The sequence below is a fragment of the Benincasa hispida genome, chromosome 10 (genome assembly GCF_027475165.1).
Source record: "Benincasa hispida cultivar pf3 chromosome 10, pf3_genome.v1.1, whole genome shotgun sequence".
NCBI lineage: Eukaryota > Viridiplantae > Streptophyta > Magnoliopsida > Cucurbitales > Cucurbitaceae > Benincasa > Benincasa hispida.
The window spans coordinates 57430022-57483796 of record NC_143487.1 but is presented as its reverse complement, the minus strand read 5'-3'; the positions used below and the strand labels follow the sequence as shown (position 1 = coordinate 57483796).

Genomic DNA, 53775 nt, shown 5'->3' with positions numbered 1-53775 from the left:
CTAAGGCATCGCTGAAGAGAAGGGATTCTCGTTCTTAAGGGGAGCCTAAAACTTCATTGGCAAGAAGGATTTCTCCATATTAGGGAGGATCTAAGATTCATCAGCAAAGGGAGTTCACTGAATTACAAGGAAGATAATCAAGCGGAGAGGGCCTCATACACTGTCGAAAGTCAAAGTGTTTAACACTAATATTATCACATTTAGGAGGAGCCTAAGTACAATCGAGAGGGAGTGTCACATCTAGGAGGAGCCTAGGTGACTTGTGAGTTGGGCTCTATATGAGTCATGTACTGGAGTAGTTGGTGTATTACAGATAAGTACTACGTCATAATCGCTTAACTCTTTAATATTAGTAGATTATCTTTCTATGGCACACTGCCCTCTAGAAGTAGGTGGTTTATCCCTGAACTGGTTACCAGCTTCTTTGTGCCTTTGCTTGTTTTTTTGTTGTTTAGTATTTTGTTGTTACAGTGTTTGTCGGTGTTTTCCATTTAACATTTTTATTTTGAGTGACGAGTCATCCAATTACTTTTTCATAAACCTACACACTCAAAGGTTCCTTCTCTTGCTCAATTCAACCTCTTTCAAGAATATTTGAGTCTTACACTGGGTAAAGGGACTGAAAGTGTTGGAGAGTCAAAGGATATATTTTCGTTCTTGACATAAGGGTTGGAATTGTTTAGTACAAAATTGATAACTTTCTCAAGGGTTAATTTGTTAGATTCTTTCAAATGAAGCCTAATCCGTACTTTTAGCATTTAAAGTAGTTAAAAAGGTCGTATTCATGATACCAACTTTTCGAAAGCAGTTTCCAAGTTAAAGAAATAAGACTAGGACAAAAATAACAACGTTAGATTTTTACACATGAAAATGGTGTTTTGGCTATTCCATACAGAAATGCGACCGAATACATATATTTTTTTGTCTTGTGGACCTTCTTCCTTTGAGTTCAAAGATTCGATCCTCCTCCCCACAATTGTTGTACTAAAAAAAGTTTCATTTTTTTTTAAAAAAAAAATGTGATCATATTACAACAAAATAACATAATTTCTATGTATAAGTTAAAATGGGCTGATTGATTTTTAAATTGACCTTTCTATCCTCAAGTACCGTAAGCCAACGCAAGAGTTTTAGGGGGTGTTTGACTCACCAACATGAGTTGAGTTGAGTTGAGTTGGTATAATATACCAGCTCATTATTTGACCCACTAACTTTACATGTTGGTGAAGTTGAGTTGGTATATTTTACCAACTCACCCCAACTCACTCCAACTCTCCCTTCTTACCATGTTTCCAATGACTATACCCATCAACCACTGTCACACTCCGAGAACTAATTTTGAGCTCCGACAACCACCTCCGATGACAACTCCGACGACCAACTCTGGGCTTCGACAACCACCTCCGATGACAATTCCGGCGACAAAATTTGGACTTTGATAACCACCTCCGATGACAGCTCCGACGACTAACTCCGAGCTTCGACAACTTTCACGCAACCAACTCTGACAACCAATTATGGCCTCCAACAACCACCCCCAGTGACCTAACTCCGACGACCACCTTCGTGCTACCAACTTCGACAACAAACTTTGACTACAAACTCCAATGAAAATTACCTTTGATGATCACCTTTGAGTGAGCAACTTTGACGACCAACTCGAGGCTTTGACAACCACCTTCGATGACAAACTCCAACAACCAACTTTAATACCACCTTCATGTGACTAGCTTCAAGCTTCGACTACAATCTCCAGCGAAAATCATCTTCGATGATCAACTTTGACGACTATTTTTGCTCGACCAACTCTAGGATTTGAAAACCATCTCCGATGATAAACTTCGAAAATTAACTCCAATACACCTTCATGCAACTAATTTCAGGTTCCGACAACCACTCTCGACTACAAACTCCAGCAAAAATCATCTTTGATAATCAACTTCGACAACCTCTTCTGACTACTATAAGATTGATGACTGTTAAAGTATGTTGTAGGGTTGTTGATTATATAAAAAATATTATTTCTTTACATTAAGTGTAATATTTATATGTAAAAATTTGTAAAAAAAATATTTTTATTTAATTGAATTCACATATCGAATGAGTGTTAAGAACATTTAAATGAAAAGTATGTAACATATAACAAAAAAAAAAATCCTGAAACATTTTCCAGCAAAAATTAGTGAAAAATAGATATTTGAATAAATGTAAAATTGTTGAAGAAATGTGATGACATTCCATTGGCTATTACGATGATGGGGGAGATTTAATTTTTAAAAAAAATCATGACATAGTAAAAATATAGAGCAACAATAGAAAGAAGAAGATGATAAAGAAATTCATGAAGAAAAATTAGCTAGAATCAAAAGTTTTTATTTCACTTTGGTTTCTCAATTTATTTAAATATATTTATACAAAAAATGTAATGGGTTAATTGTTGTTCATTGCCCGAAAAAGAAATAACGAAAGAAAAAAAGAAAGAAAGAAAAATAAAAATTTTAAAAATTAAAAGAAAAAGTTGAAATCTATATTTTATTCAAACAAAGATTGGTAGAATTATTGAATAAAAAAGTTTCAAAACAAAAATAATAATCATAAAAGCATATAATTGAATAAAAAAAAGTTTCAAAAAATTGCATCAGATACCCAGATATATGAAATCTTCACCCAAAATATATACATATGAACTCAGACCAAATAACTTTGCACCCCAAATACAGACATATAAACTCCACAGATATATGAACTGCACAGACGTGAATTCCAGACATCCTATCTCAACTTTGTGTCCCAAACAGCCCTTTAAGCACGTGTTTACCCTATTTTGACTATTAATTGACCGATTACTTGTATTTATTTTATTGAAACATATACTCTTTTGCACAAAAAAAACTAAATTAAAGAAAAGATCATAGTAAAACTACCGTTCATCACACCTAATATAAGATCAAATTCAATTAATATGTGAGTCTTTAAAAAAAAAAATAAAAAAAAAAAAGGCAATAATGTGAGTTTTAATACTATGGATAAGAATTAAAGACATAATGCATAAGAAGAAGAAAAAAATGTCAATCTTAGTTATAACTCAAGTATTTACAGAAAAAACCATAGGTTAGTTTTTAGTTATAAACTCCAACTGCCCTTTTCCAACCACCCTAGTTTTATTTATATATTTGTATTATCTACCTAATATACCCAAACACATTTTCTCAACATCAATCATTCAAGACCTTTTTTTCCCCATTAAGATGTATATATTAAAAAGATTATAATTAAAAAAAAATATACTAACTAAGATAATCATTAAAAGAAAACCTCTAACCTAGCTAAACCAACATGAGCTTAAGAGATGGGAATAATGGGTAAATAAAGCCATGGCTAAAACAATAGAGAGCTATGTTTGGTTGATAAAACTTGAAAGTAGTAATTGTAAAGAGATTAAAAGCAAAAAATGGGAAAAGGAAAAGGGTGTGGGAATTGGAAAAGAGGAAGTTTCCAAAGACATTTGGACAAGCAAGTCAATGCCAATCATATCCAAGCAAAAGGGTATCATCTCTCTCTCCTCTCTTAAAAGGCTTTTGAGGTGGACTTTGGCTTTCACCTACTTAAAGTCCTTCAAAGATTCCTTTGAATTTTGGATATTTCATTTGTTTTCTCTCAAGTCCCAAACCATACCCCTCTCCCCTTCAATGCCCTAACTTTTTCATTTATTTCCCCATTTCAACTCAAATCTCAACAAATCCTCCTTCATTATCACACAACACCCTTTATTTTCCCTTTTGTTTTCACCTCTTTCTTTTTAGATGTTAAACACATGCACCCTTAGATTGAGCTAACCCGATGTCCACTCCCAAAAAATGAAAAAGAGATATTATCTTTTTACACTCCTAAACTTTGCAGTTGTATCCACTGAAACTCCGGATTAATAATTATATATCAATTTAAACCCTAAATTCTTGTAATCTATCAATTTACACCTTCGAGATCACACACCACCCTTTATTTCTCCTTTTGTTTTCGCCCCTTTTTATTTCTCTCTCTCTTTGTATGTTAAACATATGTACGCTTAGCTTGAGCTAACTCGATGCTATTTTCAAAGAAAAAATGGAGAAAATATCAATTTACACTCCTAAAGATTGATGTTGTATCAATTTAAATCCTGAACTAATAATTGTATCGATGTACATCTTAAATTTTTGTAAATATATTAATTTATACCCTTCATGATCATACAACAACTTTTATTTTTTTTTCCTTTTGTTTTCACCCCTTTCTTTCTATTTCTCTCTACCTTTCTTTGTATGTTAAACACATGCATGGTTAACTTGAGCAAAACCTAATGCTAACTCTGAAGGGAAAAAAAATCAATTTGCACCACTTTTAACTGTATCAATTTAAACGCTGAACTTTCGTAAGTATATCAATTTAATTTACACCCTCAACGATCACACAATATCCTTCATTTTTCTTTTGTTTTCACCACTTTCTTTTCAATTTTTTTTCCTGTCATCGTACATTAAACACATGCATGCTTAGTTTGAGTTAATCCAATATCGACTGGGAAGTCAAAAAAGAAAGTCAACCTCTCTTTAGAAAAAAAAAACATTATTTTCTTTACTTTAAGAGATACAAAGTAAGGCTACCATTCAACATTGATAAGCAAAACAGTTGATGTTATACCAATCCATCTAAAAGTTTCTTATAATTTGTAATCTGTGAAAAACTTAAATTTCGGTACATATCTAAAAAAGATGGTAGAACTAAATCATGACAAACCGAAAGAAGATTTTTTTTAATAAAATGGAAATAATGGACTTTAGTTAGCCCTATATATATATATATATTCTTTTTTAGAAAAGTGGCTACTTTTTTAAAAAAGAAAAAAGGAATCCGAGTTGTATGAAACTACGTGAGTTTTGGTTTATAGTGTACTTGAGATTTAAAAAAGATGGTTTATTATTGTACACCAAATCCCTTCAATCCCTAACCTACTAAGTACTACCTTTGTCTATTATTTTCCACCTTTTCTTTTCTCTCTTTCTTCTTTTTTTTTTTCCCAAATACATGATATGATGCTTAAGCTAACTTAGACTCAAAAGAAGAAAGTTGTGATAGCCCCCCATCTCCGATTTTGGTTGATTACCCACTTTACTACGGTGTGCATGGATCGGTTGATATCAATTTTGGGAGAAAACGTCGACACTAAAAATCGACCAAAAGAAAGTTTGTGAAGTTCAACCAATGTTCAGTCGGTTTTGTCCTTTTTTCTACGAACAAAGCCAAAGTGAATTAAAAGAAAAGATGAATGGATGAAGGGTTATTGTTAGGTTAACAAAATTTACAATTTCTTTTTTTTTCTTTTACATTTAAATCATAAATCATATAGTGGGTTTGAAAATTAAGCAACATAAAAAAAAAAATTATAAATCAATACTAAGACAGTAGACTTAGACTTGAGTTGATGGTAGTGGGCTTATATATATATATATATATATAAACTAATATTGATCTATTAGTCGATCGGTCGGTCAATTTTTCAAATTTTTTCATATGAAAATAAAAAATCGACCGACCTTAATTTGATCGATTTTGATCAACCGAATCAATTTTTGGTGGCTTTATGCACACTCCTACTCTTTACGCACAGTCTCTACCATAAAAAAAAAAAAAAAAAAAAAAAAAAAAAAAAATTTCTTAATTCAACAAATATAAAGTAATGATTGTATTTTTCCACTAGTTTACGTTAGATTGACAACGACCTAGTCAAATTTACAAATATATTTTTTGATATCATTGTTTTGATCTAATTACATTTTTTAAAAATATTTGAATTAAGTCATTAAAATTTTTTATTACGAAATTGCAAGACCAAGAATGTTAGATAAGCTAATACAAGGAGAGAAAAAAATGTATATTATTTTTTTTAAAAAAATGATGGTTACTTTTCGAGAAGAATCTGAGTTGTATGAAACTTCGTGTTATTTTGGATTATACAAAGTTCTTTGAAAAAATAATTAAAGAAGAAAAAACTCAAAATGAGAATACAACTCAAACTACTACATGAATCAATGAAGCATGTCTGTCAGCTTTGGATTATTTTATTATAATACCAATGGTTGTTTCACTTACCCAAAAATAATAATAAATAATATAATTTTTTTTTTTTTTTTTGTAATGTTGTTGTATTTTTCTTAGGCATTCATGTGCAACCAAAACATAGAACTTGTTTTTGCATGGAGGTAGTTGGTTTAATAGGATAAAATAGAAGTTTCATATGTGTTTTTTCTTTGTTCATGAGTAGGATGCAAATTATTCAAGTTTTTAACCGTGTGGGAAAGTCCAAAGAAAAGAAGAATCTTTTTCAAATTCAATTATGTTAGATCTTCTCCTTATGCTGTTTTAAATGTAAATTTTTTTCTTTTTTTTTTCCTCTTTTGACAGAAGTAATTGAAAGTTTTGAAATTTTTCTACCTTGAATATACTTTCTAACCCCCAACTAATTTTTATATTTAATATTTGATGTGAATTAATATATGGATGATTTTTTTTTTTTTTTTTTTGGACATGTGATGTGGGGATCGAATCTCGAATCTTGAGATTAATAATACAAGTTTATACTAATTGAGTTATATTCAAGTTGGCAAAAGAAGCAAATAATTTAGACATATATATATATATACACACATAAATAAAAATATTTTAGATTTTTCTTATTGAGGTGGTTGTTTCGAGAATGATTTAGAGAAAGGAAAAATGGTGAGGTAAAATAATGCAAAAACTAATGACTATACTTGTAACATGAAAAGTAAAAATTAGTGAAAGAAAAGTGTTTAAACAGGTAATTGGAAAAATTAAAATAAAATTAAAAGAAGAAAACTATTGAGAGAATCAAGAATAAAGGGCAACAATTTTGATAAAGTAGTAATTAATTGCTTCATATATATACAAATAAAGAAAAAAAAACTAATTGCTAGTATTTTTTTTTTTAAAAAAAAAAAAAAACTGAAACTATAACCATTTAAAATTACTTCCAATAATCAAAAGCACTCTCATGAACCTACCATATAAGTGAATTCAAGATAACATATTCAATTTTTTTTTTGTATGTGTGTGGTTTTGCAAATTTGGCACAATATTATAAACTACTTTTTTAGCAAATGTACATAATCTTGATGATTCAATATGAATACATAACATGAAATAGTAATGTTTAAATTGCTGTCATGTAAAAAATATAGTGAAAGTCTTAAATCACCAATTGACCCAAAAGTTTAAGATAGTAGGTGAAGACAAAATTAATATAATATTTAATATTCTCTCTCAGTCGTGGGTTGAAATATGAAGAATGCTCAATGAATGGAAATCAATATTAAATGAAGAGGTAATAACATTACAAGAGCTTGAACACAAGATTTATCTAAACTTAAATCGCGAATTAATTAAAAAACTTGAGTTGATTAGTGAATGCAAATTTAATATATAATAATAATAAAAAAAAAAAAGTGAAGAAGGCAGAGAAGGAAAATTATAACAGTGAAGAAAAAATTCCCAATTCCCAAAAATCCAAAAGGCAAAGAATTTTGGCTGCATTGAGAGACAATGTTTGCATTAGTTGTTTTGCTTGTGAGGGTTATGTGGAAGAGAGTGAAGCATTTGGATTATTCAACCCATTTTTTTAGTATCTGAATATATTAAAGAGAGGCTCAGAGATTATGTCCCCCTTTTTTCCAAAATAAATTATATATTGCAGGGAAAAAAAAAAGAACAAAAACAAAAGTTTTTTCAGTGTGTTTGTATTTTTATGTGCAGAGAACAAGAAAAAATAAATAAAAAAGAAAAGAAAAGAAGTAACCTTTTGCCCTCACCACAGATATAAGGGACCTCTCTCTTTCAACATGGCATGTTGAAGTGAAATTAGGTTTTAAAAAAAAAACTATTTTGGTTTTTAGACTTTACTATAGAATTTATAACATTTTAGACTCGGTTTCATAACTATTCCATTTTTAGTTTTTGGTTTTCATTTTTCGTTTTAAAAATGAGAGAGATGAAGTGATATTTAGAGAAAAAAAAAAGGTAAAGATATGTAAATAAAAATTTAGACACATAGACACAAATGTTTTAAGGAAAACACTAAAATATGTATATTTAGAGGCATGAAAGAAAATATTTATTTAGAGAAAATTTAGATAGAGATGTATTAAATATTAGTTAGAAAAAAGAAGAAATAAAAGTTTGAGTGAAAGTGATAAAATGTAGAGAGAAGAAAATTCTTAAGAGATAAAAATTGAAAAATCCTAAAAATATTATACTTTATAATATACTTTATAATAAAAGTTATAGCACTTTTAAAAAATTTTATCATAAAGTATAAATATTTTTAAGTATTTTTTTTTATATTTAGAAAGACACCTAAAATTGAAAAAAAAAATTATTCTAAAACATAATTTTAATCCTTCGAAATCAATAATTTTTATGCTGTTAGAATTTATTTCAATAGGTAATAAAAAGTTTTATATAGTTATTTAGAAATTAACAAAAGTGATTTTAAAATATTTAGAAATGACTTGTAAATATGCTATAAATCCTAAAGACTAAATCCCAATCTACAATTTTGGTTTCCGTGAACACAGTGGTCCGTCCATATCGGTTGCATATAATTTATATAATTTATAGCCTTTTTTTGCTTTCATCTTTTAGGTCAATCCCTTCTCGGGTGACTTCCCTTCTTCTTTTTTCTCGGGTCAAATCTCAAATCACATCAATCTCTTCTTTTCGATAATCATTTCGTTTTTTATTTTTATTTTTAAAAATTAAAACTATTTCTTCTTATTTTTATATATTTTTTTTATGTACAGTGATTAAATTTTTAATCAAATTAAAAAATTAAAAGTTGTTTTGTTTTTAAAAATCAAGTCTAAGCACACTATTTTTACTTCCAAATTTCTTCTTTTGTTATCTATTTTTCATCAATGTTTTAACTTTCAAAAAGTTTTTGTTTTAAAAATTTGGCTAAAAGTTCAACCATTGTATTTAAAAAAGTTGTAAATCATTATAAGAAATATGGATGTAATAAACTTAATTTTTAAAAACAAAAACAAAAAAAACCAAATGGTTACCATACGAAACCTTAAATTTTCAAATTTTATCTTAGTTTTTTAAACCATGAGTAAAAAATAAATAACAAATAAAAAAAATTTAGAGGTGAAATTAATGTCTATAGGCTTAATTTTAAAAAACAGAAAATAAAAAACCAAACGATTATCAAATGAGGCTTCAATGTTTTACCCAAATTCACAACCTTAATATATAATTTTTATTAGATTGAAGTGATGAAATTAATACTTTTTTGAAAGATAATATTGAGAAATTTTTCACAAACCGAACTAATAAAATCACACTAAGATTCAACCACTCAAAAACACAAAATTAAGCTACAAAATTATGTGCAAACCGAGCTATAAAAATACTCAACCTAGACACAAAATCAAGCTTAAGTAAGTAAATAGAAAAAAAAACATACTAAAAATAACATCACCTAACTACAAAACACCCACTTAATTAGGAATAATAATAGTTTCACTATTTATTTAAATCCCTAAATGTATTTCATTAAATTAAATTGAACTCCACACCATCAATTATGTTTACAAAATTATTTAACTTTCACAAAAGTTTTTTTTAGACCAGTTGAGATATACATTAGATGAACAAATTTTCTAAAAAGTTAAGGCTTTCCTAAATATATATTAATAATTTTATAATGAAATTAGTTCAACAGAACCCTTCAAATCATTATAATTAATGAGAATGATACCTAAACTAATCTTAGAGAATGAATATAATAGATAATACATCAAATATTCTTTGAAAAAGATAATACATCAGATATTATTAATGAAATAACATACAACTTTTTATTTATTTATTTTTATTTTGTTGTAAAAAACATATGTGTGGTGAATAGGATTTTATGCCAATGTTTATCTCTCCTAAAGTTATAATATATTATTTTCTCAATCAAAATGAATATAGTTCAACAAATTTAAAATATATGTATTTGATCAAGAAATCAAATGTTTGAATCTTTACTTTACATATTCTCCAGTTAAAAACGAGTAATTAAAAAAATAAAACATTTTAAAAAGGATGTAATAAAACAAAAGGTTAGGTCTAAATACAAAACTAAAAGCTAATTCTTTTCAAAAGTATGCTTTACAAAGAAATAAAATATTTGTAAAACAAACCATTATGCAATTATGAATGTACCAATATTTGTGTTTAATGAGGTTTTTATTCAAAGTCATATGAACTAAATTCTAATTATAATTTATAGGACCTATAATTTATAATTTTTTACAAATCATGGCTTAAATTTAAAATTTAAGAATAAAAATATAATATTTTAAAAAATAAGATCATACAAAAACTATATTTTATAATTTTTTACAAATCATGGCTTAAATTTAAAATTTAAGAATAAAAATATAATATTTTAAAAAATAAGATCATACAAAAACTATATTTAAAATGTAGGGAACAAAGAATATAGTATTTTTCTTTTCTTTAATTTTTACTCCTCAACTAGATAAGATATATATGTCAATTTTCACGTAAACTTTCAAATTTTATCCAGTGTAATTAGATTTGAATAGATGTTGCAATTTTTATCTTATATTTAGACTTTTATTACATTTATACACTAATTAAATTAATACATCTTGAAATTTTTAAAATTTTGAGAAAGATCAATATTTACTCCTAATTAAGCTTGTTAGATTATATCAACTTGTAGCCTGACCTTTTAAATTCATCCATTGGACCATCAAGTTAGATAAGTATTGTAATTCTTACTCTCTATTCAATTTGTCCATCAATTCATCCACTAATTAAAAAACGTAAAATCTCATTAATTTAAATAAGATTAAGTTTGATCTATATATATATACACACAAACTTCAACCAAAATATATCTCTAATATTGTTTTTCTTCTTACTCTTGTCAATTTTTGTACCATATATATGTTTCAAAAATTTATTGAATGCAAATGAGAATAACTTTTTTTTTCTAACAATCTTCTCAACCAAAATTTATTTGAGAAAGTCGGAAAAATTGCAACACTTTTTAAAAAGTTAGAATTATAACATGTATCTAAATATGTAGTGTAATTTGACAAAAATAAGATCCTTTTGGTAAACATTCATTTTTAGTTTTTAGTTTTTAAAAATTAAGTCTATACCCTTTCCTTTTTTTTTTTTATAATGATTTTCATATTTCTTAAATACAATTGATGAATCGTTAGTCAAATTTTAAAAACAAAAACAACTTTTTAAAAGTTAATTTTTTTAGTTTTCAAATTTTGACTTGATTTCTTAAACTATTGGTAAACAAGCAGATAACAAACGGAGAAATTTGGAGATGAAAGTAGTGTATATATATAGACTTAATTTTTAAAAATAAAAACAAAAAAATCAAATGGTTACCAAACGAACCTAAATGTTTAGAATAAAAATAGATACACTTTGGCAAGTTCAGGGGTAACTTTTTATCTTTTCAAAAAAATTAATTTATTTGTGAGTGTATGCTAGTACATCATTTTCTAACTTATCATGTCTAAAGTAACGAACACATTATGAAATAAATATAACTCAAACTTCTAAAACTCACCTCCCATGCTCCACTCTTACTTTTACAAATAACAAATCCAAAAAGAAAATAGATTCAAGCTTATAAAACTCATTCCTCTACCCAATTTAAATACAAAAAATTTAGGCCTCCTATCATTTTGATTTTTGGTTTTTAATTTTTAAAAATTAAGCTTATAAATATCTTTTTTATCTCTAAATTTCTTGTTTTGTTATCTATTTTCTTAATCAATATTTTCAAATACCAAACTAAAATTTTGAAATTAATAAAACTAGTTTTTGTGTTTTGGAATTTGGCTAGAATTCAACTCTTTTATTTAAGAAAGATGCAAACCATTATAAGAAATTGGTAGAAATAGACTTAATTTTCAAAAACCAAATAATCATTTATCTACTATAAATACACAAAATTAAACAACATAAGGTGTTTAGGTAGCTTTTACTTGAGGACAAAAATATCGTTCTCTAGATTAATCATATTATTTAAATTTGGTAAGTTAAATCAATTCAACCCTTAAACTAATAATTGCAATGAAAGTTATAGTGCACAGCAGAAAAGAAATATAAGGTAGAGAATTTGCAAATATAGCTATGATTTTCTAAATTTATAAATATAGCAAAAAAATTCATATCTTTTGTTTTTTTATTATTTCAAATTTATCCTGATTTGTATATCAGTAGAATATATTTTATATATTTTATATTTGATTTATCAATCAACTAATATATTTTTTGTTTGGTATATCAATCCACTGATACTTTATAAAACATATGATTTATACAATTAATATATCATGAAATAGTATAGTGTAATATATTAGCACTTGTTCAAAAATTCAATTTCAAATTTATTATTAATGTATCAATAATTTATCAGCATCCATTCGAAATTATTTATAGTATAATATTAGTGTGTTAATAGTATATTAATACTAATTAAAAACTAACTTTAGATATATCATTAGTGTACTAAGTAGTATATCTTCATTCTAAATAAAATTTCAAGTATAGTATTGGTATATTAGTACTATATCAACAAACACGTTAAAAATTCAATTTCCAGTGTTACATTGGTGCATCAATAGTTTCTCAACGTTTATTTAGAATTGTTACCAATAGTATGAATTAAACCATTATAAATTGATGATAATGTACTAGATAAAACAATACTCCAAATAGATTAATAAGGATTTAAATTAAGTTTATGAATAATAACAAATGCATGAACAATAGTTGGCTTATAAATTTAGTATATAAATGGTAAATTTGGTACATCATTTATATAACTGATATACTTTATAATTGGTATATAAGTTCAATTAACTTCTAAATTGTTTTAAGTGAATCCATTTGACTCTTTATAAATATTACATTTGAAAATCGTCTATATATTCCATCTTTATACATGTGTAGACTTCTTGAAATATTAGATTAATAAAATGGATAATTTGAATTGATGCATGGATAATTCTAAAATAACATCTTAATTGAGAGTATAAATTGATTCATTTATCAAAGTTTATAAATTTTTGAAATGAACCGAATAGAGGGTAAATTGATAAAGTTAAGGAAGTCTAGGATTTAAATGGATATAATATTAATATTTTTCTAATTATTTTATTTCAACTAAATGGTTAGTGGAGAGAGGCAAGTGCTCTCTAATCAAAATTTTAAATGCTGTTTGCTCTTTGATTTCCAAGCACCAATTATCATAGAAGTTGTTAAGTTGAATCATCCCGTTCCTTTTCACTCCTGAGATTGACATTTATGCAAATACAAATTTAGAGAAAATGCAGAATCTATTACATGTTGCCTGAAACCAGAGAAATTGGCCGGCGACTCTCATTACTGAAGAAGAACAATCGTTTTCTCAACAGATTCCTAAGTTCTTGCACTAATCACCAAACACACTCTAACGTTTGAACTGTTCCACTGATTTTTCCCACTCGAAACAACCCCGCCCCCTTTGAAATCTCTCTTGGAATCTCTAATTTGGTCACTTTCCCACTTCTCAATCGCAACCCCAGTTGGCGATTTGTGCCGATTCTCGACTCTATCTGGACTTTTCTTTCTTCATTCAAACCCCTTCGACCAAAATTTTCTGAAAACACCCATTTCAGTAACTCCACCTTTTCTCTGAGCTGATGGGTCCCCTTTTCAATGGAACCTTGTTACTAGAAAAGCTTCCTTTTCTATGACCATTTTTTTCTTTGTGGGTCTGTTGCAGCCTTTCCGTAGCCTCTGTGCTGAGCCGCAGATTGATCACTTTCTGATTTTTTCCATTTTAGCTTTCCTCCATCTTTCTCCCTGTTTCATTACTTCTATTCTCTTGTTTGGGAGTTGATTCTTTTATTTTTGAGTGTTTTTATAATTTTGAGTTGGTTTCACGGCTTTTCGATTCTGGTTGGAAGTGGGGTTAGCTAAAACAAAAATGCTGGGTGTGGATGTAAAAACAGGGCACAGCCGCTCCAGAAGGTAGCTTTCAACGTGTTTTTCCTTCTGTTTATTACCAATGTACGTACTGAGTTTTGAAAATTTGGTCAGTGTTCTTGCTTGAGTGCTGAAATGGAAGTATTGTGTATTTTGGAATTCTGTGTGTTGAGTTGTGGTTGGTTGAAAATGAGAGTTGAGGTTCAACTCAGATCTTCAAGATAGAGCTCTGGGAATTAGGAGGGTAGGAAGTTTTGTCCTGTTTGTTATGTGAAATTGGCTGATTCTGTTAATAGAGTTTGTAGCCGAAACATGTCAAGAATGGAAGTCGAATATTAATCAGTTGTTGTTTATCTTCTTTTTGTTTTTGGAGAGAAGTAAGAGAGCATAGTTTCTGATGGTTGTTTGAATGGAGAAGTTTGATTATCTGAATGATGATGAGAAACCTTTGTCCTTGACCTCTTCTCCTACTCATGTTGTAGAATTCTTTTGTCTTTGCTCTACGCATATGGCAGCTCGGTTGACAAGAAACCGATTCGAGATGATCGGTTAGATAATTTGCTTGAATCATCCAACACTGTAAAGATGGTAATATGTTTTCTTCTTTTCTTTATCTTTATCAGCTGCAAATTACAAAAATGATATGACCACCTTCAATAAGTTCAAATTCTTGGTAGGTAAACCATGAGGAACTTTAAGATAGAAGTACCTATCAAACAAGACTCCCTTTCTAAAGATTATTCATGAGTGTAATTGTTGAGTAATTTTGTCTGGAAAATGGAAACTTACAAGTCTTGATTCATTGGACATCAGGATATGGATCTTGTGAAAGAAGTTGAGAATAAGAAAAACTCGTCACCGAAGATTGAAGTGCATAATTCTTTGAAGCAGGAGGTATGGAACTAAATTTGGAAGTCCTTGTACTTGTAATTGGAAGAATTACAACCACGAACCAACACGAATTATATCAAACTTTTTATCGATTACTTTATCACTTTTTTCTTTTTTTCTTTTTCCATTACTTTATCATTTGAATGCTTCAATATAGATTATCCAACTTGAGAAGCGATTGCAAGACCAGTTCAAGCTACGCTCAGCATTAGAAAAAACATTGGGTCATGGGGTCTTTGCATGTAATGAATCAGACAAAGTCTCAATGCCAAAGGTAAAATAACCTCTTTAATTCTTTTCAGATGATATTCTGAAATGCTTGATCGTCATTGAACTCTCCTAGCATATGTAAGCCATGTTCTACGCCTTCTCAAATAGCTAAAGGCAATTCGTTTTTTTCATAAAGAAATATGTGATAAGTTCTTGTGATCTCTCAACATGTATCATTTTAATCATTTTGTAAATTAATTCACTTTTTTTACTGCAGTCAGCCGTGGAGTTAATCAAGGAGATTGCAACTTTAGAACTAGAAGTTGTGCATTTAGAACAATATCTTCTTTCTTTGTACCGAAAAGCATTTGATGGACAATCATCCTCTGTATCCCCTTCTGCCAAGGACGAGAAGCCGAAATTGCCTCCAACCCCTAGAGGCAGGGCAATGGAAGCTCCCCCACCTGATATTGCCTCAAAATATGTTAACTCAGCATTCCCTTCTGCTTGTCAGTCACTTGAAAATCCAAGGAAGGAATATAGTGATATTGGAAGAGATGAAAAACTGTTGGTTTCCAATTATCATCGTTCTCAATCGTCACTGACAACAGTAAATGCAGCTTCTTTGGATAAAATGTCTACTTCAGTAGAATCATTGGATAGAACTCTGCGCACATGTCACTCCCAACCGGTGTCCATGATGGAGGTAAGTCTTCACACTTGAAGCATTTTAAGTGTTTTTGAAGCATTATTGAAGAATTTTTAGTAATGAATTGCTTGATTCTTCTGCACAGTATGCACAGAATGTTTCACCCAATATAATCAGTCTCGCAGAGCATCTTGGAACTCGCATTTCTGACCACATCCCCGAGACTCCTAACCGGCTTTCAGAAGACATGATCAAGTGCATATCAACTATATATAGCAAACTTGCAGAACCATCTTTGTTGAATCATGGACTTTCATCTCCAACGTCTTCTTTGTCATCGGTTAGTGCATTTTCTCCTGGAGAACAGTGTGCTATGTGCAGTCCAGGGTTCAGAAACAACTCATCCTTCGACGTCCGATTGGACAATCCTTTTCTTGTAGAAGGTCTTAAAGAATTTAGTGGGCCATATAGTACAATGATCGAGATTTCATGGATTTGTAGAGACCCTCAGAAATTATGTCATGTCAAGAGTTTGCTCGAAAACTTCAGGTCAGCCTATGTAATATTTAGGCATCCTCATCACAAATCTTTTCCAGGGCGTTTATCTGTTATCGTATAGTTTTTAATGTTGTCTTGGGTTATGGTTTGACAGGTTGCTTATCTCACGTTTAGAGGAAGTCGATTTGAGGAAACTTAAGTACGAGGAAAAGTTGGCTTTCTGGATAAATATTCACAATTCGCTGGTGATGCATGTAAACATGTCAACCCTTTGCATCTGTTAATCCATCCTTACTCTACTTTCCCCACAGAATCCAATTATAATTGTTTTCTTGTTTTCGAACAGACGTATTTGGCTTATGGGGTACCCCAAAACAATGTCAAGAGAGCCTTTTTACTCTTGAAGGTAACTTCTCTTGTTTCAATTTGGAGCCTTTACTCACTGATTGTTATTACTATTTCTCACTGTCTATTGTTTTCCAGTCTGCATATAATATAGGAGGCCATACAATTAGTGTAGATACAATTCAGAGTTATATTCTTGGCTGTCGGATGCCTCGCCCTCGGCAGGTATCAAATATTCGATTTTCTACTTTCTTTTCAAAGTTTATTCGCATCATGATGTGACGTAGTCTCTCTTGGTTTTTCAGTAACCAAGAGAGTACATTTCTTTATAGGCCTGATATAATGAGTTTCACATGCAGTGGCTTCGGCTCTTGCTTCCTTCAAGGACAAAATTCAAGACTGGAGATGAACGACAAGCATATATAATAGACCGTCCAGAACCCCTTTTACATTTTGCACTTTGTTTTGGGAGCCACTCCGATCCTGCAGTAATTTTTGAACTCACTGCTCCACTTTTCCTGTTTCTCTTTGTTGTACTGTGACATATGCTGTTTCAACCGTAAAATTTAAAGTTCATTTTATCATGAACAGACACGCTTAGAAGGTTTCATAAATTTTTTAATATTGTTTCAGGTTCGTGTTTATACACCTAAAAGAGTGTTTCAAGAACTGGAAACTGCAAAGGACGAGTACATTCGAGCCACCTTCGGTGTAGGAAAGGATCAAAAGATTCTTCTTCCAAAGATCATTGAGTCATTCGCAAAGGACACTGGTCTGTGTTCATCTGGGCTGATGGAGATGATTCTCAAGAGCTTGCCTGAATCTCTGAGAAAGAGTGTCAAACGGTCACAGCTCGGGAATCCTCGGAAGAATGTCGAATGGATTCCTACAAGTTACACTTTCAGGTATCTGATTTCTAAGGAGCTGATGCTCTAATTTACTTGCTTGCATTTTCTTCTTCTTTGGGATCAACTCAGATGCTAAAATTTTTGTGCATTGAATTTGATTTCTCATTTGTACATAGAAGAACTGTAAGCAACGGCATCTGAGAATACAAAAAAGTGGACTTGATGTATTTTGAACTTGAAATGTCTATAGTATCTTCCCTTCAATTTGTTGAGCTTGAAATTGTTTGATCAAACTGTTATCAATGTGGAGAATAGACTTCTATTTAGAGATGGTTTAATTATCTATGCATTTCTATTTGCATATTTGAAATTTTGAGAAAAAAAAGGTTAATTTTAACTAATTAAAATTTTTTAGTTAAGACATCTTCATTTTTAAAGTTTAGTTGGATAACCATTAACTTGTGAGGGTTGTCTCACTATTTTTATTACTACGATTTTCATCTTTACATTTAAATTCTTAATCTAATTTTGAAAAATAAAATAAAATAAAATAGTGTAGTTTTAAAAACTTTGTATGGATTTTGATTTTGTTTTCTTTAAAAGTAGATGGCATAACAAAGAAACTAATAACCTTGAAAATAGTGTTTATAAATTTAATTTTTTAAAATGAAAAATCAAATGTTTATCAAAACTTAATGTGTTAAGCTTATAATTTTAAAATAAATTTTTGAAAGGTCTATTTCTAATATATTTAAAGCTTTCGAAATATAATTATTTTCGTCACTAAGTTTGTTTAATACTTAAAATTTTCAATATGTATATTTTAGTTATTTAAATTTTAAAAAATAACTAATTAGTTTAGCAATAATTTAGTATTATTTTGTCGGTGTGTCATGTATGCCTATGTCAACATATGTAATTTTGAAATTTATGAAAAAAGAGTAAGATTTAAATTGATTATTAATCGTTAAAATGGGTATAATTCAATTTGACATAATATATATATGTATCGTATATCATGTACTTAGAAGAGTAGTTTGAATCTCCACCATGTTGAACTGAAGGAAAGAAAAAATTGAGTAGATAAACACCCTTTATCGAGATATTATTAAATTAGTAAGATATGAAAATTAGGAAACACAGTACTGACTGCAGTCATGTGATGAATTATTTATTAGAACGACAAAAGTTGAAGATCCTATGTAAAGGATATGTATTATTATATACACAAATATATTATAAAAATCTTCATCTGCTGCAAGATGGCTGAAGTGGGCTTATTATATGTTGTCTTCTTTCCATTTTTAATACAACTTTTTCATGTCCACACTCACTACGATATGCCCAATGACTCACTCACATCAAGCCATTTTTTTTTGCCTCTCATTATGTTAAAATGTGAGTTTGTTTCATTCCAAATTTTGATTAATAGATCAACTAATAGATCAATTAATAAAAATATAATAACTAAATTATTATATAACTATATGTTATATCAAAATATAATACATAATCTATAGTTTATATTATATCAAATATAATATAATCATATTCAAATATTTAATTCCTCTCAAAATAAACTTTATACTATAATATATCAAATACAATTATATCACATATAATTAATTCCCTTAATTAGTTTGAACAACCAAAAATCAATTCTCAATAATCCCAGTTGAGCTATAGAGGGGACCTTATTAACTGTAGATTGAAGCTCCAATGGTACTTGAATAATTAATTAAACTCTTTTAATTAAATTACTCAACATCCATTAACTGTTCGTCACTTTACTAAAGACCGACAGTTGCATTCTTTGCATTATAGATATATTTATGTGTCCATTGGATATAACCAGTCAATAGTGCGATGACCTTTCACAAATTGCTCGTAAGTACAACTACGCCAAAATTACCGTCTTGCCCCTGTAGTTACATCTAACTCCTTAAGTACCACCGATCCCTCTAATGAACAATAAGTCATAGTCCAACTATGACCAAACCCCTCTCAGGTCAAGAGAGGGTGTGGCACCACATTGTTCAAACCCTGGAATCAGCCCTTAAGGAAGCAATTTATCTACTTACCCCGACATAGGGAAGGAGCGAATTCTATCTTGTGTAACTGTGTTTCCAACTCCACAATCAGATGAATCCCTAAAATGGTGAGCATATTGAGTCGACAATTTTACCACTCTCACCCATACAAATTAAAGGACCGCTTTCATAGATAGGAGTTTACAACTCACTTAGGATTTAGGTCATGTCACCTATGGTTATCATGGTGAAATATAAGTCTCTACTATTAACGACTGTATATACTGAGACTAATCATTTTATGGTTCAGTATTATACAAACCTCTTTGTATAGAATACCCCTACTCACATGTCTCTATATGAATGATCAGAATCGAATCATTTATAGAACTTTACAACAATTGTAACATCTATAAAGCGAGTTGTATTCATAGTGTCACTAGGATAAGGTACCAGTCTTATCCATCTACTACAAACCATTTAGGTTATTACTTAAACATGATCCGCCTGTATGTGTCTACATACACGTTTAAGCTACAGAAGATAACCTTGGATGTTAGTTTATTGGTTTTGTGTGTAATGCTACTAATTGTCGAATAAAACACCTCATATTTTATTAAATAAATAAATTGTTTATACTTTACAATTACAAACTATAGGACCTACGAGATTTAGGGCATCAATCCCAATAGATTCTGAGTATTGAACAATGTGGCACCACACCCTCTCTTGGCTCGAGAAGGTTTCAGTTATAGTTGGACTATAATAATTGTTCATTAGAGGGATCAATGGTACTTAAGAAGTTAGATGTAACTACAAGGGAAAATGGTAATTTTGACTCAACTTTATTTACGAGCAATTTGTGAAGAGTCAACGCGCTGTTGATTGATTATATCTAATGGACAAAGAAATATATCTATAGTGCGAAGAGTGCAGCTGTTGGTTTTTAATGGAGTGACTAGTATTTAATGAAAATTGATTAATTTAATTAAAGAGTTTAGTTAATTAATCAAGTATCATTGAAGCTTCAATCTATAGATCCATAAGGTCCCCTTGTTAGCTCAATAAAGATTAATAGGAATTAAATTAATTTTGGATTAATTTGAAATTAATTCAAAGGAATTAATTGTATAAGATACAATTAATATAATGTATATGATATATTATAATATAAAGTTTTAATAAGAGAAATAAATATTTGAATATGATTCAAATATTAATTCTATAGGTTAAAATTAATATGTATATGATTTATATTAATACTATAGGTTATATGATGAAATGATAAACTATAAACTATAAGTTATATGTTATATGTGATATAACATATAATTTAATATGATATATATTAAATTAGACTATATATATATATATATAAAATTAAAATTTAGTTTTGAATTTTTGAAAATTAAAAAGGGGAGGGAATTATTTTGATAACTCTCCTCAAGTCCCCTTTTCTCTCAGTCATTAAGATTTTTTTTTTAATTAGTCATTAAGGGGGTGTTTGAAGCAAGAAGTTGGTTATTATAGTCCTAGATTATTATAGTTGGTTATGATAGTTTGTGTTTGGAGTGTAATTTATTTAAGTTTGAGTTATAATAATATGTGGTTGAGGTGTAAACTATTTTAGTTTGAGAATGAAATAGTAAACACGGTAGCAAATAATAAAAAAAATGATGAATGTAAAATAATAAAAACTGTAACAAATAGTAAATATTGTAGCAAATGAGAGTTTTGAAATAGTGTTGACTGTAGTTAATTGATGATTACAAAATAGTTTTTACTGTACCAAGTAGTGGTTATTATAGTCTTAGGATAGTACTTGCCCCAAACGGTCCCTACAAATTCAATTTTTTTCATTATCTTCATCATCCATCTTCCTCTCAATTAATCACTCTATGTAAATCTCTGATCCAAAAACTCTCCTCTCTTTAACAAAGTTAATTCATAGAAGTCCACACCTCTCTATTGATTCTCATTCTTGAGAATAACGAGGAAGATTTTGTGGTGGTGTTCCCAATGATATTGTTGCTGTGAAGTTTCTCTTGTGTTCATGAGAAGGAGATTGGTTTGTGATCTTGGTTGTGAAGAGAAAAAATGAAGAAACATTCTTCAAAGGTATGTTATCTTTTCCCTCTTTTCCTCTTTAATTTTCCAATAGAAGTATGATTAGGATTTAATTTGTTTATCCATGTTTCCGTCCATCTGCATTGTAATGTTCTGTAAAACAAAATCAAGACACAACACATTCAATTACTTCCACTTTAGGGAATTCAAATCCCTTCACATTTTACCATGCACACAATGCATAATATTTACAAATTATCTTATCATGTTAGAACAAGTAGAAATAAGAAAACAAAATTACTTTTAGAGTTTGTTTTTTTTTTTTTATAGACAAAATTTTGATATACAGAAACTAATTCGCTTCCTAGCAAAGATGTAAATTTGAAGGGGAGAATTCTAATTGTGGAAACTGTTTCAATAAATAAAAATTTCAAATGATAAAAGTCAATCCTAAGAGGGTGTTTGGCTTACCAACGTGAGTTGAGTTGAGTTGGTATAATATACCAACTCATTATTTGACTCACCAACTTTAAATGTTGGTGGAGTTGAGTTAGTATATTTTACCAACTCACTCCAACTCTCCCTTCTTCCAATTTTATTAATGGCTTCACCCATCGGCCACTGTCACATTCCGGAAACTAACTCCAAGCTCTAATAACCACCTCCGATGAAAACTTCGGCGACCAACTCCGAGCTCTAACAACCACCGATGACAACTTCGACAATGTAATCCGGGCTCTGACAACCACATCCGATGACAGTTCTGACGACCAACTCCGGGCTTCGACAACCTTCGCGCGACCAACCCCGACAATCAATTCTAAGCTCTGACAACCACCTTCGTTGACTCAAATTTGACGACCATCTTCACGCTACCAACTCTGATGACCAATTTCAAGCTCCGATAACCACCTCCGGCTACAAACTCCAATGAAGAACACCTTCAATGACCACCTTTGAACGAGCAACTTCAACGACCCACTCGGGGCTTCGACAACCACCTCTATAAGTATGTTATGGGGTTATTGATTATATAAAAAAATTATTTTGTCTACATTAAGTGCAATATTTATACGTAAAAAAATGTAAAACATATTTTTATTTAATTGAATTCACATATAAAATGAGTGTTAAGAATATTTAGATGAAAAGTAAATATATAATTGAAAAGTGTGTAACGTATAAAAAAACATAAAATTATTTTTTTTCCTAAAATATTTTCTAGCAAAAATTAGTGAAAAATATAGATTTGTTCTCTAATGATCCTTCGAATTTAGAGTAATTGAAAATGAAATTGTTGAAGAAATATGGTGACGTTCCATCGACTACTAAGATGATGAGAGAGATTTAATTAAAAAAAAATTATTGAAGAAGAAAAAGAAGATGATAATGAAATTCATGGAGAAAAATTATGAATAAAAAATTTTGATTTCTTTCTCATTTTATTTAACCATATTTTTATAAAAAAATGTAATGGATTAATTGTTGTTCATTGCAAAAAAAAAAAAAAAAGTTTTAACAATTAAAAGAAAAAAATTACAAAATAAAAATAGTAAAAATATATTATTTAGAGTTAAAAAACTGCACAGAATATTTAGATATATGAATTAACTCTGCATCCCAAATAGACATATCAACTTCAAACATATATGAAATCCATACATTCTATCCCAATTAAACGCTTCAAACACCCTAAATAGTTATTAAATGAGGGTGACACAGTTCATACCAAACCATTTTATTCATTTATTTATTTTTGAGATAGATACCACACGATTTTAAGTACAACCAACACTAGCTATGGAGAGTAAAGTAGAAAATTCAACAAAGCATTTATTAAACGACGTCAGATTACATTCCAACAAGTTCATCCTTTAACTTACTTTCACATTTAAAAACGCAAAAAGAAAAGGGTTGATCATTATCTAATAAGGACTTTCACCGACGACGTTGCCCGGCGGGTTATAGAAGCAAATGGTCAAACTAATCCCTTCCTTCCGGCATGTGGCCTGAGCACAGCCCACCTCCGCCGACTTCCGCCAAACCACCTGAGTATAAACCCCGCAGTGGTGATCCCCCACGCACGTGTTGCTCGTGTGATTGTAAAACGCCTTCTCTTTAACCCATCCCTCCACAGCCGCCCGCGGCGTCAGTATCTGTCCCCTTGCCCACATCTGGTTTCCGCCGTACCGGCTGCCGCTCAGCTCAGCGAACCCACACCCCTTTTGGTTGCGTTGGAATCGTACCAGTCGATCTGTAAGATTCGCCAGATTTTGGCTCCATTGCAGTGGCTCCACCCCCACCTCCGCCCTTGCTCTGTTGTGGGCTTCTAGATACTCACTTGCTGCCGCCGACAGGGGTGCCGTTGGAGGCGCCGCCGCCGCCGAACTCTGGTCTATGAGTATTTGGAATAGTACCAAGAAGGCTAGAAGTGGTAGCAAGGTTTGATTAATCGCCATTTCCGATGCGATTTGATTTTTGTTCCCGTGAGGAGAGTGAAAAGGCTGTGATGGGCCGATTCATATTGGCATTTTATAGGAAAATTGGACTTTTGGGGAGACTCTTGTTTTAGCACGACATAAGTGAAAGTGGGGATACATGAATTTTCCCCCACTTGGGTAAAGATATTTATACATAATATATCAAAATAATACGTTCATTATTGTAAATGATGCCAAATGGAGTACATTTATTTTTAATAAAGTATGCATGTTTGGTCATTAACATTTGATTTGAACATAATAAGGTCTGCAAAAGTCATTATAGAGATAATTTATGGTTTTGTGCAAGAATTTTACTTTAGGGAATATCAATTTGTAACTTTTTTTCTTCTTCTTCGCGATATCAATTAATATGTTAAGATCTCGTTTAGTAATTATTTTATTTATTTTTGTTTTTAAAAATTATGTCTATAGATACTACTTCCACCTCCAATTTTTTTTCTTTGTTATCTACTTTTCACCAATAATTTAAAAAATCATATCAAATTTTAATAACTAAAAAAAAGTAATTTTCAAAAGGTTGTTTTTGGAATTTAGAATTTGGTTAAGAATTCAACCATATTACTTAATAAAAATGCAAACAATTGTAGGAAATGTGAATGAAATAAGCTTAATTTTCAAAAACAAAAGCAAAAAATCAAATTGTTACCAAATGGAGCCTAAACTAATAATTGTATCAATTTCAAACATGAATTTCATGAATGTATCAATTTACACACCCTCTTTCAGATTTTGTTTTACTTGTATCATGTGAAACATATTATTTGAATCAATTGAACTCTCACAAATTTTATAAGTCAATTAATTTCTTCCATGCATTGATTCTCAAATGCGTGTATACTTCTTCACATGAATGTTTTATAAAATGAACAATTAGATTAAATGCATGAATAATTCTGAAAGAAAATTATGACTAAGAGTCTAAATTCATTAATTTATGAAAGTTTAGGGGTTTAATTTATATAACAATCTTTAACTTCTTTCATCGGTAAGAATGACCATGATTCAATTGACATAAAACTTATACTATTAACTTTGATTTTAAAGATTTGATTCTCCCAACTTATAAACGGTAAAAAAGAAAAAAAAAAAAAAAAACTCATTTTGTCGAATAGAGTAGTCTAATGTTTACCAACTCTACTTTTTAGTATTTGTAGAAATTTTTTTAAGGAAATTTGTGGCCATTTTTTTAATAAATAAATAACTATATATCCTTTTTTTAAATTAATTGCATATATGGAATATTTTTGGCAAATACGTTTACTTTTTTTTAATTCCTAAAATAACCTTCTTCTCCCACGTCTTCTTCTTCGTTTTAGATTTGTTTTTTTTCATCGTGTCACTTCATTGTCTTCTTCATCTATTTCAGCTATTCAGTCTCCCGCTTCTTTTTCATCTATCTTTTTTTTGGTCGAGCTAATGTGCGTTTTCCAGGTATGTCTTCTTCATTCTTCACCGCTCGATTCTGAGAGTAACGATTATGGGAGGAATGATTTATTAGTTTTCTGGTCACGATTTTGTATTTCTACGTTCGATTAGGTATTTTTGCTTACAATTTGGTATTTCTTACTCACGATTTTGTATTGTTTCATCCTTTTCTCGTGCGGTTCTTCTCCCATGTCTAGGTTTCTTCCTCAGTTTTTGATTTGATTTCATCTAGGTTTTTTTTTTAGATTTTTGGCGATTTGTACTTTTTTAGGTTTTTCATTGATTTTAATTGAAGTATGCTGATGTTAGTAGTCGATTTGATGATTTCTACACGTTTGATCTACTTTAATTTTTCCTTCCAGTCTTTGTAACTTAGTTTATGTTTAATTTTTTTTTTTCCAATTAGTCATGAATTTCCTATCACTGATATTAGTAGTCCTGATTCCTATCACTGATGTTATTAGTCATGAACTTCCTATCACTGATAGTCTACTGATGATAGATACATATCATAGTGTATCAATTATATTAATCTATCATTGATAAATACTGTTTTCTATTTATTCTACTAATCTATCAATGTTATAAGTTTAATTTTTGTTTCTTACTGTGATTTGGAAATATGATTAAGCTTCAGTAGTGGTGTTTCATAATGGGCAGTGGGATGATAAACATAATTACTGGAATTACAGGACTATATTGGTCAATGAGATTATGTGTTTTGAGAGTTTTGTGAATTTGATATTAAAGAAAATTCAATTGGATGCATCTATTTCTTCAATACAATTATCAATCTTATTGGATTTTGGTATCAATAGCATTCGAAATGTGATTAAAATTAATGAAGATAACGATGTTGCTTGGTTTTTGAATTTAGTTAAAGAACAAAGTACAAGACATCTATTAGTTGTTCATGTCACTGATATTCTTTGAGAAGGAGTTTCCAATAGTGGATTTGATAATTTTTCTGGGCTATGTCTTCTTCTTCTCCCATTAATGATGATTTTAACATCCTAACGGATGTTCATATTAGTAGCTTGTCTTCTACATTTGATTTGAAAAAGAAGGATATGTTTGCTAGTAAGGAAATAGTATCAAAGTCTTTTTACTACATAGCTATAAAGAACAACTTTGAGTTCAAGACTGTGAGATCAAATTTTAAATCAATTGTGTTAAAGTGCTCACAAGAAGATTGTTAATGGTACGTTCATGCATCTCATTATAAGGGTGGGGAACTATTGTCAATGGTACGTTCATGCATCTCGTTATAAGGGTGGGGAACTATGAAAATTTAAGAAGTATATTGCTAGTCACAGTTGTTCTATAAATGCTATTCAAACTTCTCATACACAAGCATTGTAAGACCCACACATCACTTTCCCATTTTTCACGATGTCTATGGTTTAAGAAAGAAAAATTTTGGGTTAAATGTTTAAGTTAGATTGGATTTGTGCATTTGAGGTAAAGGATACGTTGAAAGGGAAAAAATGTTTAAGTATGGAACTTAACTCTCGATTACTTACTGATCTAACCTTACAAAGAGAAATTCTGGCTAAGTGTTGGTCATGTTGAAGGGTGTTTGAGCATCGAGTGAGCGCCAGGCGAGCATTGAGTAAATGTTGCCGAGTGTTGAGTATAAGTAATTGAGAAGGGGGTCGAGCATCGAGTAAAGGCTGCCAAGCATCGAGTAGAGGCTATCGAGTATCGAGTATAAGTGAACGAGGAAAGAGGCGAGCATCGAGGGTAAGAGAGGAAGGATCGCGTGTCGTGTTTGAGCGTTCAGTGAGGAGCGAGCTCCCAGCGTCGAGTTTTCCATTGAGTATTTGACAGAAAGCTGGGGAAACTTCCATCGAGTAAGGACCTTCTTCCATCGAGTTTTCCTAGCGAGAATCGAGTTGCTTAAACGCTCATATTTAAAGGCTCAGTTTTAGACTTCTCTTTTAGTTACCTGGACAGATGGCTTAATCTTGGCCCTTAATTGTTGGATCGACACAGCACGCAGCGGAAGAGTTCAGGATCCATAAGCACTCTAATTCATTCATTTTGGCTAAAAAGAAACATGCTAAAATAGAGTATAATGGGTTTCAAGAACATACCTTGGCCGAACCGTTGAAATCTCTATTTTCAGCTACAAAATCCTCCAAATTCTTGTGTAGATCACCACAAGAACTTCCCTACTATCTTCTTGGTGCTCTAGATTGAGTTGTGGGACTCAAAATAAGTTAGAATCAAAGGGAATATGGAGAAAGCTCACTGAACCAACCCATTAAAGAACACCTTCTTCATCCGAATTTTTCAGCAAAAAATTTAATCGGTTCATCATCCTTTTTCCATTTCAAATCTCTTCAATATATTGCAGACTATCATGAAAAGAGATGTGCCTCATGGAATGCAGCTCATGCTTGGAGTAAATCAAGGAAGAGGTGATGGGTTCCTAGTGAGCAAGTTGAAGATGAACTTGAAAAACCCATTTTTCAAGTTTATGTAATTTTTCAATTTTCAAAAATCCAAAATCGATTTTAAAATCATATTTTATTTCTTAAATCAAAATTTATTAATTTTACAAATTAATTAATAATTATTTAAACAATTTAAATAATTCTAATTAATTTAATATAATGTTTACATAAATTCATCTTCATATATTTCAATATATTTTCTCCAATTTCGTTTGATTCTAATTTGAACGTTTCAAATTAACTTATCACGCTACTTTAGAGCTAATCCATTTCTGAACTAGTTGAGGGACCTCATGGACCTACAGATCATGGGCTTCAACGATCCAAGATTAATCGGCTAAAAAAATTAAACAGATCTAACCCCCATTCTTTAACTAATGGGTCACTACACTAAAACTCATAGTTGAACTCCCTTCACTGTAGATATATTATGTCCACTCGATATAACCATAATTAGTAAGTTTACCATTCACAGGTTGTTCGTAATAATGGCTGGGTCAAATCTCTGTTTTACCCCCAAAATTACCTCTTGTTTCTTAAGTTCCTACTGATCCCCTAATGAACAATTGTTTTATGATCCAATCACAAAATTAAGTCCCTCTCATACCAAATGAAAGGGTGGGATCCCTTGTACAAGTCCTGAAATCTGCACTTAAGAGAACAACCTCTCTACTATTCTTAAAACGGGTAGGAGTGAATTCCCTCTTGCACCCTATGTCCCTAACTATCTATCCAGTCTTACTCCTGAAATGGTAGTCTAATTGAGCCGACTCTGTTGAGCCAACCCTCACCTATGCAAATCTAAAGGCAATCTCGAATAAATAGGAGTTCATAATTAGCTCAGGGTTAAGATCAAGTTACCTAGGTCATCGCTTTGAAATAGTCAGTCTTAAACAGTAAACAACGTTATAAAGTAAGAGTGATTCATTTCGTGGTCTGATCTTGTAGAAACTCTTTTGCACAAGGACACCCCCACTCCTCATGTCCAATATGAACAAATTAGGATCACTTCGTTTGTAGCACTTTACAACTCCTTGTAACAACTACAGAGCAGGCCACATTCAATAGTGTTACCAGAATAAGGTACCCAACCTTATCCATATACTATAGATCATTTTGACTATTTACTCGAACTTGATCCACCTTTATGTCTCCACATAAAGTTCAAGTACTCATCCAATAGTCAAGGGACTTTTAAGTTTATTGGATTTCTATTCAAGTAATAGATTTATTCAGTAACACATTTATTGAATTTTTAGAATAAGTTTCAGTGTTTACATACTACGAGTTTAGGACATAAAACCCAACATTAATCTCCACTAATGGGTGAGGTGGCTTAAGAAGATTTCAAGCAAAGAACTGAACAATAGTATAAAAAGGGAGGAGAACTTCTAGGGCTCGTTTTGGGACGACTTGCTCGAGCAAATTGGACGAACTTAGTACCATTGGAAAGCTCTACGAGTATAGTTTATGAAATCAAACATTTGAAAGGGAGATCTCACCGAAAAGAGGGCCGAAGAAGGAAGGAAGAGTTGAAGGTTCATTTTTTTGGGCGTTCCGAGCAGTCGATGAAGAAAGTAGATCTAGATTGAACCACATGGAATTTCAAGCTTAAAATTTAAGTAACATTGTTATCACCCTTATGAGTAAGTTCATAGAAGGAACTTTTGCAAGTTAAGGCCTGGAGTTTGAGTTACATATTTTAGAATCTAAACTTAGAAAGTGTTGAACAAGTAGGCAATTTCGCGGTCTAGGACCACTGGGGAAGATTTAAAGCTCCAGATCAAACCACGAAGAGTTTTAAGCTGGAACTTTGAGGTAACATTTTCAACACGATTCCGAGCATGTTGAAGAAAGAACTTTCTTAAAATGAGCTATGGATTTTGGGCTATTGACATTAGAAGCTAACTTTGGAATTTGTTGGGCGAACAAGCAACTACTTGCTAAACGTGGGCTTGACACCCCAAAGACCTTACTAAGTGTTAGGTGTGGGTATTAGAAATGAGGCGATCCGTTGAAGTTTAAGCCCTTTTAAATTCGACTAGATACCCAATGCCCTAAGGTAAGTTAAGAAGATTTGAAAGTGAATTGTATAAATCTGAGCTTAATTCTAAAAGGGGGTCTAAAAAGGGAAGCCATGACTAGTAACTAAAGTAATTTGATGCGTTCACAGGGTTGATATTAGTAGGAGAAGCTCATCAATCTTAAAGGGATTTTCCAAAGGCTGTGAATCTAATGCTTACAAACGTTTATGAATGATTTAAGAAGTCATGCTTTTATGAAAAGTCACTTATTGATAGCCAGCCTTAAACGTTTACCTAGCTATTTACCTTGCTGATGTTTGCGAATGCTTGGTAGATTAATAACTTATAGAGTATGGATAGTTATGATTCCGACATGATGTTTTTAAGTAATTAATGTCTAGTGCTTATGAGGTATGTTGCCTGGACAGAATCTAAATGGTTAGCGTATGTTACTAGGGAAAGCTGGGTCTATAAGACAAGCTAAGTGGGAGGTCTAGGTAAAGAACTTCTAGTAACGCATGTTTAGCTCAATACCTTGAAGTGATAACCAGGTTTAGAGACGGTTGATGAAGGGATCCTCGTTAAGTACACGTAGGGTCAGTATGACTAGGAAGGTGATGGATAGAGGATCCACATCCCAAAAGATGAATTCAAATTTCATTAAAACTTGTTAATAAAGAATGCTACGCGTTGAGTTGGCTCTGTATTCGCAAGGACTATGAAGAGGGATGAACTAGGTCATTCATTGATAATTGTTGATGAGTTCATAGGTCTCAAGAAAATAAGCTACATGAGGTTGCTTAGCATCTTCCTCAAGTACGTGCTTGGTTGATCACATGCCAAGGTGACATGATAGCCTTATTGCAAAAAAGGTATCCTAGGTTGAAGCATGTATTCTAAGGACTGTAGTAAGTTTCCACAAATGCTAAGTGTAAAGCTACATTCTGGAAGGTTTATAAAAGATACGACATTAAGCATGATATGTCTTTAGAAATTCGGACATTGAAAGCATGGAAGGTGACCAGGAAGTACCTAAGGTATTGACAGTACTTAATAACTCCACGTGCACATAGAAGGTTCGGAAGAAGAGGCCGAAGTATGAGTCTCTTGGGCCATAAGTGAGAGGCCGATGTGTGGGTCTCTTGAGCCATATTTTAGTAACCAAGGCCGAAGTATGGGTCTCTTGGAGTGATACAAACGTTGAGGGGCTTGAGCGATGAATGCTCGTTCTCAACTAAGGTTCAGGAAGTATCCACAGAATGTTATCATGTTTTATGCTTCAAGTGTTATGAAGCTGTTCGATGAGTTACAGTTAATGGTTAAGTAATAGTCATGAGTGACACACCTTAACTAAGGTAATAGTGTTAGTTGGGTTGGAGGGTCCTTTCCCCAACCAGGTTGAGGTTCAATAAGGTTATGTACAAGAGCAAACCAGAGGAGTCACTCTCTTGTAAAGATATTTAATGTGGAAGCTGAGGCCTACGGGTCTCCCAGAGTTGAGGCTTATGACGCTTTTGTTATAGTCAAATTTTAGTAAGAAGAATTTTATGTAATTACTTACTTGGCTAATTCTCATTCTTAGTAACGCTTTTCATTTCATGATCTCTTTGTTAAACATGACTGATGTATATGTCTTTTATGTTCAAAGGTTAGTCACTCAATGGGCTTCTAGCTCACCCTGTTTAAATGTTTTCTCCACAGGTAACGGTCACTCCCCAGAAGACGACTCTGCTGTTGCTCTGCCACTCAAGACCAAAATGTTAGAAGTCTGTGTGAGGGTTTTGTAATAAGTAGTACACATGTATTATGCCTTGTAGGTTCTGCTTATGTAAAGTGTATAAGTTGTATTATTGAAGAGTAATGTATAACTCGTTTAATGATTGTAATTTGTTCTCAAGTTGATGATTGAATATATTTATATATAAGCATTTCAAGGTTCTAAGTCAGGTTAAGCAGGTTAGTAGGTAGTAAGTACCAACAAGAGGGTTGGTAACTATTGCGGTCACTGATGACATGCAGAAATGCATGTCATCCTAGGCCTTTTACTTAGAATTATGAAGATTGTTAGGCAGAATATGCGGCAATCTTGATAGGAATTCACGAGAAAGTGAGCTTGCATCAATTAGCATGTTGAATCTCAACTAACTCGTTATTTTTTATTATTATGCGTTCAACGTTCTATTTTTGTAGCTAACGTAGGAAATGAACGCAAATGCGAAAATTGAACCACCACATAGACGACCACATGCGGAGAAACACTCCATCGCAAAGGCAAACACATCGATCAACACATGGATGTTGCGGTAATCAGCCGTATACGTCCATCGCATGGGAGTTGCGCTCGTCAAGCGATTGCGGTCATCATGTAGAGTTGCGGTATTAAGCGAATGTGGCCATTGAATGATTACGGCTACGCGACAATGCATTCTAATGGTATCAATGCAAGGTAGGTAAAATGAATGCATCAACACATCTACCTCGAGAAAAACCAAAAGATGATGTTGACATTTCACCTACCACGTCGTTAGTGGCAGAGGTTCAGAAAAGACTAACACGCCAAACGTCAAACTCAGACAGTCCAATTAATGCTATCGGCGACCTAAGCTCTATAAATAGAAGCCGATGAGCTAAAATTCAAGGAATCCGGGGAGGATCCTTGTGATTCGGGGATTTTCCCCGCGATCCAGACAAACGCGTAAGAAGATGGCTGAGAGTTCTTCACCTCCTTCATCAATTATGAGTGACGACCGGAGCCTTCGACTGGAGCTAGATCTCGAGAGAGTCAGCTCCTCCACCCATCCATGGCACCATCAGCAGCCTTGACGCACATTCGCTGGGAGGAAATCTTTGCTTCCAGCCGGTCATTTCCTTTTCCTTTCTTTCCTCATATTGTATTGTATGACATCTTGGAATTAAGAAATTAATCCAATTTGTTTTCAATGCATTTCTCTATTCCTTCGACTCCATCTCCATATTCTTTGCTTAGCATCTTTACTTTCATTGCAACACTTAGTGGGACTGCTTAGGTATTGTATAGTTAGTCATGTGGACTAGGGATATGAAGCATGTAGCAACCCACCGACAGATGTGCGTTGCGCGAGTGTGTGAGTAATCTTATTTGCTTAGTGTGAAGTTGCTGCAATGCCTGTTTATAGGCTAACACATTGCTTGTCTATGAGTAAAGTCAACAACAATTAACTGCCAGGAGGGTAAGTGGTTGGACATATTAAGTAAGGATGCATTCTTCACTAGAGATAGGAGTAATCTTGCGTCAACCAAGTTTATGTGTTTGTCTTGTTTTATGTTGTGCCCAACAACCCTTTAGAGTTATTCGAGAGAGAGTCTAAAGAAAGAACCTAATGACTCAAAAGAGCTAGGTTAGGATCTAGATTCAAGAGAGCAAGATTAGATCGGCATAAGCAAGAGATAGGGACTTAGAGATAAGCTCTGTTTGTCAACACTACGTCACATGCACCCTAGGAATAGGTATGATATTATGTGGTCGCCTTATTTATGTGTATGTCACTTCGTCATCACATAAATGAGAATAGAGGCTTATGTGTAGGTCCTATAGACTTATCGCATATATTACATGCGTTCTAGCATTAGAAGCCGTAGCATTTGCACCGAGAGGTGGTTTACTATTGTATGTGTGTTGCATGATCGCATGGCTTGCGTTGACTAAGGTTGTCCTTGCGGTCACTCTTAAGGGTTGCAATGAAATCAACTCCGCATTTTAATTATTTTCCCATTCATTTATTTCATGTCAAGGTTTGTTGCATCTATACCTTTCATGCATATTCTTATTGTGTTGTCTGTTAGATAAGAGTAGGAGTAGGATTAACTTAGCAACATCCCTTCCATTCTTTTATTCAAACCGCCGCATGCACATCACTGCATACATATAGCTACAAGTCCCTGTGTTTGACCTTGGATTACCCAAGAAACTTGCGTTCGCGTTATACTTGGCGTGAGCGCAAGAAAACTTGTGGCAGGACGCATGGTCATCGCATACATTCATTAATGCATTATCAGTCCAACGCATGACCATCGACGCATGACTATCAACGCATATCTTAGGAATATGCATCGCATACCGCGTCCACGGGATTTTGGTTGTCGAGTAAAATTGACTTCTAATTTCCCGCCACCAGTCACACCTCCTTGTAGGTATAAAGGGTAATTTGGGAGGGGGTGTGACAAGCATCTTCATCAGTGATTGGTGATTGTATGATAAAAGATTTAAGCCTTTGTGGCTGTTTGACTCTAGATGATATTATCATTCACATGTGTACTAAATTTGGGGTAAATGTTAGCTACTATAAAGCTTGGAGGGTGAAAGAATATATTATGAAGTCATTGAATGGTGATGCAAAGGAATCTTATGCCTTGATCCCAAAATTTTTTACAAAGCTAAAAAAAATGAATCCAAGTTTGTTTTTTCCTGCTATCCTTTATATATACTCAATCAAGCTTTCAATGAGTACATAATCAGTATTTGATCGACTTGTTTAACTGAAATGGTCTACCAGTGATAGGTCTTATAGTAAATGAGCATATCATTGGTCTAACGCTGATATTTGGTCTATCAGTGATAGATTTATTGTAAAACAACATGTAATTATTCTTTGATATAGCTTTTCTTAATCTTACTGTAGGTTTATTCACTGCGTATGAAACTAATTCCGAGGGACATTTTAAGTATTATTTTATGGCAATTGGATCGTGTATTGAGGGGTGGAAATATTGTAGGCTAAACATATCAGTTGACGACACGTTTTGGAAATGTAAATATGGTGGAACTCTTTTGACAGCGTCCACTGTCACACCCCTTCCCAGATTACCCTCTTAACCTGAAAGGAGATGTGATGATAGTAGTTACCAATCCTCTTGCCAGCACCTACTGCCTATCTTACACTCATAACCCATATAAGACCCTAATAAACATTTATAACTCAACATCAAAGTTTATAAGTAGAACCAACAAGTATAACATATTTACAACTTCATAGTTTAAGCATACTAAACATATATTCGACATAACTATACAAGATCAGATACGATGGGTCCCAAAATGCAACTATTAATCCCTAAACGCCCTCCCTATACATGTGTACATTATATACATAGATCACAACCTAGGTCTTTTCCTTCAACTAGATCTACAAGTGGCAGAGCAGCAATAGAATCAACCTTTGGGTATCTGACTGCTACCTGGGGGTGGAAAGCATGTTAAAACATGGTGAGCTAGTTGCCCAGTGAGTGACTTAAAGAAAATAGAAAATTTCATGCTTAAACATTCATATAAAGCATGTATAGTTTAACTGTAAATTTATCAAGCAACTTTCTTAAAACATGAAGCATAAAACATAACATCATCCTTTAAAACTATCTAAACCTTAGTTGAGAATGGACATTCATCGCTCAAGTTCCCAACGTCATGCTATGGCCAAGACAGACCCATACTTCGATCTCTTAATACTGAAATGTGGTCAGGAGACCCATACTTCGGCCTCTCATACTGAACTACCTACGTGCACTTGGAGTTTGCTAAGTACCGTCAACACCTTATGTACATTACTTGGATATCTTCTCTACCTTTAGTATCCGACCCACTAGGGCTATATAACTCTTAAAAAAATTGATAAATAAAGCTTTTAAGAATAGCATAAAACATTGTAAAACCTTTGCTTTAAACACAATGCATGCTTCAACTATTGGAAAAACATTTAGCTTTGTTCAAATAAACTATCTCATAATACCTTGGCATGCATTAAACATAGATAGCACATTTAGAAAATCATACTTAGAAAATGTTATGTGTTATCATATTTCATAAGCAGAAACATGGGTTGCTTGAAAACATGTAAAACTTAGCATGAACATCACTTAAAAACACATGAATCTTTAAAGCATAAAACATTTAAACATTTAGTCACTCAAGGGTCTTGACCTTAGTTTCCTTAATCTTTGTAAGCTTCTCCTATGGGCGTTACTCCTGCACATAAGAACAACGCTTTAGTTACTACATTGGTCTCCCTTTTGAGACTACTCTTTAAACCAAGCTTACGTTTATTCCTATCATATTTAACTTTTCATAACTTACCTTAGGGCATTGGGTACTTAGTCAAATCTAAAGGGCTTAAACTTTAAATGGTCGCCTCCTTCCTAACGCCCGCACTCAACACTTAGTAGGTTTTTTAGGGTGTCAAACATATGTCCACGACACACTTCCTATCGCGCGGGCACACACCTTGGGCGTTCTCTCGGACGATCAGCCAACCTCCCACCTATCACTTGGCCTAGTGCTCCCTTCTTCTCGCGTGCAGTTCTTCACGTGTGAATTCTCGCACAACCAGCCCGTCTGCATACCTCACTATCGAGCTGCTTGCTTGTTCTTATCAAGTAGCTACCTGCTTGTTCAACAAATTCCAGATTTAACTTTTAATGTAAATAACTCGAATTCCATAACTCATCTTAAAAAAAAATTCCTTTTACATACTTGCTTATAATTGCGTAAACAACATTATCAAAATTTCAGCTTAAGATTCCTCGTGGTTTGATATGGAGCTTCAAATCTTCATCATTGGCCCCACTCCAAGTAGCTGCCTGCTTGTTTAACAATTTCCAATTTCAACTTCCAAAATATTTAACTCGAATTCCAGACCTTATCTTAAAAAAAATTCTTCCACAAACTTTCTTATAATAGTGCTAGCAATATTACCTTAAAATTTCAACATAAAACTCTTCGTGGTTCAAGCTAAAGCCTCAATTCTTCATTGATGGCTTGGATTCACCCGAGAACTGAACCCTTCGTCAATTTTTTCCTTCTTCGGCCTTTTTCCGAAGAGATTTTCTTCTAGTAGTCTGGCCTTAGAAAACTAGATTCACTCAGCTCTCTAATGACACCAAGATCATTCAATTTTCACGGAATAATTGCCCAACACGAGCTCTTGAAGTTGTCATTCCCTTTTATACCGCCAGCCACACACTTTGCATGACATCCTATTGTGCCACCTCGTCCACTAATGAGGCTTAAGGTTCAAGATCAAACCAGCTGTCTTGATTATTACTACTTAGAATGCTAATTCAGCCTTAACACCATATAATCACATGGCTCATCTTTAGCATGCCTTAGACATTCCATCGCCATAATCACATGGCCACACACTTTGCATAACTTCATATCACCTATTTGGATGGCATTCACATAACTTACATACTTAAATAAAAAAAGTAAGGTTCAGGTTTTACATGAACAATTGATAGTAATAATCAAAATTTTCCTCTTATCTTTAGTATTGTAGACTTCAAGAATGATGCATCATGAAGATGGTTTTCTGATAATATAAAGAGAAGTTTAGGGGATTGAAAAGGTTTAGTTATTATATCTGATCGACATTTTAAGTATTCCAAAAGGTGTTCAAAACATTTTTCCAACGACTGAATATTGTGTTTGTTTGCAATACCGTTTGGGAAATTTGAAGTTGACATATAAGGACTTTTCTATCGATAATATTCTTTTTAGATGTGGAAAAACATATACTTTTGCTGATTTTGAGCTGAATATGAGATGAATGGAGGTTATATATCCTTGCATACTAGATTATCTTATTAATGTTGGTTTTGAGAAGTGGGCTCGTGCTTTTGTAGCAGGAGAAGATATCAGATGATGACTACAAACATTTCAGAATGTTTAAATGCAGTTCTAAAAGTGCTTAGAGATTTAACTATGGCATCACTATTCGATTCTATCAGACAATTACTTCAAAAATGGTTTTATGATAAAAGTAAATATGCATAATGTATGAAATTTTTTTTGATTAGCGGAGTTGATGCAAAATTACGAACGCAATATCAGATATCAAGAAGCTTCATGGTAAGAGTTACTTGTTTTCATGGGTAATATTGCACAATCTGTCAGTGATGGACTTCTATGACCGATAAACTCAGATAGTTGGATCTTAATTAATTTCTTGTCTATGTATCATTTTTCTCAGGTTAATGCAATTAATGATGTTGAATTTCAAGTGATTGATGGAAGCAATCACTTTATGGTACATTTAGATTCCAAATCATATACCTATCGTGCTTGGGATCTTAATGAAATTCCATGTGCCCACGCACTTGCTGTATTCTTGGAGCAACATGGATACTTACTCATTTGTTCATAAGTATTTTTTGATAAGTACCTTGATTTCGTGTTATGTTGGTTCTGTTCATCTAGTTGGGAACCGTGCTAAATGGAAGCCTATAGAGATTGGCATGAGTATAATACCTCCAGTTGTTAAACATCCAATAGGCCGACCTTGAAAACAAAGAATACTATCAATTGGCGAGCAAAAGAGTCAGACAAAGTACAGTCGTTGTCGTCGTGTTGGTCATAATCGTAGATGTGTAAATTTCCACCATTTATATAATGATACAAAATTTACTATCAATTTGATCTTTATATATGTGAACATGTAGGTTGCCAACATTTTTACAATGTTGTAGGATTTGCTATTTTTACCATTGGTTTGACTGTTATATTGTTCATACAAACATAACATTCTACTTGAGAAATATAAAACTTTTTTTATTTTTTTATTTTTTGTCAATAGTATATACATTCAATTTACTTGTGAAGTAATTTCACTTAAAGAACAAAATTTTGTCCTTTGAACTTTTTCTCAATACAAAGTACAGAATTTCCCAACATATTTTTATAAAATAAAAACACAAAACCAAGTACATATGAAAGAAGGTAACATCAATTTCAAGTAATGTCACTGTGCTTTCTATCATTGATATTGTTCTACCATTAATATTAATCTATCACTAACCACCCGTTACATAAAACAAAGAGTTTAGTCCTTAGAACTTTAAAATAGAAAGCACAAAGGGACATAATTTGCACTGATTCAACTAACGAACCAACAAATTCCTATACTTATATGACAAATTGAACTACAAATGAAGTTACTGTGATTAATTCCAAGCAATATCACTGTGATTTCTATCACTAATATTGGTATGTTATTGACATTGATTTATCACTTATCACCTATTACATAATAACAAGAGTTTAGTCCTTAAAACTTAAAAGTAAAAGCACAAAGGGATATAATTTACACTGATTCAAGTCACGATCCAACAATTTTCTATATTTATATGACAAAATGAACTACATATGAAGTCTATCATGGATCGTTTCTATCATTGATACATTTGTATCACTGATACTACTAATGTATCCACAAAAACTAGGGTATATCCTATATCGCACAATATTAAAGTACTGACATATCCACAAAAACTAAGGTCTAATAGCCACAAGCCACAACTACATTATTACATCTGAGAGATTTTTATGTCAAAACTGAAGGAAATCGGACACGAGGATTTCCATGAGTAGCGGAAGGATCTTTCCAAATTTCAATGGTATATGAACTTTACAATCACAATCACAAACAGAAACATGCGGTTATGCATAAAATAGAAATTTCAGCATGCTTTACTACAGATCAAGGGAAGAATCAACAAACCTTGGTAGACTTATCTTCAAGTTCCTTAATCATGAATGCTCGATCATAGTAACACAGCAACACACGAACGTTCATCCAACACGATCGCTACACTACACGAACACCGCAGACTAGAACTAAGCGATCGCCAAGGTCACAAACACTCCGAACACAACGAATGACCTCCACAGAACCTCAACTGTGTGGAGTTGAGTATGACACCACCAAGAAGGTTACCTCGGTATTCTCGGTGTGAGAATCTAGAGGGTGGGCTATGTGTGGACTTGGTTAGAAGCAGAAAACTGAAGGAACCATAATCGTGTAAACGATTGAGCAAGTGGGAGATAGAACAACCTATCGTATAGGTTGATTCCCAATCGTTTAGGAAAGGCTATGTGATCGTCTAGCAAAAGCTATAAGATCGTTTAGCTCATTGTCTAGCTGAATGTCTATCGTGTAAGAACACTCCACGATCGTTTAGCTAACTTCAAGCTGTCGCTTAGTAAATCTGATTTACTTAACAACTTCTCCATGAGAAATTTCTGAAAATGGAAAGCTCAAAATCATAATTTTGAAAATCTTATTTCTTTTCTTACTAAAATTAGGAAAATGTTTTTCCTTTTATCTCACGGTTACCATGAAATCACCAATAACCTCCCACTCAATTGGTTATTAGAGAAAAAGAGATAATTATCCAATAATTAGTATTATTATAAATATAAATGATAACTAACTTACCATAATATATTTATAACCTATAGTTTTAATATTTCATCTCATGAAACATGTAAACCATAGCACTTTTTCTATTCCATGACGCTTAATATAAATCTCATTTACATTAATCCTCCACTTGATGTATCTCATACACCATACCAATCATATCACATATAATCGAATTAACTCTTATCAATTTAAACATTTCAAATCAACACCAAAAACTGATCCTCAACTTGAATCTATCGAGCTACCAAGGGGAACTTATGGACCTGTAGCTCGAAGCTCCAACGGTACGTGAATAACTGACTAAACTCTTTAGTCACGAGATCCACCATCTGTTAACTGCTAGGCACTCCACTAGAGACCGATAGTTGAACTCTCCTTACTATAGATATATTATGTGTCCATCTTAACCAATCAATTGTATGACAACCCTTCACAGATCGCTCGTAAGTATAACTCAGCCAATAATCGTTATGCCCCTGTAGTTACATCTAACTTCTTAAGTACCACTGAATCCTCTAATGAACATAAGCCATAGTCCTACTATGATTGAGTCCTCTATTCCAAAGAGAAGTTGTGGCCACTATGTTCAAGTCCCAGAATCAGCCCTTAAGGGAGAAATCTATTTACTTACCCCTACTTTGGGGAAGGAGTGAATTCTATCTTGTGTAAGTGAGTTCCCAGCTCCTAGATCAGACAAGTTCCCAAAAAAGTAGGCATGTTGAGTTGGCAATCTGGCCACTCTCACCTATACTAATCAAAGGACTGCCTTCAAAGGTAGGAGTTCCCAAAACACTCAGGATTGAGGTCGTGTCACCTATGGTGTTTAGGTGAGATGTAAGTCTCCAATATCAACGACGTTATATACAGAGTCTAGTCATCTTGTGGTCCGATCTTATAAAAACTCTTTGTATAGGATACCCCCGCTCGCATATCTCCACATGAATGGTCAGAATCTACCATCTGTAGTAGTTTACAACATTTGCAAACCTTTACAAAGTTGATCATATCCGTAGTGTCACCAGGATCACGTATCCCACCTTAATCCTTATATTACAAACATATTTAGGTTATCACTTAAGGCGTGATCCACTTGTATGTCACATATACATGATTAAGTTTATATAAGATAACCATGGAACTTAGTTTATTGGATTAGAGTAAATGTTAGAATGAAATAACAATGATTTTATTCATAAAAAAATGTGTATAATTACAAACAATGAGACTCCGGGAGAATTAGGACACCAATCCCAACAATCTCCCACTTGTCCAAATGCCTCAATTAGGGCATATCCTAGTATCATCTCCCACTTGCCCTAGACAAGATGTAACATGTCCCGTAGACCCAGACTCTCTAGTTGACCCTCGAGCAATTTAGTCATAAGAGCCTTTGTAAAGGGATTAGCTACGTTGTGCTTTGATGCGATCTTCGTGACTATCACATCACCGCAATGCACGATCTCCCTGATCAAGTGGTATTTCTGCTCTATATGCTTACCCCGATGATGACTCCGAGGCTCCTTTGAATTTGCTACAGCCCAGCTATTATCACAATACAGAGTGATAGGCAAATCCATATTTGGAACAACTTCCAAATCTGAAAGGAATTTTCTCAGCCAAACAGCTTTCTTAACTGCTTCACAAGCAACTACGTATTCAATTTCCATAATAAAGTGTGATGCATCCTTGCTTGATGTTTTGCCACACTATAGTCCCTCTATTCAGAGTGAAAACTGACCACGATATCGATTTGCGAGAATCTCTATCGGTCTGAAAGTCAGAGTGGTTGGTAAGAGGAACTGACATGATTGGTAGCACCCGAATCTAAGATCTAGGTAGAATCATCATTCTCTATCAAACACATCTCCAAGACCAATAAATCAGATTTACCGTCTTTCCTCCTCTTTTGGACAGTAGTGGGATCAGTGTCAGAATAACTGACACTACTAGTTTCATCATCCATCTCTTTGTGCTCGATAAGTAAGAACTAACATTCAAACAAATCATGCAATGAGTCCATGATCTCGCGTGCAATGACCATGTGCTCAACCCTTGTGGCCAAAATATCAGGTATGTTAGCCAAAATGTGAAGTCAGGCCAATGAATTAGCCTTCATCCACACCTTATATGCATTGCGAACACTTCACGATGCATTAAGGGTCGGAACTTGAGGACACTTCTCAACCATGACTGTTGAAATGCCTTGAATCTGTTTGCTGGCGTTTCGAACAACCTAGTACGAGGGTCTATTCCTATTTTATATTCAACATATTTATTTATTTTCAGTTATTTACGATTTTGACCCTAGGGTTTAGAGTAGTACGATATATAAACTCTCTAACCTAGAGACGTCGTTCTTGATGTAATTCTGAAAAACATTCTCTCGAAATAATATTGTTCTTCCTCTGCCCGTGGACGTAGCTACACACTATTAGTGAACCACGTATATCTGTGTGTCGATCTTCCCTACTCTACGTTCCTTTTTTGTGTTCTTTAATTGTCGATTTCGCAACAAACTGATATCAGAGCCTTGTTAGGATTTTTTCAAAATTTCGCATTTGTTCGAAAATTAAAGATGTCTGGCGTGAACGTAAAGATCGACAAATTTATCAAGAGGAACAGTTTTGGTTTATGGCAAATCAAGATGCGATCTCTGCTAAAGCAGCAGGGGCTGTGGGTGCCGCTGACGAGTAAGTCAAAGAAGGTTGCCGTGGATGACGAAGAGTGCCAGACTCTTGAGGAGAAGGCTCATTCGACGATCATGCTATGTTTGGCTGATGGCGTCATCATCGAGGTCGCAGATGAAGAAACTACCGCTGGTTTTTGGTTGAAGTTGGAGAGTCTTTACATGACGAAATCTTTAACCAAGAAGTTGTTTCTGAAGAAACGTTTGTATCATCTACGTATGCAGGAAGGTACGTCTATACGAGACCATCTTGATCAATTAAATAAAATTTTATTAGATCTGCGTAATGTAGAGGTTAAGGTTGATGATGAGGATGCTGCCCTAATTCTATTGACCTCTTTGTCGCCGTCTTCTGAGACTTTCATTGACTCGTATATTGGAGGGAAAGAAACTTTGACCTTAGAAAATACAAAATCCACGTTGCTTATGAGAGAGAACCATCAGAATGCAGGAAGTTTAGTTTCAGACATTCAGGCATCTGGGTTAGCTGCTACAAGAAGCAAGGGACATAGGAATTCTGGTAAGCAGAAGTCGAATCAGAATAAAAGGTCTTCGAAGTCAAAGGGTTCTAGATCAGATGATATTTGTAACTACTGTAAAGAAAGGGGCATTGGAAAACATAATGTCCTAAGATAAAAAGGAATCAGGAAAAGAAAGAAAATGGTGACAAAAGGGAAGCATCCGCCTCTGTTGCACAAGTTGAGATTGATTCTGAAGAAGTCGAGATCGATTCTGAAGGAGATCTAGCTTTAGTTGTGAATGAACAGTCACATTCTGTTGATGTGTGGGTTCTTGATTCTGGGGCATCTTATGATATATGCCCAAATAGAGAGTGGTTCTCAACCTATCAGCAAATAGATGGAGGGAATGTTAGCATGGCTAACGGTGCTGTGTGCAAGATAGTTGGAATCAGCTCAGTCAAGATACAAAAACATAATGGTGTCTTCTACACTTTAAAAGAGGTTAGGCATGTTCCACTAATGAAGAAGAGTTTGATATCCTTTAGTGTACTCGATAGCAAGGGTTACAGTTTTGAAGGTAAATGTGGAGCAATATATGTCTATAAGAGTTCTGAGGTAATTCTGAAAGGCATAAAGAGTGGAACACTATATTTTCTATTAGGTTCCACAATAACAGGTTATGCTGCTATTGCATTGTCGGTCGTTCACAAGGATGATATGACTAAGTTATGGCATATGAGACTTGGTCATATGAGTGAAAAAGGGATGCAAATTCTGTCAAAAAGAGATCTTCTTTGTGGGCATAAGGTACATGATTTTGAGTTTTGTGAACATTGTGTATTTAGGAAGCTTCATCGCAGCAAGTTTCCAAGAGGTGTTCATCGTACAAAAGAAACACTTGATTATATTCATTCAAACTGTTGGGGACCTTCCAAAGTTGAATCTATTGGAGGCAGTATGTATTTTTTGTCTATAATTGATGATTATTCAAGAATGACTTGGGTTTTTATGATGAAACATAAAAGTGAAGCCTTCGAGAATTTCAAGCAGTGGAAGATATTGATTGAAAATCAAACTGGGAAGAAGATCAAAAGGCTGTGAACTGATAATGGTCTGAAATTCTGTGGATCTGAATTTAATGAGTTCTATAAAGCTGATGGGATTATTCACCATCATACTGTTAGGAATACTCCACAACAAAATGGGGTGTAGAACGTATGAATTAGACGTTGTTGGAGAGAGCAAGATGCATGCTCTCTAATACAGGGTTGGCTAGAAAGTTTTGGGTAGAAGCAGTGAATACATCATGTTGTCTGATCAATCGTGGACCTCACACAACTATTGAATGTAAAACACCTTATGAGGTATGGTCTGGGCAAGTAGATTATTCTTTATTAAAAGTTTTTGGTTGTACTGTCTACTATCATGTTAATGAGGGTAAATTAGAACCAAGAGCTAAAAAAGGTATATTTGTGGGTTTTGGGGATGAAGTTAAGGGATATAGAGTCTGGTCACCTCTTGAGAATAGAGTCATACTTTGTAGAACTGTGATATTTGATGAAAATTCCATGCTTAACTCAACTGTAAAGCCTTTTGTGACGTCTATTGATGTGAGAGAAAGTAGTAGTGTTGATAAACAGGTGAAGATACGATTCACTTCAGCTGTGAATGAATTACAACATCAAGGTGGAGAAGATCAACACATTACTACAGAAACTGATGTGCAACCAGAAATTAATGTGCCTAGAATGTCAAAAGTTGATTTGCCTGAGAATTCTAGATCACGAGTAGATCAACCGAGTATAGCTCGTGATAGAACTAGAAGAGTTGGTGTTGGACCTCCTATGAAGTATGGTTTTGAAGATATGTTCACTTTTGCATTGCAGGTTGCTGAAGAGGTGGATCCTCATGAGCCATCCACCTATAGAGAAGCTGTGTCAGGTGGTGAGTCTGCTAAATAGCTTGCTGCTATGGGGGATGAGATGGAATCTCTTTTCAAAAATCAGACTTGGGAATTAATTAAACGACCAAAGGAGAGAAAAATTGTCACTTGTAAATGGCTCTTCAAGATAAAGGATGGAATATCACCTTCAGAGGGCATTAAATATAAAGCTCGAGTTGTTGCTAGAGTGTTCACACAAAGGGAAGAAGTTGATTATAATGAGATCTTCTCACCAGTAATCAGACTTACTTCTATCAGGGTGTTACTAGCTATAGTAGCACATCAAAATTTGGAACTTAAACAACTAAATGTGAAGACAAATTTCTTACATGGAGAGTTGGAGGAAGAGATTTATATGACCTAACCAGATGGGTTCCAGTGTCCAGGTAAAGAAGATTATGTTTGCAAGTTGAAGAAATCTTTGTATGGGTTAAAGCAGTCTCCAAGGCAGTGGTACAAACGTTTTGATAGCTATATGATTGGACTTGGCTATAACAGGAGTCCGTATGATTGTTGTGTATATCACAACAAAGCTGATGATAGTTCGATGATTTATCTACTTTTATATGTAGATGATATGCTCATAGCTGCAAAGTCCAAGTCTAATATTCTGAAATTGAAGAATCTTCTCAGTGCTGAGTTTGATATGTAGGATTTGGGTGCTGCTCAGAAAATTCTGGGTATGGAGATTTATAGGGACAGAGGTAAGAGTAAACTCTTCTTGTCACAGAAAGGATATATTCAAAAAATATTGTCCAGGTTTGGTATGTCATCAGCTAAGCCGATAGATACTCCTAGTGCTGTAAATGCTCGTTTGTCATCTGAGTTTTCACCACAGTCTGAAGCTGAGAAGGAATACATGTCTCGAGTTCCTTATTCTAATGTAGTGGGAAGTTTGATGTATGCTATGGTCTATACTAGGCCTGATCTTGCCCATACTGTTAGTGTTGTCAGCAGGTACATGGGTCAACCTGGGAAGGAGCATTGACAAGCTGTTAAGAGGATTTTTCGTTACCTTAGAGGTACATCTGATGTTGGTCTTGTTTATGGGAGTTGCACAGAGTGTTTGGTGACTAGTTATTCTGATTCTAACTATGCTGGAGATGTTGACAGTAGAAGGTCTATGACTGGCTATGTGTTCACTCTGGATGGTTCTGTTGTTAGTTGAAAGGAAACCTTACAGCCTACAGTTACTTTGTCTACTACTGAAGCTGAGTACATGGCGTTGACAGAACTTGCTAAAGAGGGAATATGGTTGAGGGGGTTAGTTGGTGATCTTGGTTTGCATCATGACCAAGCTATTGTATATTGTGATAGTTTGAGTGCAATATGCCTAGCCAAGGATCAAGTTCATCATGAGAGAACTAAGCACATAGATGTAAGATATCACTTCTTAAGAGGTGAGTAGAGAGTTAAAGTGATGAAAATTAGTACTGTTGATAACCCTGCTAATATATTCACCAAACCAGTTCCACAAGGCAAGTTCCAACAGTGTTTGGAATTGCTGAATGTTTTGAATTGTTAGTGGTCCCCTTTATGTGACACTTTAAGGCATGAGGGAGAAGTTTGGGTATTTCTGGCGATATTGATTTATGTTGCATTTGGTACATCTGTTATTTGGGAGAGAATTTAAGTCAAGGTGGAGATTTTTTGAAATTCTTTGAATCTGTTTGCTGGCGTTTCGAACAACCTAGTACGAGGGTCTATTCAGATTTTATATTCAACATATTTATTTATTTGCAGTTATTTACGATTTTGACCCTAGGGTTTAGAGCAATACGATATATAAACTCTCTAACCTAGAGGCGCCGTTCTTGATGTAATTCCGAAAACATTCTCTCGAAATAATATGTTCTCCCTCTGCCCATGGACGTAGCTAACAAACGGTTAGTGAACCACGTATATCTGTGTGTCAATCTTCCTTACTCTACGTTCCTTTTTTGTGTTCTTTAATTGTCAATTTCACAACAATGACAAATTCAAGGTCGTTTTCCACGAAATATGTTTTACACAATTCTTTCCATTGTATGTAATTGGTCATATTAAAGGCACTAAACAGAAATACTAACGAGTTGCTGAAAAGAAAAACACATTGACCTACGTTAAGTTTTAAGAAAATACCCGTTGTAAAACAAACAAAATCCAATAAGGTTTTAGCAAACTAATATGAAATCCATGTGACATCTACTTTCACAATGAGGCTTCAAAGGTTTAGGACAAAAACCACCGAAGGGAGGTCAATTATACCTCCTCTGAATTGACAAGTTCTCAACCAGTCATTAATACCAGAACAACTCTTACTTCTATAACGACTAGTCATCATTGATTTCGCCAAGAGATCATTAACTTACTTAACAATCTTCCGTAAGTATGACCCACCATTTTAGGCCCTAGAGATTCACCCCAAGCAGCCAATCCGAAGGGAAAAATCCGATTGGGGTAAAACATAAAGCGACCCTATCAATTTCTGGAGTTCACCTTGATCTTGACCAATTGCACAAAACCCATTCGAAGGGAGACACTCCGAGGGCGTCACGAGGGAGTACAGAATGATCTCGTTGTGAACCAATGACAGAGACCATAGGATGTGTTGACACACACCCTTCACCCACTTACTATAAACACTCTCTTCGTCCACCTTGATATTGACTCATGCAAACACCATCCGAAAGGGGATGCTCCCAGGGCATCGTGAGGCCAAGCATGAATCTCACACTGTGAACATTCAGGGAGAAATGTGAGTGGAATCATAGACATATAAGATATATCTATTCTTCTCACTGAGTATTTTATAACCTAGGGTTTAGTTTACTTAGAAAAAATACAGTCGAGGATTTTAACTAAGTGACTTTTAGGTTTTCCCAAGAGTAACTTTTACGTTGGATAGTTAAACAACTTTTGATCATCATCCATTAAACTCTTTAATGGAGTCTTTGATCAATTGTCGCATGCTTGTAGAAAATCTATCTAATTCACCTTTCCAGGTAGCTTCCCGATAGGGGTGTTCCGTTTCCATCAGCTTAAGAACCCCAACCTAGACAGAACCCGCCTTAGATAAAAGGTTCCTTATAGATGGATTTAAAAAAAAAAATATCTTTTATGCCAATCAATTTAATCCTATTAAACTGATTTTAAAAGATTAATCTAGGTTATTTAGAACCATTTAAACTTGAGTTTACCCTAAGTCCGCATGCAACTCTTTCTTATCGATTTTAGTTCTAATTTCCTTTATAACACTTATAAACGAAAACAACCAAAACGACAATGCAAAGTTAAGACAAGCAAGGCATTCATAGCGATTATAAACAGCCTAAGTGTCATGCTCAATGCATTGTTCGTTAATTGCTACTTTTTTTATATAACGCTTATACAAAAACAACAACGAAACAAGCACAACATGCTTCCATTCATCTTAGACTATAACACTTATAATAAAAGGATGATGCATGATAATGCTCGTTGCATATAAAATATAACTCTTATATTTCATGATGCATGCGCATGCTTTCATGTAATTTCTTCATGCTAGATTATAACATTTATAATACATGATGCATGAATAATTGCACAACCTAAGGTGGGTTTTTAAACTATATGCCAAAGACTTTGCCATATAAACACCATACATCACATGTATAATAAACAAATGTTGATGATCTGGGTAAAATTGCCTCAAATCCATAAAACTAAAGCTAACTATTTCAAAACCAAGGAGTCTCCGGTTCAAAGAGGCGAACCGAGTCTTGAATCGTCTGGGCGAAGCAACGCGTCTCCAACCATTGTGCACTAAACTCCTTGTGATCGTTTACACGAAAGAACAAACACTTCGCTTGATCGTTTACCAATGCTCCCAGAGCTAAACGATCATTTAACAACGATCATGTACCTTTTACTAAGCGATGAAACCCGAGGTATGTGATCATCCAGCGCGCTCCGTACAACGCAAGCCTTATACAATCATTTAAATGACTATGATGCGGCAAAACACCATCGCCTAAACAATTGCTTAGTGAGCGTCTAATATCGTATATTTGCGATCATATAGGTAGTAACTAAGCGATGAGGCATGCTAAATACACGATCGTCTAGCGCACGCCTTCTTCTAAATGATGATCATCAAATGCTCCCACTATGATCGTCTACCTCCAGCGTTTATGCGATCGGGCAATCAATACTATGCGATAGAGTAAACAATTTACCCCATCATTTAGCATTAGCTAAACAATCATTTAGTAAATACTACAAGATCGTTTAGATAAATCCCAACGATTGTTTACTTTAGGCTACACGATACGACCAACTCTTGGTCTTCTTCCTCGTTAAGAACTATATCACCATGCTTCGAAAATTCATCACGAACGACTCGATTTACTTAAACTCTTTGAATGACTCGATAGCATGTTAATTACGCCCAAAAACATAGGGGCCGTTACAAATTAACACTTTGTAATTGAAGAAAGCTTTAACAGATAGGCAATTAAACTCATAAACATCCGTCAATGCCATCCATAAAAGCATTTAATCCATCAACGCCATCCATAAAAGCATTTAACAATTAAACACAAATGCAGAAAACCCACCAAGACTATAAAAGAAGTTCAAAACAGAATTGAAATTTGGAATATCAGAACAACCTGGCTCTGATACCAATTGAAGGAAATCGGACACGAGGATTTCCATGAGCAGTGAAAGGATCTTTCCAAATTTTAATTGTATGTGAACTTTACAATTACAATGACAAACGGAAACATGCGGTTATGCATAAAATAGAAATTACAGCATACTTTACTACAGATCAAGGGAACAATCAACAAACCTTTGTAGACTCATCTTGAAGTTCCTTGTTTTGGGATTGGTGTCCTAATTCTCCTAGATTCTCGTTGTTTGTAGTTATACACATTGTTTTATGAATAAAATAACTGTTATTTCATTCTAGCATTTACTCATATCCAATAAACAAAGCTCCATGGTTATCTTATGTAAACTTAAGCATGTATATGTGATATACAAGTGGATCATGCCTTAAGTGATAACCTAAATAGGTCTGTAGTATAAGGATTAAAGTTGGATACCTGATCCTGGTGACACTACGGATACGACCCGCTTTGTAGAGGTTTACAAGTGTTGTAAACTACTACAGATGGTAGTCCTGACCATTCATGTGGAGACATGCGAGCGAGGGTGTCCTATACAATTTCGAAAAATACTCACGGATAGTTGTCAAGTAAATAAGATTTACTAAGCGACAGCTTGGAGTTAGCTAAATGATCGTGGAATGTTCTTAGGCGATAGACACTTAGCTAAGTGATGAGCTAAATGATCACATAGCTTTTGCTAGACGATCGCATAACTTTTCCTAAACAATTGGGCATCGACCTACACGATAGGTCGTTCCTTCTCCCACTTGCTCAATCGTTTACACGATTGTGGTTCCTTTGGTTTTCTGCCTCAAACTAAGTCCACATAAAGCCCACCCTCTGGATTCTCACGCCGAGAATACCAAGGTAACCTTCTTGGTGGTGTCTTACTCAACTCGACATTGTCGAGGTTCTGTGGAGGTTGCTTCGCAGTGTTCAGGGTGTTCGTGATCTTGAAGATCGCTTAGTTCGAGCGTCTGGTGTTTGTGTAGTGTAGCAGTCGTGTTGGACGAGCCTTCGTATGTTGTTGTGCTGGTGTGATCGAGCGTTCTTGATCATGGAGCTTGAAGATGAGTCTAAAAAGGTGTGTTGATTCTTGTCTTTGATCTTTTGTATAGCATGCTGTAATTTCTGTATATTAGCATAATTGTATGTTTCTGTTTGTGATTGTAATTGTAAAGTTCATATACGATTGTAATTTGGAATGATCCTTCCGCTACTCATGTAAATCCTCTGTTTGATATCCTTCACCTTAATCACGAACGCTCGATCATAGCAACACTACAACACACGAACGTTCGTCCAACACGAACACCGCACATTCGAATAAGCAATCGCCAAGGTCACGAACACCCCGAACACCGTGAACGGCCTCCATAGAACCTCGACTATTTCTAGTTGAGTATGACACCACCAAGAAGGTTACCTCGGTATTCTTGGGTTGAGAATCCAAAGGGTGGGCTCTGTGTGGACTTGGTTAGAGGTAGAAAACCGAAGGAACCACAATCGTGTAAATGATTGAGCAAGTGGGAGATGGAACAACCTATCATATAGGTCGATGCTCAATCATTTAAGAATAGCTATGCGATCGCCTAGCAAAAGCTATACGATCATTTAACTCATCGTCTAGTTGAGTGTCTATCGTGTAGGAACACTCCATGATCGTTTAACTAACTCCAAGGTGTCGTTTAGTAAATCTGATTTACTTGACAACTTCTCCGTGAGAAATTTCCGAGAATGGAACTCAAAATCACAATTTTGTAAATCTTATTTCTTTTCTTACTAAAATTAGGAAAATATTTTTTCCTTTATCTCACGGTTACCATGAAACCACCAATAACCTCCCACTCAATTGGTTATTAGAGAAAAAGAGATAATTATCCAATAATTAATATTATTATAAATATAAATGATAACTAACTTACCATAATATATTTATAACCTATAGTTTTAATATTTCATCTCATGAAACATATAAACCCTAACTCTTTTTCTATTCCATGATAGTTAATGTAAATCTCATTTACATTAATCCTCCACTTGATGTATCTCATACACCATACCGATCATATCATATATAATCGAATTACCTCTTGTCAATTTGAGCATTTCAAATCAACACCAAGAACTAATTCTCAACTTGCATCCATTGAGCTACCAAGGGGACCTTATGGACATGTAGCTCGAAGCTCCAATGATACGTGAATAACTGACTAAACTCTTTAGTCACGGGATCCACCATCCGTTAACTGCCAGACACTCCATTAAAGACTGACAATTGAACTCTCCTTACTATAGATATATTATGTATCCATTTTAACTAATCAACTGTGCAACAACCCTTCACAGATCGCTCGTAAGTACGACTCGGCCAATAATCGTTATGTCCCTGTAGTTACATCTAACTCCTTAAGTATCACTGAATCCTCTAATGATCATAAGTTATAGTTCTACTATGATTGAGTCCTCTCTTCTAAAGAAAATTTGTGACCACTATGTTCAAGCCCCGGAATCAGCCCTTAAGGGAGCAATCTATCTACTTACTCCTGCTTTGGGGAAGGAGTGAATTGCATCTTGTGTAAGTGAGTTCCTAGTTCCCAGATCAGACAAGTCCCCAAAAAGATAGGCATGTTGAGTTGGCAATCTGGTCACTCTCACCCATACTAATCAAAGGACCGCCCTCAAAGGCAAGAGTTCCCAAAACATTTAGGATTGAGACCGTGTCACCTATGGTCATTTAGGTGAGATGTAAATCTCCAGTATCAACGGCGTTATATACAAAGTCTAGTCATCTCATGGTTCGGTCTTATACAAACTCTTTGTATAGGACACTCTCGCTCGCATGTCTCCACATGAATGGTCAGGATCTACCATTTGTAGTAGTTTACAATACTTGCAAACCTTTACAAAGCAGGCCGTATCCGTAGTGTCACCAAGATCAGGTATCCCGCCTTAATCATTATACTACAGACGTATTTAGATTATCACTTAAGGCATGATCCACTTGTATATCACATATACATGCTTAAGTTTACACAAGATAACCATGGAGCTTAATTTATTGAATATAAGTAAATGCCAGAATAAAATAATAATTATTTTATTCATAAAACAATGTGTATAATTACAAACAATGAGACTTCGGGAGAATTAGGACACCAATCCCAACAAAAACTAGGGGCAATGTCCTTGATTCTAGGAGATTGTCTTGTTTGTTTTGGAAAAGCTTTATTTTGGTATTTTGCATTTCTTTGGTCCTTTGCATCATTTTGTTCTCTTGCAATATTCTCGTCATTTGCATTCTTCAACATCTTCTTTGACGGTTTAGGCTGTCTTTTCGGTTTAACATTTTCAGTATTCATGATTGTATTTACCTTTTGTTGAATAACTTGAAATGTCAATACTTAATTAAATTTTATAAATATATATTGAGTCTACAAGTCATAAAGCAATATAAGGAATATGACAATTGTTATACCTTCACTTTTTTTACTTTTTCATGCATCATTTTTTCTTTTTCATGTCCATTGACTTATTCCTTCTTGTATTCAATCTTTTGTAAATATATTATATAAGATTACCAATGCACAAAATTGTATTAGATGTCAATATACTATTTCTATGTTACTGTTGGACTCCAATAAAAAGATGACAACATTCTATCAGTGATAGAAACCTATCACTGATAGACTTTAATGAGCAGCACACTTGAAGTCTATAAAAACAGAATAGCAATAACCTATTATTTAACTAGATGGGTACCTTTTTTCCCTCAACAACAGTGGTCTCTTTTA

The 53775-nt window shown here is 33.6% G+C and overlaps 2 protein-coding genes and 1 pseudogene across 3 annotated transcripts; 2 read left to right on the top strand and 1 right to left on the bottom strand.

Annotated features, from left to right (window-relative positions):
- Positions 1 to 13342: 13342 nt before the first annotated feature.
- On the top strand, positions 13343 to 17794 carry LOC120087938 (uncharacterized). Of its 2 annotated transcripts, none has more exons than XM_039044954.2 (11): positions 13343 to 14118; positions 14556 to 14661; positions 14887 to 14967; positions 15122 to 15238; positions 15452 to 15880; positions 15969 to 16372; positions 16476 to 16575; positions 16668 to 16727; positions 16805 to 16891; positions 17026 to 17154; positions 17300 to 17794. In XM_039044954.2, exons 1-11 carry the CDS (start codon positions 14075 to 14077, stop codon positions 17600 to 17602), a joined length of 1860 nt encoding a protein of 619 aa, XP_038900882.1. In that variant the 5' UTR covers positions 13343 to 14074; the 3' UTR covers positions 17603 to 17794. The 2 variants fall into 2 exon arrangements, with proteins under 2 accessions (XP_038900882.1, XP_038900883.1); XM_039044955.2 differs by having other exon boundaries at positions 13344 to 14118; positions 14589 to 14661.
- Positions 17795 to 23337: 5543 nt separating this feature from the next.
- LOC120088462 (CAP (Cysteine-rich secretory proteins, Antigen 5, and Pathogenesis-related 1 protein) superfamily protein) lies at positions 23338 to 24330 on the bottom strand. The gene has a single exon (XM_039045791.2). The coding sequence runs from the start codon at positions 24068 to 24070 to the stop codon at positions 23537 to 23539; it is 534 nt and encodes a 177-aa protein (XP_038901719.1). The 5' UTR covers positions 24071 to 24330; the 3' UTR covers positions 23338 to 23536.
- Positions 24331 to 25531: 1201 nt separating this feature from the next.
- LOC150033485 (uncharacterized) lies at positions 25532 to 38443 on the top strand (annotated as a pseudogene).
- The last annotated feature ends 15332 nt before the right edge of the window (positions 38444 to 53775 follow it).

Coding starts and splice junctions, on each gene's coding strand:
- LOC120088462 (XM_039045791.2), bottom strand. CDS start 24,070: ATGGCGATTAATCAAACCTTGCTACCACTTCTAGCCTTCTTGGTACTA.
- LOC120087938 (XM_039044954.2), top strand. CDS start 14,075: ATGCTGGGTGTGGATGTAAAAACAGGGCACAGCCGCTCCAGAAG. Junction 15,881..15,968: donor AACCGGTGTCCATGATGGAG/GTAAGTCTTCAC, acceptor TCTTCTGCACAG/TATGCACAGAATGTTTCACC. Junction 16,892..17,025: donor GGATGCCTCGCCCTCGGCAG/GTATCAAATATT, acceptor TTTCACATGCAG/TGGCTTCGGCTCTTGCTTCC.